Genomic DNA, 72,089 nt, shown 5'->3' with positions numbered 1-72,089 from the left:
GTAGAACTACAGGTACCAGCGGGCCTGTTTTTCCCCTGCATGCTGGTACTTGTGGTACTCCAAGTACCAGCTTGTGGGGGGAGGCTTGCTGGGACTTGTAGTTCTTCTACAAAAAACAATATTCTTTCATTTTACACTCTGGCTATCAGCCCCCCATCCGCCGCTCTTGGATGGGGGACAGCCTCCGGCTTCACCCCTGGCCCTTGGGTGGCTGGAGGGGGGGACCCCTTGATTTAAGGGGTCCCCACTCCTCCAGGGTACCCTGGCCATGGGTGACTAGTTGGGGATTTAATGCCATGGCTGCAGGAATCCGGGACGTGCAGTCAGGGGAGGCAGTGCCTCCCCTGTGATTAATTATTAAAATAATATAAAGAAAAAAGCGTAAAAGCGGCACTGAAAAAAGTGCCTCGCTGACAGGCACACCACCCCCATGTCAGCGAGGCACCTGTGATTGGACAGCGGATCCAGTGCTGGATCCGCTTGTCCAATCACCCAGATTTGGCAGGTCCCAGCGGTGAGTGTGTGCAGCTCTCCCCTGTCCTCCTCCCCCATCTCTCCCTTCGTCCTCCTCCATCTGCCCCGTCCTCCTCTGCCCCGTCCTCCTCCGCCCTCCCGCTGTCAGCAGCGGTTTGTGGCTCTCCCCCGACCTCCTCCCACTGACAGCAGCGGTGTGCGGTTCTCCCCCCGTCCTTCTCTGTTGGCTCCGGCTGGCTCCGTCCGCCCCGTCCTCTCCCATCTCTCCCTTCGTCCTCCTCCGTCCGCCCCATCCTCCTCCGCCCTCCCGCTGTCAGCAGTGGTTTGCGGCTCTCCCCTGACCTCCTCCCGCTGACAGCAGCGGTGTGCGGTTCTCCCCCCGTCCTTCTCCGTTGGCTCTGGCTGGCTCCATCCACCTCGTCCTCCCCCCGTCTCTCCCTTTGTCCTCCTCTGTCCGCCCCGTCCTCCTCCGCCCTCCTGCTTTCAGCAGCGTTTTGCGGCTCCCCCCCGACCTCTTCCCACTCACAGCCAGCAGCAGGTTAGTCAGAGAGTCTCTCTCTCTCTCTCTCTCCTCTTTTCCCCCCTGCTGTGGATTGAAGTTTAATGTTAAATTTTACAGGTACTGGCCTTATTGGATTCTACTGGACAAGTGGACGTGACCCACGTGGGATGTAGGTAAGTAATGTGTCTCTCATTTTTACAGGTATTGGCCCTATTGGATTCTACTGGACAAGTGGACGTGATCGGCGTGGGATGTAGGTAAGTATGTGTGAGTGTGTGTGATGTAATAAATTTGTACTGTCACGGTGTGTGTGTTGTGTTTTTATTTGGGTATTTGTTGTTGTTATAGAACTACAGGTACCAGCGGGCCCATTATTTCCCTGCATGCTGGTACTTGAGGTTCTCCAAGTACCAGGAAGCGGGGGAGGCTTGCTGGGCCTTGTAGTTCCATAACAAAAAACAATATTCTTTTTTTAACACTCTTATGGCTATCAGCCTCCCATCCACCGCCCATGAATGGGGGTGGACAGTCTCGGGCTTCACCCCTGGCCCTTGGGTGCTTGGAGGGGGGGACCCCTTCATCTAAGGGGTCCCCACTCCTCCAGGGAACCCTGGCCAGGGGTGACTAGTTGGGGGGGTAATGCCACGGCCGCAGGGACCTACATAAATGTGTCCTCCGGCTGTGGCATTATGTCCCTGGCTAGTGGAGCCCGGTGCTGGTTTTAAAAATACGGGGGACCCCTACGTCTTTTGTCCCCTGTATTTTTGGAACCAGGACCGGACTAAGAGCCCGGTACTGGTTGTCTAAATACAGGGAACCCCTGTCCAATTTTTCCCCCAGTATTTAAACAACCAGGACCGGCTCAAAGAGCCCGAGGCTGGTTATACTTAGGAGGGGGGACCTCATGCAATTTTCTTTTATTTTTTTTAACCCATTCAGCCCCTTCTCCATTAAGTTAATGGAAGGCATGCACAACATAATTGCATTTATGTCCTCCTCCCACTCCCTTCCCAAACACTAATTTTTTTTCTATAAAAATGTACAATATATCTCAAGTATGATGAGCAGGCACGCAGCGGGCATTGGCGGCACCGGACTGAGATGAAAATTAGTGGCGGAGGGCTGGGTCAGTTGATTGTGGGCGAGTTTGTAAGCCATTGGCGGTGGCAGCGGGCATCGGCTCAGGGGCAGTAGCGGGCATTGGCTCGGCGGCGGTAGGGGTCATCGGCAGGATTAGGCGGGAATTATGGCTGTAGTGCCTCACCAGCCACTGACCTCACCGCATGCCACTGGCAAGGACCAATATAAAAGTGTCCCCTGGCTGTGGCATTATCTCTCTGGCTAGTGGAGCCCGGTGCTGGTGTGAAAAATACGGGGGACCACTACGTCTTTTGTCCCCCATTTTTTTGGCACCAGGACCGGATGCAGAGCCCGGTGCTGGTTTTTAAAATATGGGGGAACCCCTGTCATTCCCCCCCCCCCGTATTTTTACAACCAGGACCGGCTCAAAGAGCCCGAGGCTGGTTATGCTTAGGAGGGGGAACCCCACACATTTTTTTTTCAGGATTTTTTGAACACTTTTGTGCCGTCCATGAAGTCGAATCCAGGCCACCCACTATTCGTCAATTGGTCCATTTTTCGACAGTGGGACTGTCGAATCTGTTATTTATTGAATATGTTGAATTCAGGTCCCAGCGGGAGGGTTTCAACTGTCGAATTGTGTCGATTCCAAAAACGGTCGAATTCCAGCCGGAATTTGACCGCAATTGCATATACCCCATAGACAACATACAAACTCCAAACAAAAAGGTCTCTGTTTGTGCACATACATGCAGCGTGCACAGGAAATATGGTAGCACACGCATCCACACAGACAAGCCACAAAGATATATTCAACACATATTTCATACAACACATAAATTACACTTAGACAAAACATGTCAAGCACCAGACATTATAATGTATTTATATAATAGAGTGTAACATCAGATATATATGTATTATTGGAACGGAACAAGTTAAGTATATCATGCTTTGTGTCAAAATTATCAGGAGAATGTGTGTATTAATTTGATAGCTATGGGTAGATTGTAGCACATTGCAACAATTAGTTATGCCCAAATGTATGAATACAAAGGACTTCCTGAAGACTTGAAACTGGATTCACAGTCATGGCCCTGGGGGCAGATACATGTGTTTGCAACATAGTACAAAAGCCCTCACATTGACCTATGAGCCGTTGAGTTCTTGAGAGGTCTAGCCTTTGGACCAATGGAAGAAGATGAAACCCACTGTTGTATACACCCATTATTTTACTGTATAAACATAGGGACCCAGAAGCAGGGAACTCTTACACATTCTCATTCTCTCTCTGATACATTCTCGTACACTCTCACTCACACACACACACGCGCGCACACACACACACACACACACACACACACACACACACACACACACACACACACCCACCCCCTTATCAGAAGTCTCCTACCTGATGACAGGCTGCCTGGGACCAGTGAAACTAAGCGTATGTATATTGGCTGCAACTGATTTAATGTAACTACAACTGCGTCTTTTATAACTGTAACTCTGTAACCATATATATTATAACTGAATGATATACTGTACATATGTAATTTTGTATGCATACCCTTTTAATATCAAATATATATATATATATATATATATCTATCTCTGAGCAATGGACCTCAGCTTACAATGTGTGCGACTGCTTGCTTTCTCTTAAGGGATATAGTGTTGCGACGTTCAGTGTACTTTTATCGTATATGGGCCCTCATTCCGAGTTGTTCGCTCGCAAGGCGATTTTAGCAGAGTTACACACGCTAAGCCGCCGCCTACTGGGAGTGAATCTTAGCTTCTTAAAATTGCGAACGATGTATTCGCAATATTGCGATTACAAACTACTTAGCAGTTTCAGAGTAGCTTCAGACTTACTCGGCATCTGCGATCAGTTCAGTGCTTGTCGTTCCTGGTTTGACGTCACAAACACACCCAGCGTTCGCCCAGACACTCCTCCGTTTCTCCAGCCACTCCCGCGTTTTTTCCGGAAACGGTAGCGTTTTTTATCCACACGCCCATAAAACGCCGTGTTTCCGCCCAGTAACACCCATTTCCTGTCAATCACACTACGATCGCCTGAGCGAAGAAAAAGCCGTGAGTAAAAATACTATCTTCAAAGCAAATTTACTTGGTGCAGTCGCAGTGCGAACATTGCGCATGCGTACTAAGCAGAAAAACGCTGCGATGCGAAGAAAATTACCTAGCGAACGACTCGGAATGAGGGCCATGGTTATAAGTTGTGCCTTGCGTCCGCAGTATATATTAACGCTGGCATTGAAATGTTTATTTAGTAATAATTTGAAATTCACACTATTCAGATGATTATCTACTTGTCACTGTTAGTATTGGGAGTCTGGAGTACTTTGACAATTTTTTACCTCCAGCCGAGTTCACCTGTGTGACCCGAACCCCCCCCCCCCCCCCTCTAAGTTTATTATTTTGGCTGATTCTCTTCTGTCTTTATGTTGCTTTGAGTGGCATGAAGCTTGTCTAAATGGACATTTCCATTCATTCCATTTTTTTTTTTGCCAGATTCTCAACTAGTCTTTAAAGTGATTTAGTTTAATTACAGCACTGTGGCCTTACAATTTTTATAAATGTAACTTTTCTTTTTACTTCTCCCTCCCTTATAGGTTTGCTAAAGTGTGAGATTTGGGTGGTTGGTCACTCTTATGTTTTTTTGGACAGCTAAGTTTATGGCCTCCTATGGGGCTCCATGTTTTTCAGAGTCTGCAGAAGTGAGATGGATAGGATTGAGGGGCATGTTATGGAGGGATTTGAAAGCCAAGCTTCAAGAACAAGTGAGGCTGTGTGGCTTGCCTAGGATTTTGGTTATCCATTTAGATGGGAATGATTTTAAATGAAGGAATACTTTGGATCTGTGGTTTGCAAGATGGTGTGGTTTTGTATCGTGCCTTTGTTATGTTGGCAAGGAGTGACCCATTTTTGAGCAATTGATGAGGCCCAGAAGAAAGGTAATTCAGTTGTAGCTAAATTCATGTTGGTTAATGGAGGTGCTGTGGTTAGGCACTCTAGAATTAGATTTTGGTATTTTTACCTATTTAGGGCTGTTGGGGTGCATTTCGCTACAGAGGGCTTGTGTCTTTTCATTGAGAATCTGTTTTCGTTAGTGTATGATATCGGGTAGGTGTATGGTGGTGGAGAGTGGTTTCTGTAAGCAGAACCTCACTTTTGACATAAAAGAATGGCAGGTTAATCTGTTAGTTGGTTTTAGGTGTGCTCACCTTCATTGACTGATATACTGTACATCTGCTGTAACACCTTACCGGGGGCAACCTCATCATCTGTACAGGTGGGTAGTCAAGGCAGAAGGTTGAGTAGATACCTTTTGTGTTCTTAGATCAGTTGACTTCACCGTTTTATAGAGTGGGTTGTGTATTTTGGGCTTGGGCTGTTTTATAGCCATTCTTTTTTGCCACCATACTTTTGATTATTAATTATCTTATATGATCATTAAACTACATAGTCATTTGAATAAATAACTGACATTTTTCTGCCAAATCCATGTATTTGTGTCTTCATTTTAATTAGTTTAGTATAATATTATGTTTGATTATATGTTGATGCAAGCATAGGACAATTCTCAGCCGATAGAAGGTTTAATTTTACATATATGACATAATTATTAACTAAAATATTCAAAATGGGCAAAGGAGGGACATTCTGCCTTTACATAACCCATTTCTAACAATCAAAAGTCTCCTTAATTATTTATAGAAAAGGCCAAAAGAAAAAGTAAGGTATCATAACAAGAAGAACACACAGAACTAACAGTGGAAAATAACTATAGGTGTTTCTGGGACTGTGCCAGTGCAAAAAAATAAGAAATCCCTGCTAACGTTTTAACCACTACTTACCCAGACTTACCTGTTAAATAAAATTCCCAAACAATGGAAAGCATCAAATGGTTACCTTTATTTGAGTTACAGTCACAAAACCACAGGTAATCCGACCACAAGGGCAGGCTAGATGGACCATGTGATTCCTTTCCTATCTGCTATTAAATTCTATGTTTCTCTAATGCTTGATATGTTCTGGGAGATCCAGGCCCAATCACATTGTCGGCTTAGCACTCCATGCCAGCTTGATAACCTGCCAGACATAAGAAGAGTACAACTCACTAACTAGTTAGGTTTGTAAGCAGAAATCATGAGGTGTGTTTACAGTAAAAATGTCAATATTTATTTGTATAATAAATGGGATGCATTTAGCATCCTGGCATACATGTGACCAATGCCGGGAATCTTGACATCACTCAGTAGACCGCTGCTGGATCGCCGACAGCTGACATCCAGAAGGGGACTATTGGGGTACGGATTAGGGCCTGGGGGGGTCAGGGTTAGGCACTAGGGGGGCCATCGCCGCCTTAGGGTTATCAGTAGCTGCTCCGTTGGTTGTGAGGGTAGAAATACTTACCCCCTCCGATGGCAGGATCTTCAATGTTGGGATGCCGCTGTTGGTCATGTGACCGCCGGGATATAGTATGTATTCCTAATACATGGAGCACAAACAGATGAATCTGGAATGTCAATATTCTAAATGGATAAATAGAATTTAAGATAGAGTCCAGGTACATGCAATAGAGTCCAGGTACATGCAATAACTGTGACAGGACCAGAGCCCCTCAGTACTGTATATCCAACAAGAGACCTCAAGTTACATCTAGCACAGGTCTTACCAGTGAATGCTGGTTGCTGAGGTGAATGTAGATAGTGATCACAATGCTGTTTTGGTGAATACTGGAGCGATGTACCAAAAGATATTTCACCAGATGTCAGACAATAGAGTAATACCACTTTTATACTAAAATGACAGGTCGCACCCGGGAGCCCCATCAAGAGACCCCTTTCAGACACCGGCACGACTTGGCATATTGCTGGGTTGGTAATGTCACAGCTGACATTGCGTAGGTGGCACTTGGAGATTAAATGATCTTCAAGTGCAGCCTCTATGCAGTGAATGGATCCTGGGTCACATCGACCTGGCAAACCCATTTACACAACACAGGACCTTCCCAGGACCAACCATGCAAGCTAGCCAGTCAGGGCCGTCTTTTCGTATGGGCTCAATGGGCTCTTGCCCAAGGGCCCCAGGCTGATAGCTGAGGGTCCCCTCTTTCCAGGGGTACCAGATTTTTGAAAATAGGCCCTGGGGAACCGGAGATATCCGACTTGAAAGCAGTGGTCCTCATCCAAGCCTATTAATTGCTCTTCCCAGCCATATATCTTGGGTTTTGTCTGACTAAGAGTTTTTCTGATGATATAAACCAAAAGCTGAGACTCTCCCCTTTTGGTAGACACTGACAGCTTGTCTCTACTATGCCCAGAACCAGAGATATCAGTCTTCAAGCAGCTGGTCCCAGCTCCAGCTCCACATGCCTAATATGCAGTTTTATATTTTCGTTGGTGAATTGCTCTGGCTCCTGAACTCTGATCCCCAAGTCCCCAGTACCTCCTGAAAAGTGTCCCGAGAACCTCCAAAAAGGTGGGACTCTCTAGTTTTTTATCCTATTCAAAGCTAAGAAATTTATTTTCAGGAACTTGAGATATCTGCAGTCAAGCAAGCTGCCCTCCCACCGGAAAATGATAAATATTAAGCCCACTCCACTATCCAGTACTCCCCTACATATTAAACACCCTCTACCACCCTGGAATTCATGTACCAGGGACCCTTCATTCAGCACAATGCCCCCTTCTGCCGTTTAGCCCCATCTGTGCAGTACAGGAGTAAGTAGCAGAAATTACTGCTCCAGGTCCTACATGCAGAGCGGAAGATACAGCACCCCCTACTGCCCGTGGGACATCAAAGCTGCTGCTGATAGCAAACCCCACCCCTACTGCTGGAGGATGGGTAGGGGGCCCAGTGTATTGTTTGCCCAGGGGCCTACACTGCTATTAAGATGGCCCTGTAGCCAGGTTGGATTCCCGGGTAAGTCAACCTGGGTTAACCCTTTTTCACCGAGCCTCTCCTGTGTTATCACAGCATTAACCCAGATTTTTAGTGGCGGTGTAAAAGGGGTATAAGTGAACATGAAGGAAAATAGCTACACTATGCAGATTTGGCAATATAGGACACATTCTACTTAGCCAGGAATTGATGCTTAGCACCTGCCAGACTGGAAACAGAAACATGACTGCCTGGCTGGGAGCCAATGCAGAGTCCCCACTAAGCTCTACAAGGATCAGAACCAGGGATCACAGTAAGTTTTACCTAGAAATGAGTGGTTTTGGTTTCCTGAGAACTGAACTCCCCCAAACATCATGCTCCAAGCCCGGTACCAAGTCCGGCTTGGGACTTCCCGCAAGACTCTGACACCAGAACGAGGCAAAACGTCATCAACCCACTGTCAGAATCTCGCAGGTTTTGGATACCATATAAACAGCCACGCGTCGCCGCCATTTTCACTCCGGACTTAGAGAGTGAGGGAGACAGACCTCTGTCTCTCTATGGGTGGTGGAGTTGAGTGGGGTTAGTGTGTGCTCTGTAGGGGTGCTGCTGCAGTCACTGTGGTGTACCTGTGCTGTGTTAAGGGTGCTGTCCTGGCTGTCACTGGTGTTTCATGTGCTGCAGCTGTACATAAGTGTTGCTGTCCTGGCTGTCACTGTGTTGTACAGAGTGCAGGAGTACTGTCCTCCTGCATGCTGGAAAACATAGGAGTGTTGCTGGCCTTATATGTTGCAAAAAGTCAGGGGTGCAGTTGTTAAAAATTAAAAGCACATTGCTGTATGCTGTAAAATATAGGGGTGTTGCTGTTCAAATAACATTACACTGGCCCTGTTTGTTGTAAAAATTCAGGTGTGCAGCTGTTAGAAATTAAAAGCACACAGCTGTATGCTGTATAAGATAGGGGTGTTGCTGTTCAAACAATATTACACTGGCCCCGTATGCTATAAAAATTCAGGGGTGCAGTTGTTAAAAATTAAAAGCACACTGCTTCTGTATGCTGTAAAATATAGGGGTGTTGCTGGCCTTCTATATTGTAAAAATTCAGAGGTGCAGTTGTAAAAAAATAAAAGCACGCTGCTCCTGTATGCTGTAAAATATTGGGGTGCTGCTGGCCCTGTATTCTATAAAAATTCAGAGGTGCAGTGAAAATCAATTTACACTGGCCCTGTCTTGCATGCTGTAATAATTCTAGGGTGCATTGAAAATCAATGTACACTGGCCCTGTCTTGTATGCTGTAATTATTCTAGGGTGCAGTGAAAATCAATGTACACTGGCCCTGTCTTTTATGCTGTAATTATTCCAGGGTGCAGTGAAAATCAATGTACACTAGCCCTTTCTTGTATGCTGTAATAATTCTAGGGTGCAGTGAAAATCAATGTACACTAGCCCTGTCTTGTATGCTGTAATTATTGTAGGGTTCAGTGGAAATCAATGTACACTGGCCCTGTCTTGTATGCTGTAATTATTCTAGGGTGCAGTGAAAATGAATGTTAACCACCTTAGAACACCCTTCCTTATACGTCACCTGCAGCACATTCATCATAAGTCATTGGCAAGTTCAGAAACTTTGGGTAATTGCGTAAGCAGTTCTCTGACACCTAAATGATGTGGTTTTGTTTGAGTATTATTTATCTGTGAGGCTGAGGATGTAAACACTGAAGGGAGTTGGGGGGGGGGGGGGATATGAGGATGAGGAAGACATCTTGCCACTGTAGAGCCAGTTTGTGCAAGGAGAGATTAATTGATTCATTTTTGGTGGGGGCCCAAACAAACCAACCATTTCAGCCACAGTCCTGTGGCAGACCCTGTCGCTGAAATGATTGGTTTGTTAAAGTGTGCATGTCCTATTTATACAACATGAGGGTGGGTGGGGAGGGCTTCTTTGCATTATGTGCTCTTTGGGGCCTAGTATTTCAAACTGCCATCCTGTCTGACACTGCAGTGCCACTCCTAGATGAGCGAGGTGTTTGTGGCCCCCACTTGGGTCGCTTAGTTTAGTAATCCAGCTACCTAATTGCATCTATTTTTCATCTTTGCATTATGTGCTCTTTGGGGACTAGTTTTTAAAAGTGCCATCCTGTCTGACACTGCAGTGCCACTCCTAGGATCCATGTGATCCTGGATGGGACAGGTGTTTGTGCCACCCACTTGGGTTGCTTAGCTTAGTCATCCAGCTACCTCATTGTACATCTTTTTCTTCTTTGCAATATGTGCTCTTTGCGGCCTTGTTTTTAAAACTGCAATCCTGTTTGACACTGCAGTGCCACTCCTAGATGGGCCAGGTGTTTGTGCTGCCCACTTGGATAGCTTAGTTTAGTCATCCAGCTACAGATGGGTCCATGTTTATCTTGATTTTTAATAGGATTAACTGACACTGGTCAATCGGACTTAATCCCCTGCTGTAATGACTGTATTATTCTCTGTATTGTATTGCAGCTGAGAACAATAGATGAAGGGTTTCTGTTAATAAACCATGTTGTGCCTAGGCACAGCAAACTAGCCAAGTTAACCGTGGACCCATCTGTACCTCATTGAACATCTTTTTCTACTTTGCAATATGTGCTCTTTGGGGCCTAGTTTTTAAAACTGCCATCCTGTCTGACACTGCAGTGCCACTCCTAGATGGGCCAGGTGTTTGTGCCACCCACTTGTGTCACTTAGCTTAATCATCCAGCGACCTCGGCAGGGATGTGCGGTGAGCTAAATAGCTCAGGAGGCACTGGCTAGCACCAGAGCCAGATTTACATGCAATTTATGAGCCAAAGCGTACATCTTGGCATTAAACACAGGTGCAGCAGTATAAACTCCTGGAAATCTGATGAGTTTTGATCAGAGATGTGCCTGACGAAGCCCTTACAGGCGAAACGCATTGAGTGCAGATAACATCGATCCCGAGCGACGCTATGCAGCGCTACGAGCAGCGGGCACGGGATTTCCGCCGGCGGAATCCGGATCTCTTTTAGCGGCTTTGGGAACCTCACAGCCAGTGAGTTTGCTCTATTGGGGACGTCATTTTGACATCATCTAAGGCTATAAAGGTACCTCCGCACTATAAAGGGACTGTCTAAATACAATATCAGCGGCCGTGCAGATGCACTAAATAGCGAATGTGGAGATCCCATTGACAACGGTATCGATTTATTTCAATATAGCCCCAAGTGTGCAAACTAAATATAATCTTTGGAAAAGATACCATTTGCGATTGACTTTACTAAGATAGAGGGAGTAAGTCGCGGACAAGCACGTCCTTTCTATTTTTTCATTATCCGCAGTGACTTTTATATACTGGAGACCACCACATCACTGTGGGGTATAAGAACTTTTTATCTACATCCCTATATGTATTAGAGATGAGCGGGTTCGGTTCCTCGGAATCCGAACCCCCCCGAACTTCAGCCTTTTTACACGGGTCCGAGGCAGGTTCGAACCTTCCCGCCTTGCTCGGCTAACCCGAGCGCGCCCGAACGTCATCATCCCGCTGTCGGATTCTCGCGAGGCTCGAATTCTATCGCGAGACTCGGATTCTATATAAGGAGCCGCGCGTCGCTGCCATTTTCACACGTGCATTGAGATTGATAGGGAGAGGACGTGGCTGGCGTCCTCTCCGTTTATAGTTACTGTTAGTAGTTAGTTGATCTGATTGCTGCTTAGCTTATTGTGGGGAGGATTGGGGAGAGCTGTTAGGAGGAGTACAGTCAGTGCAGAGTTTTGCTAGTTTTTTTTAATCCGTTCTCTGCCTGAAAAAAACGCTCCATACCATATCTGTGCTCAGCCTCAGTGTGCTGCATGATATATCTATGTATATCTGACTGTGCTGAGTGCTCACTGCTCACACAGCTGAATTGTGGGGGAGACTGGGGTGCAGTTATAGCAGGAGTACAGTGCACACTTTTGCTGCCAGTGTGACTGACCAGTGACCACCAGTATATTGTCTGCCTGAAAAAGTTAAACACTCCTGTGGTGTTTTTTTTTTATTCTATAAAAGCATTCTGCTGACAGTGTCCAGCAGGTCCGTCATTCATTATATTATATAAATATTTACCTGCAGTAGTGTTATATTTTTTTTGTTCATCTCTATCATCTTTATCATCTCTATATTAGCAGACGCAGTACGGTAGTCCACGGCTGTGGCTACCTCTGTGTCGTCAGTGCTCGTCCATAATTGTTAACCTACCTGTGGTGGTTTTTTTTTTTCTATCTTCTTCATACTAGTAGTTTAGGAGTCTGCTGACAGTGTCCAGCAGGTCCGTCATTATATTATATATACCTGCAGTAGTGATATATATATATATTTTTTATATCATTATCATCTCTATACTAGCAGACGCAGTACGGTAGTCCACGGCTGTAGCTACCTCTGTGTCGTCAGTGCTCGTCCATAATTGTATACCTACCTGTGGGGGTTTTTTTTTTTCTATCTTCTTCATACTAGTAGTTTAGGAGTCTGCTGACAGTGTCCAGCAGGTCCGTCATTATATTATATATACCTGCAGTAGTGATATATATATATTTTTTATATCATTATCATCTCTATACTAGCAGACGCAGTACGGTAGTCCACGGCTGTAGCTACCTCTGTGTCGTCAGTGCTCGTCCATAATTGTATACCTACCTGTGGTGGGTTTTTTTTTTCTATCTTCTTCATACTAGTAGTTTAGGAGTCTGCTGACAGTGTCCAGCAGGTCCGTCATTATATTATATATACCTGCAGTAGTGATATATATATTTTTTTTATATCATTATCATCTCTATACTAGCAGACGCAGTACGGTAGTCCACGGCTGTAGCTACCTCTGTGTCGTCAGTGCTCGTCCATAATTGTATACCTACCTGTGGTGGGGTTTTTTTTTCTATCTTCTTCATACTAGTAGTTTAGGAGTCTGCTGACAGTGTCCAGCAGGTCCGTCATTATATTATATATACCTGCAGTAGTGATATATATATATTTTTTATATCATTATCATCTCTATACTAGCAGACGCAGTACGGTAGTCCACGGCTGTAGCTACCTCTGTGTCGTCAGTGCTCGTCCATAATTGTATACCTACCTGTGGTGGGGTTTTTTTTTCTATCTTCTTCATACTAGTAGTTTAGGAGTCTGCTGACAGTGTCCAGCAGGTCCGTCATTATATTATATATACCTGCAGTAGTGATATATATATATTTTTTATATCATTATCATCTCTATAATAGCAGACGCAGTACGGTAGTCCACGGCTGTAGCTACCTCTGTGTCGTCAGTCACTCATCATCCATAAGTATACTAGTATCCATCCATCTCCATTGTTTACCTGAGGTGCCTTTTAGTTGTGCCTAATAAAATATGTAGAACAAAAATGTTGAGGTTCCAAAAATAGGGAAAGATCAAGATCCACTTCCACCTCGTGCTGAAGCTGCTGCCACTAGTCATGGCCGAGATGATGAAATTCCATCAACGTCGTCTGCCAAGGCCGATGCCCAATGTCATAGTACAGAGCATGTAAAATCCAAAACACAAAATATCAGTAAAAAAAGGACTCAAAAATCTAAAATAAAATCGTCGGAGGAGAAGCGTAAACTTGCCAATATGCCATTTACCACACGGAGTGGCAAGGAACGGCTGAGGCCCTGGCCTATGTTCATGGCTAGTGGTTCAGCTTCACATGAGGATGGAAGCACTCAGCCTCTCGCTAGAAAAATGAAAAGACTTAAGCTGGCAAAAGCACAGCAAAGAACTGTGCGTTCTTCGAAATCACAAATCCACAAGGAGAGTCCAATTGTGTCGGTTGCGATGCCTGACCTTCCCAACACTGGACGTGAAGAGCATGCGACTTCCACCATTTGCACGCCCCCTGCAAGTGCTGGAAGGATCACCCGCAGTCCAGTTCCTGATAGTCAGATTGAAGATGTCAGTGTTGAAGTACACCAGGATGAGGAGGATATGGGTGTTGCTGGCGCTGGGGAGGAAATTGACAAGGAGGATTCTGATGGTGAGGTGGTTTGTTTAAGTCAGGCACCCGGGGAGACACCTGTTGTCCGTGGGAGGAATATGGCCATTGACATGCCTGGTGAAAATACCAAAAAAATCAGCTCTTCGGTGTGGAAGTATTTCAACAGAAATGCGGACAACATTTGTCAAGCCGTGTGTTGCCTTTGTCAAGCTGTAATAAGTAGGGGTAAGGACGTTAACCACCTCGGAACATCCTCCCTTATACGTCACCTGCAGCGCATTCATCATAAGTCAGTGACACGTTCAAAAACTTTGGGCGACAGCGGAAGCAGTCCACTGACCAGTAAATCCCTTCCTCTTGTAACCAAGCTCACGCAAACCACCCCACCAACTCCCTCAGTGTCAATTTCCTCCTTCCCCAGGAATGCCAATAGTCCTGCAGGCCATGTCACTGGCAATTCTGACGAGTCCTCTCCTGCCTGGGATTCCCCCGATGCATCCTTGCGTGTAACGCCTACTGCTGCTGGCGCTGCTGTTGTTGCTGCTGGGAGTCGATGGTCATCCCAGAGGGGAAGTCGTAAGACCACTTTTACTACTTCCACCAAGCAATTGACTGTCCAACAGTCCTTTGCGAGGAAGATGAAATATCACAGCAGTCATCCTGCTGCAAAGCGGATAACTGAGGCCTTGGCATCCCGGGCGGTGAGAAACGTGGTTCCGGTATCCATCATTACTGCAGAGCCAACTATAGACTTGTTTGAGGTACTGTGTCCCCGGTACCAAATACCATCTAGGTTCCATTTCTCTAGGCAGGCGATACCGAAAATGTACACAGACCTCAGAAAAAGACTCACCAGTGTCCTAAAAAATGCAGTTGTACCCAATGTCCACTTAACCACGGATATGTGGACAAGTGGAGCAGGGCAGGGTCAGGACTATATGACTGTGACAGCCCACTGGGTAGATGTATTGACTCCCGCCGCAAGAACAGCAGCGGCGGCACCAGTAGCAGCATCTCGCAAACGCCAACTCTTTCCTAGGCAGGCTACGCTTTGTATCACCGCTTTCCAGAATACGCACACAGCTAAAAACCTCTTACGGCAACTGAGGAAGATCATCGCAGAATGGCTTACCCCAATTGGACTCTCCTGTGGATTTGTGGCATCGGACAACGCCAGCAATATTGTGTGTGCATTAAATATGGGCAAATTCCAGCACGTCCCATGTTTTGCACATACCTTGAATTTGGTGGTGCAGAATTATTTAAAAAACGAGAGGGGCGTGCAAGAGATGCTGTCGGTGGCCAGAAGAATTGCGGGACACTTTTGGCGTACAGGCACCACGTACAGAAGACTGGAGCAACACCAAAAACGCCTGAACCTGCCCTGCCATCATCTGAAGCAAGAAGTGGTAACGAGGTGGAATTCAACCCTCTATATGCTTCAGAGGTTGGAGGAGCAGCAAAAGGCCATTCAAGCCTATACAACTGACCACGATATAGGAGGTGGAATGCACCTGTCTCAAGCGCAGTGGAGAATGATTTCAACGTTGTGCAAGGTTCTGCAACCCTTTGAACTTGCCACACGTGAAGTCAGTTCAGACACTGCCAGCCTGAGTCAGGTCATTCCCCTCATCAGGCTTTTGCAGAAGAAGCTGGAGACATTGAAGGAGGAGCTAACAATGATCGATTCCGCTAGGCATGTGGGACTTGTGGATGGAGCCCTTAATTCGCTTAACAAGGATTCACGGGTGGTCAATCTGTTGAAATCAGAGCACTACATTTTGGCCACCGTGCTCGATCCTAGATATAAAACCTACGTTGTATCTCTCTTTCCGGCAGACACAAGTCTGCAGGGGTTCAAAGAACTGCTGGTGAGAAAATTGTCAAGTCAAGCGGAACGCGACCTGTCAACATCTCCTCCTTCACATTCTCCCGCAACTGGGGGTGCGAGGAAAAGGCTCAGAATTCCGAGCCCACCCGCTGGCGGTGATGCAGGGCAGTCTGGAGCGACTGCTGATGCTGACATCTGGTCCGGACTGAAGGACCTGACAACGATTACGGACATGTCGTCTACTGTCACTGCATATGATTCTCTCACCATTGAAAGAATGGTGGAGGATTATATGAGTGACCGCATCCAAGTAGGCACGTCAGACAGTCCGTACGTATACTGGCAGGAAAAAGAGGCAATTTGGAGGCCCTTGCACAAACTGGCTTTATTCTACCTAAGTTGCCCTCCCACAAGTGTGTACTCCGAAAGAGTGTTTAGTGCCGCCGCTCACCTTGTCAGCAATCGGCGTACGAGGTTAATTCCAGAAAATGTGGAGAAGATGATGTTCATTAAAATGAATTATAATCAATTCCTCCATGGAGACATTCACCAGCAGCAATTGCCTCCACAAAGTACACAGGGAGCTGTGATGGTGGATTCCAGTGGGGACGAATTGATAATCTGTGAGGAGGGGGATGTACACGGTGATGAATCGGAGGATGATGATGAGGTGGACATCTTGCCTCTGTAGAGCCAGTTTGTGCAAGGAGAGATTAATTGCTTCTTTTTTGGTGGGGGTCCAAACCAACCCGTCATTTCAGTCACAGTCGTGTGGCAGACCCTGTCACTGAAATGATGGGTTGGTTAAAGTGTGCATGTCCTGTTTATACAACATAAGGGTGGGTGGGAGGGCCCAAGGACAATTCCATCTTGCACCTCTTTTTTCTTTCATTTTTCTTTGCGTCATGTGCTGTATGGGGAGTGTTTTTTGGAAGGGCCATCCTGCGTGACACTGCAGTGCCACTCCTAGATGGGCCAGGTGTTTGTGTCGGCCACTAGGGTCGCTTAGCTTACTCACACAGCTACCTCATTGCGCCTCCTTTTTTTCTTTGCGTCATGTGCTGTTTGGGGAGTGTTTTTTGGAAGGGCCATCCTGCGTGACACTGCAGTGCCACTCCTAGATGGGCCAGGTGTTTGTGTCGGCCACTAGGGTCGCTGAGCTTAGTCACACAGCTACCTCATTGCGCCTCTTTTTTTCTTTGCGTGATGTGCTGTTTGGGAGTGTTTTTTGGAAGGGCCATCCTGCGTGACACTGCAGTGCCACTCCTAGATGGGCCAGGTGTTTGTGTCGGCCACTTGGGTCGCTGAGCTTAGTCATCCAGCGACCTCGGTGCAAATTTTAGGACTAAAAATAATATTGTGTGGTGTGAGGTGTTCAGAATAGACTGAAAATGAGTGGAAATTATGGTTATTGAGGTTAATAATACTTTGGGATCAAAATGACCCCCAAATTCTATGATTTAAGCTGTTTTTTAGGGTTTTTTGAAAAAAACACCCGAATCCAAAACACACCTGAATCCGACAAAAAAAATTCGGTGAGGTTTTGCCAAAACGCGTTCGAACCCAAAACACGGCCACGGAACCGAACCCAAAACCAAAACACAAAACCCGAAAAATTTCCGGTGCACATCTCTAATATGTATGTGTGTGTTGTGTCCTTGTTTACCGGTAATAGGTAGTTACACCATATATTTTTACGGTTCCTGATCTAGAGATTATTATCAATTTAAACACCTTTTTAAAAAATAAGAAAATAATAAAAGAGTAAGAAATTTGAAACAAAGTGTTTATTTTCCATATTTTATTTTTTAAAATACTTCTCTTTATATTCTGGTTCTTTGCGCTGGGAAAAAAATTCTTTGTATGTTGTGGTTTCTATAGCGGAGCGAGGTAGTAGCACCGCCTCCTTCAGCTGCATAGTCCAGGATCAACCTATTCCTTTACTATAGCGCAGTACCCAAACCCCCTTGTGTTGGTGCGGAAATGTTAGTCAGGTGAGGCACTGCCTCACCTGCCATAGACTTTTTACTCCAGAGTTTTGGCTAAAACAATGATAAAGCTAATTATTTATCTTGAACCTAAGCTATATACTTATTAAAGACAACATACGCAATAAGCGCACGAGGTGCCGTAATGGTACGCACTTAGCGTAGCAGACGCTAGGCCGTGGTCGAGACGCACGAGCGGCACGTTTGCTCACGGCTTACGCTTGGTATTGAGCACGCTATAGGCGGCCCGAGTACCGTAATGCTACGCTAATAGCATAGCAGACGCTGTACCGCGAGAGCGGGATACGAGCGGCGCTGACGCTCACTGATTTACACACAGACAACCTTGTAACAACACACTATAAGGGTATGCTTATACTGTAAACCTTAGTACTGTAATATTATCACAATGTAACGCTGATTAACCTTTATGATATGAAAGCTGTTTGAGCGACTGAGACGCTCAAAAACCCTTTATACTAACTAGTGAAACACACACTCCTTGCTAAGGTTCCAACACCTTTACTGACGATATTTAGTACGTAAAAAGGGGAAAACAGATACAGTTCATACACTACAGACCTGACATTAATACCTAAACACAATAACTAAGCAGAAATACAAACACTAGCAAACGATTGCAAATAAAAATAAACAGAAAGAGGATAAATGGCAAACACTTATAGGTTAGCTACAAAAGAATAATTGCATACATACAGAGTAACGAAATGGCCATAGAGAAAAACTTACACACGTGGGAATGAATCGCAGGCGCTAACTGGAAACCAGCTCTCAGTCATCGCGGGGAAAACCTTGTGGAGAGAAGTGAGACTGGTCCGGCTATGGGGGTCTTTATATACACAACATACTGTACAATACAATGGGCCCTACAATCTCATTGTTCATTGGACACAGGAATGTCTCTCTGCAGTATGACAAAAGGTCATAGGTGGATTTGAACAGGTGGGCTGTGACTATTTCAAACTGCTCAGATGGGAGGTATCCTCAAGATTCCCGCCGCATGGATAATGAACCGCAAATACAGTAAATGTCCATAACCTACTCATAGACATAACTATACGCAGGAGCGATTAATCTCTACCTAACCAGCACTGGATTGTTTCTAATAAAATACACTTCAGTTAGGTACCAGACACCACTGTTCAACCTTTGTCAGACCCTTTGTATCGTGAAAAGAGGAATTCCCAGGTCCCTGAACCATTTACACTAAACATACTTGCAGACATTATTAAGGGGATTAATATCTACAAAACACATTATATTGGTTAAATATGTAGCGATCGAGTCGCTCGCTAGTCGCACACAAACTCTACCGTAAATGCACATCCCCACGCGCAGGCGACGTGGGAGCGTCCCTTACGCAACCTGAGGGGATGCGTACGCACGGGGGAGTGGGTGCACGAGCAGCGGGCATGTGCATTGGGGTTAGTACATGGCGATGAGAATAACGATATTTTTCGACTTTGACAACAATTATTAGAAAAATGCAAAGAAGATATTTCAAACATATTATTTGTATTTTTCATTTACTTTATACAGTCAAAAGTCTGGCACAAACCTTAGTATGACAGGAAAGTCTCTGCCACACCCCACTGCATGTCACTGGACCTTGGTGCAACCTTTTGGACTAAAAACACTACTGTGAGGTGTTCAGAATAGACAGGAAATGAGTGGAAATGAATGTTATTGAGGTTCATAAAACCGTAGAATCAAAATTACCCCCAAATTCTTTGATTTTAGCTGTTTTTATGTTTTTTTTTTAAAAATCATCCAGATCCAAAATCAAAACCTGAAAGGGTGGATTTGGAAAACCAATCCAGATCCAAAACATGAGTGGGGATCCAGATCCAAAACCAAAACACAAAACCCGAAAAGTGCCCGCCGCACATCTCTAGTTTTAACAAGAAATAGAGTCAGGAAATATGCCAGCTGTATGGGGAAGACTGAACCAGAGCATACAGCAGTGCACAGTGTTGGAGATAGACTCCGTATATCAACATCCTTCGGTCATCTGTTTAAAACCCTTGGACATCAGTCAATGGTTTTGTACTTAGCAGCCGGCTGCAGACCAGAAATAATGAGACAACACACAGGAGATATGTAGAAGCTCAGCAAGTAATTTCTGATCTGACTCGTTGCTTTAGGAGCCTTTATTTATACACAAATGAACAAAGGAATAAAGGTATGGCAGTGTGTTAGCCAAAGTACACCGTGTGCAAAGATAAACAATGATTTAATGAAACCAATTATAGCATTCCTGTATATATATTCTTATCACTGTTTGCTCATTAATTTAATGAGAAGGCCTTTCTCTTATCGCCATCTGGACATTAATCTTGAAAGCCTTCTTTCCATTGTCACCTGGACATTCCAAAACATACTCCTTTAATGTTCTCATCATGCAATTAAAGTTTTTTCTTACAGAAAGTGTGAAAAAATGGTATTTCCCCGCACAAAATTGGCAGAAGGATGAGTGACAAAAAATGTATAGTATATCTGAAATATTTATTAATAAAAAATTCTAATTCATGTAAAATATACAATAAAATTAATTTCATAAGAAAAAATCAATATGGGTCCTCTAGGAATGATGAATGAATCGATTTCAAAGGAGAAATAAATGTGGATATTGCTCTATGAATTCTAAAAGGGATTTCTGATATTAAATGAGTTCATACATATAGGGGTCCTCTAAAAATGCTAAATGGGACAATATATATTCCTAATATGTAGGTTCTAGCCAATATTTTGTATAAATGTAGGATAATTGACACCTATTACCGGTAAACAAAAAGACAAACTACATATAACATACAGACAAACTGGGTCACTAATGTGCACGTAAGATATATATGTCCGTTCAGATGTTGTCTAGTACAATATACTTGAGGAAAAAGAAGGAATTAAAAAAAAATGTATTCCCAAACAGAGGGGTGCGCTGATCAGCGTCTTATCCACTCTATAGGTATTGGCAAAAGGTTTTAATTAAAAGAGGGTATCTCCACAATACCAGTGATTGGGGAAGAAATTTGCAAGTTCAGGTTTATGAGAGTCAGTTCTTAGGCACACTTCTGTCCTGATGTGCTCCGTATATCACTTTTAGATATGTGTGTAGATTAGGTGAAATACCTTTGTATCTCCTGTGTCTGACGTCCTTTCAACGTTTGGAAGTGTCCAATACAGTCACATACCTTGTGACGGGTGAGTCCAGGGTCCGCCGGCGGATATCCTGTACGAGCCGTTCTCAGCGCTGAGCGGCACAGTTCAGGATCGATGAGATCTGGGATCGACGCATTTCGCCTTTGGTTAGGCTTCCTCAGGATTGCAATCGGACATATATATCTTACGTGCACATTAGTGACCCAGTTTGTCTGTATGTTATATGTAGTTTGTCTTTTTGTTTACCGGTAATAGGTGTCAATTATCCTACATTTATACAAAATATTGACTAAAACCTACATATTAGGAATATATATTGTCCCATTTAGCATTTTTAGAGGACCCCTATATGTATGAATTCATTTAATATCAGAAATCCCTTTTAGAATTCATAGAGCAATATCCACATTTATTTCTCCTTTGAAATCGATTAATTCATCATTCCTAGAGGACCCATATTGATTTTTTCTTATGAAATTAATTTTATTGTATATTTTAAATGAATTAGAATTTTTTATTAATAAATATTTCAGATATACTATACATTTTTTGTCACTCATTCTTCTGCCAATTTTGCGCTGGGAAATACCATTTTTTCACACTTTCTGTATGTACAGTGGAATTAGGTAGTGATTCCACAATTTTCCACAGCAGCATTTGAAGTAGAAGTGGGTGTACTGTCTCCATTAGCGCAGTGTCAAAGCCTTTTGTCCAAAGTTTTTTCTTAGCCTGGGAGTTAACTAAATGTCCTTGTGACTGCAGCTGGAGAAATCATATTGCTCTTAACAAAATAGTTTCTCACAGAAATATCTATGTAATTCATTTAAGGAAATTAAATATACTAGCTGGCTATGTTCCTTGATTATTGCAATGAGCATTCTAATCAATACCAAATTATGAGACATAGAATCACATCCTACTTATTGGGTTGAAACTTATTTTATAGCATTATGTGTGCTTTTAGTTATTAAATACAAAGCTTACAACAGTTATAAAGATGATTTTATATTTAAAACTGTTCAAATTCCTTTAAAAATTCTTTAAGGTAATTTTTCTGGGCATCTTGCCAATATCTGGGAATCTTGCCAAAAAACTCCTATAATCTGCAGGTATGAATTATTTTAGGTTTATTAGCCTAATGAGCTAATAGGAAGTTGCTGCCCTTATATGCATCTGAGCTGATCCTTGACCATTATCAATATGTTGGAGTGCATATTTTTTATACAGGTTGCTAGGGCTAAGGGTCTCATGCATATATCCTATAAATGTCAGCATCACTTATAAACCTATAAAAACTAGTGATGTGCACCGGACATTTTTCGGGTTTTGTGTTTTGGTTTTGGATTCGGTTCCGCGGCCGTGTTTTGGATTCGGATTCGTTTTGGCAAAACCTACCTGAGATTTTTTTTTCGGATTCGGGTGTGTTTTGGATTTGGGTGTTTTTTTACAAAAACCTCTCAAAAACAGCTTAAATCATAGAATTTGGGGGTCATTTTGATCCCATAGTATTATTAACCTCAATAACCATAATTTCCACTCATTTTCAGTCTATTCTGAACACCTCACACCTCACAATATTATTTGTAGTCCTAAAATTTACACCGAGGTCGCTGGATGACTAAGCTAAGCGACCCAAGTGGCCGACACAAACACCTGGCCCATCTAGGAGTGGCACTGCAGTGTCAGACAGGATGGCACTTCAAAAAAATAGTCCGCAAACAGCACATGATGCAAAGAAAAAAAGAGGTGCAATGAGGTAGCTGTGTGACTAAGATAAGCAACCCAAGTGGCCAACACAAACACCTGGCCCATCTAGGAGTGGCACTGCAGTGTCAGACAGGATGGCACTTCAAAAAATTAGTCCCCAAACAGCTCATGATGCAAAGAAAAAAAGGGGCGCAATGAGGTAGCTGTGTGACTAAGCTAAGCGACCCAAGTGGCCGACACAAACACCTGGCCCATCTAGGAGTGGCACTGCAGTGTCAGACTGGATGGCACTTCAAAAAAATAGTCCGCAAACAGCACATGATGCAAAGAAAAAAAGAGGCGCAATGAGGTAGCTGTGTGACTAAGATAAGCGACCCAAGTGGCCGACACAAACACCTGGCCCATCTAGGAGTGGCACTGCAGTGTCAGACAGGATGGCACTTCAAAAAAATAGTCCCCAAACAGCTCATGATGCAAAGATAAAAAGGGGCGCAATGAGGTAGCTGTGTGACTAAGCTAAGCGACCCAAGTGGCCGACACAAACACCTGGCCCATCTAGGAGTGGCACTGCAGTGTCAGACTGGATGGCACTTCAAAAAAATAGTCCGCAAACAGCACATGATGCAAAGAAAAAAAGAGGCGCAATGAGGTAGCTGTGTGACTAAGATAAGCGACCCAAGTGGCCGACACAAACACCTGGCCCATCTAGGAGTGGCACTGCAGTGTCAGACAGGATGGCACTTCAAAAAAATAGTCCCCAAACAGCTCATGATGCAAAGATAAAAAGGGGCGCAATGAGGTAGCTGTGTGACTAAGCTTAGCGACCCAAGTGGCCGACGCAAACACCTGGCCCATCTAGGAGTGGCACTGCAGTGTCAGACAGGATGGTACTTCAAAAAAATAGTCCCCAAACAGCACATGATGCAAAGTAAAAAAGAGGTGCACTGTGGTCGCTGGATGACTAAGATAAGCAACCCAAGTGGCCGACTCAAACACCTGGCCCATCTAGGAGTGGCACTGCAGTGTCAGACAGGATGGCACTTCAATAAAATAGTCCCCAAACAGCTCATGATGCAAAGAAAAAAAGGGGCGCAATGAGGTAGCTGTGTGACTAAGCTTTGCGACCGAAGTGGCCGACACAAACACCTGGCCCATCTAAGAGTGGCACTGCAGTGTCAGACAGGATGGCACTTCAAAAAAATAGTCCGTAAACAGCACATGATGCAAAGAAAAAAAGAGGTGCACTGTGGTCGCTGGATGGCTAAGCTAAGTGACACAAGTGGCCGACACAAACACCTGGCCCATCTAGGAGTGGCACTGCAGTGTCAGACAGGATGGCACTTCAAAAAAATAGTATGCAAACAGCACATGATGCAAAGAAAAAAAGAGGCACAATGAGGTAGCTGTGTGACTAAGATAAGCAACCCAAGTGGCCGACACAAACACCTGGCCCATCTAGGAGTGGCACTGCAGTGTCAGACAGGATGGCACTTCAAAAAAATAGTCCCCAAACAGCTCATGATGCAAAGAAAAAAAGGGGTGCAATGAGGTAGCTGTGTGACTAAGCTAAGCGACCCAAGTGGCCGACACAAACACCTGGCCCATCTAGGAGTGGCACTGCAGTGTCAGACAGGATGGCACTTCAAAAAAATAGTCCGCAAACAGCACATGATGCAAAGAAAAAAAGAGGCGCAATGAGATAGCTGTGTGACTAAGATAAGCGACACAAGGGGCCGACACAAACACCTGGCCCATCTAGGAATGTCACTGCAGTGTCAGACAGGATGGCACTTCAAAAAAATAGTCCCCAAACAGCTCATGATGCTAAGAAAAAAAGGGGCGCAATGAGGTAGCTGTGTGACTAAGCTAAGCGACCCAAGTGGCCGACACAAACACCTGGCCCAACTAGGAGTGGCACTGCAGTGTCAGACAGGATGTCACTTCAAAAAAATAGTCCGCAAACAGCACATGATGCAAAGAAAAAAAGAGGCGCAATGAGGTAGCTGTGTGACTAAGATAAGCAACCCAAGTGGCTGACACAAACACCTGGCCCATCTAGGAGTGGCACTGCAGTGTCAGACAGGATGGCACTTCAAAAAAATAGTCCCCAAACAGCTCATGATGCAAAGAAAAAAAGGGGCGCAATGAGGTAGCTGTGTGACTAAGCTAAGCGACCCAAGTGGCCGACACAAACACCTGGCCCATCTAGGAGTGGCACTGCAGTGTCAGACAGGATGGCACTTCAAAAAAATAGTCTGCAAACAGCGCATGATGCAAAGAAAAAAAGAGGCGCAATGAGGTAGCTGTGTGACTAAGATAAGCGACCCAAGTGGCCGACACAAACACCTGGCCTATCTAGGAGTGGCACTGCAGTGTCAGACAGGATGGCACTTCAAAAAAATAATCCCCAAACAGCTCATGATGCAAAGAAAAAAAGGGGCGCAATGAGGTAGCTGTGTGACTAAGCTAAGCGACCCAAGTGGCCGACACAAACACCTGGCCCATCTATGAGTGGCACTGCAGTGTCAGACAGGATGGCACTTCAAAAAAATAGTCCCCAAACAGCTCATGATGCAAAGAAAAAAAGGGGCGCAATGAGGTAGCTGTGTGACTAAGCTTTGCGACCCAAGTGGCCGACACAAACACCTGGCCCATCTAAGAGTGGCACTGCAGTGTCAGACAGGATGGCACTTCAAATAAATAGTCCGCAAACAGTACATGATGCAAAGAAAAAAAGAGGTGCACTGTGGTCGCTGGATGGCTAAGCTAAGCGACACAAGTGGCCGACACAAACACCTGGCCCATCTAGGAGTGGCACTGCAGTGTCAGACAGGATGGCACTTCAAAAAAATAGTCTGCAAACAGCACATGATGCAAAGAAAAAAAGGGGCGCAATGAGGTAGCTGTGTGACTAAGCTAAGCGACCCAAGTGGCCGACACAAACACCTGGCCCATCTAGGAGTGGCACTGCAGTGTCAGACAGGATGGCACTTCAAAAAATTAGTCCCCAAACAGCTCATGATGCAAAGAAAAAAAGGGGCGCAATGAGGTAGCTGTGTGACTAAGCTAAGCGACCCAAGTGGCCAACACAAACACCTGGCCCATCTAGGAGTGGCACTGCAGTGTCAGACAGGATGGCACTTCAAAAAAATAGTCCGCAAACAGCACATGATGCAAAGAAAAAAAGAGGCGCAATGAGGTAGCTGTGTGACTAAGATAAGCAACCCAAGTGGCCGACACAAACACCTGGCCCATCTAGCAACCCAAGTGGCCGACACAAACACCTGGCCCATCTAGGAGTGGCACTGCAGTGTCAGACAGGATGGCACTTCAAAAAAATAGTCCCCAAACAGCTCATGATGCAAAGAAAAAAAGGGGCGCAATGAGGTAGCTGTGTGACTAAGCTAAGCGACCCAAGTGGCCGACACAAACACCTGGCCCATCTAGGAGTGGCACTGCAGTGTCAGACAGGATGGCACTTCAAAAAAATAGTCCGCAAACAGCACATGATGCAAAGAAAAAAAAGAGGCGCAATGAGGTAGCTGTGTGACTAAGATAAACGACCCAAGTGGCCGACACAAACACCTGGCCCATCTAGGAGTGGCACTGCAGTGTCAGACAGGATGACACTTCAAAAAAATAGTCCCCAAACAGCTCATGATGCAAAGAAAAAAAGGGGCGCAATGAGGTAGCTGTGTGACTAAGCTAAGCGACCCAAGTGGCCGACACAAACACCTGGCCCATCTAGGAGTGACAATGCAGTGTCAGACAGGATGGCACTTCAAAAAAATAGTCCCCAAACAGCACATGATGCAAAGAAAAAGAGAGGTGCACTGTGGTCGCTGGATGGCTAAGCTAAGCGACACAAGTGGCCGACACAAACACCTGGCCCATCTAGGAGTGGCACTGCAGTGTCAGACAGGATGGCACTTCAAAAAAATAGTCTGCAAACAGCACATGATGCAAAGAAAAAAAGAGGCACAATGAGGTAGCTGTGTGACTAAGATAAGCAACCCAAGTGGCCGACACAAACACCTGGCCCATCTAGGAGTGGCACTAGAGTGTCAAACAGGATGGCACTTCAAAAAAATAGTCCCCAAACAGCTCATGATGCAAAGAAAAAAAGGGGCGCAATGAGGTAGCTGTGTGACTAAGCTAAGCGACCCAAGTGGCCGACACAAACACCTGGCCATCTAGGAGTGGCACTGCAGTGTCAGACAGGATGGCACTTCAAAAAAATAGTCTGCAAACAGCACATGATGCAAAGAAAAAAAGAGGCGCAATGAGGTAGCTGTGTGACTAAGATAAACGACCCAAGTGGCCGACACAAACACCTGGCCCATCTAGGAGTGGCACTGCAGTGTCAGACAGGATGACACTTCAAAAAAATAGTCCCCAAACAGCTCATTATGCAAATAAAAAAAGGGGCGCAATGAGGTAGCTGTGTGACTAAGCTAAGCGACCCAAGTGGCCGACACAAACACCTGGCCCATCTAGGAGTGGCACTGCAGTGTCAGACAGGATGGCACTTCAAAAAAATAGTCCCCAAACAGCACATGATGCAAAGAAAAAAAGAGGTGCACTGTGGTCGCTGGATGGCTAAGCTAAGCGACACAAGTGGCCGACACAAACACCTGGCCCATCTAGGAGTGGCACTGCAGTGTCAGACAGGATGGCACTTCAAAAAAATAGTCTGCAAACAGCACATGATGCAAAGAAAAAAAGAGGCACAATGAGGTAGCTGTGTGACTAAGATTAGCAACCCAAGTGGCCGACACAAACACCTTACCCATCTAGGAGTGGCACTGCAGTGTCAGACAGGATGGCACTTCAAAAAAATAGTCCTCAAACAGCTCATGATGCAAAGGAAAAAAGGGGCGCAATGAGGTAGCTGTGTGACTAAGCTAAGCGACCCAAGTGGCCGACACAAACACCTGGCCCATCTAGGAGTGGCACTGCAGTGTCAGACAGGATGGCACTTCAAAAAAAATAGTCCGCAAACAGCACATGATACAAAGAAAAAAAGAGGTGCAATGAGGTAGCTGTGTGACTAAGATAAGCAACCCAAGTGGCCGACACAAACACCTGGCCCATCTAGGAGTGGCACTGCAGTGTCAGACAGGATGGCACTTCAAAAAAATAGTCCCCAAACAGCTCATGATGCAAAGAAAAAAACGGGCGCAATGAGGTAGCTGTGTGACTAAGCTAAGCGACCCAAGTGGCCGACACAAACACCTGGCCCATCTAGGAGTGGCACTGCAGTGTCAGACAGGATGGCACTTCAAAAAAATAGTCCGCAAACTGCACATGATGCAAAGAAAAAAAGAGGCGCAATGAGGTAGCTGTGTGACTAAGATAAACGACCCAAGTGGCCGACACAAACACCTGGCCCATCTAGGAGTGGCACTGCAGTGTCAGACAGGATGGCACTTCAAAAAAATAGTCCCCAAACAGCTCATGAGGCAAAGAAAAAAAGGGGCGCAATGAGGTAGCTGTGTGACTAAGCTAAGCGACCCAAGTGGCCGACACAAACACCTGGCCCATCTAGGAGTGGCACTGCAGTGTCAGACAGGATGGCACTTCAAAAAAATAGTCCCCAAACAGCACATGATGCAAAGAAAAAAAAGAGGCGCAATGAGGTAGCTGTGTGACTAAGATAAACGACCCAAGTGGCCGACACAAACACCTGGCCCATCTAGGAGTGGCACTGCAGTGTCAGACAGGATGACACTTCAAAAAAATAGTCCCCAAACAGCTCATGATGCAAAGAAAAAAAGGGGCGCAATGAGGTAGCTGTGTGACTAAGCTAAGCGACCCAAGTGGCCGACACAAACACCTGGCCCATCTAGGAGTGACAATGCAGTGTCAGACAGGATGGCACTTCAAAAAAATAGTCCCCAAACAGCACATGATGCAAAGAAAAAGAGAGGTGCACTGTGGTCGCTGGATGGCTAAGCTAAGCGACACAAGTGGCCGACACAAACACCTGGCCCATCTAGGAGTGGCACTGCAGTGTCAGACAGGATGGCACTTCAAAAAAATAGTCTGCAAACAGCACATGATGCAAAGAAAAAAAGAGGCACAATGAGGTAGCTGTGTGACTAAGATAAGCAACCCAAGTGGCCGACACAAACACCTGGCCCATCTAGGAGTGGCACTAGAGTGTCAAACAGGATGGCACTTCAAAAAAATAGTCCCCAAACAGCTCATGATGCAAAGAAAAAAAGGGGCGCAATGAGGTAGCTGTGTGACTAAGCTAAGCGACCCAAGTGGCCGACACAAACACCTGGCCATCTAGGAGTGGCACTGCAGTGTCAGACAGGATGGCACTTCAAAAAAATAGTCTGCAAACAGCACATGATGCAAAGAAAAAAAGAGGCGCAATGAGGTAGCTGTGTGACTAAGATAAACGACCCAAGTGGCCGACACAAACACCTGGCCCATCTAGGAGTGGCACTGCAGTGTCAGACAGGATGACACTTCAAAAAAATAGTCCCCAAACAGCTCATTATGCAAATAAAAAAAGGGGCGCAATGAGGTAGCTGTGTGACTAAGCTAAGCGACCCAAGTGGCCGACACAAACACCTGGCCCATCTAGGAGTGGCACTGCAGTGTCAGACAGGATGGCACTTCAAAAAAATAGTCCCCAAACAGCACATGATGCAAAGAAAAAAAGAGGTGCACTGTGGTCGCTGGATGGCTAAGCTAAGCGACACAAGTGGCCGACACAAACACCTGGCCCATCTAGGAGTGGCACTGCAGTGTCAGACAGGATGGCACTTCAAAAAAATAGTCTGCAAACAGCACATGATGCAAAGAAAAAAAGAGGCACAATGAGGTAGCTGTGTGACTAAGATTAGCAACCCAAGTGGCCGACACAAACACCTTACCCATCTAGGAGTGGCACTGCAGTGTCAGACAGGATGGCACTTCAAAAAAATAGTCCTCAAACAGCTCATGATGCAAAGGAAAAAAGGGGCGCAATGAGGTAGCTGTGTGACTAAGCTAAGCGACCCAAGTGGCCGACACAAACACCTGGCCCATCTAGGAGTGGCACTGCAGTGTCAGACAGGATGGCACTTCAAAAAAAATAGTCCGCAAACAGCACATGATGCAAAGAAAAAAAGAGGTGCAATGAGGTAGCTGTGTGACTAAGATAAGCAACCCAAGTGGCCGACACAAACACCTGGCCCATCTAGGAGTGGCACTGCAGTGTCAGACAGGATGGCACTTCAAAAAAATAGTCCCCAAACAGCTCATGATGCAAAGAAAAAAACGGGCGCAATGAGGTAGCTGTGTGACTAAGCTAAGCGACCCAAGTGGCCGACACAAACACCTGGCCCATCTAGGAGTGGCACTGCAGTGTCAGACAGGATGGCACTTCAAAAAAATAGTCCCCAAACAGCACATGATGCAAAGAAAAAAAAGAGGTGCAATGAGGTAGCTGTGTGACTAAGATAAACGACCCAAGTGGCCGACACAAACACCTGGCCCATCTAGGAGTGGCACTGCAGTGTCAGACAGGATGACACTTCAAAAAAATAGTCCCCAAACAGCTCATGATGCAAAGAAAAAAAGGGGCGCAATGAGGTAGCTGTGTGACTAAGCTAAGCGACCCAAGTGGCCGACACAAACACCTGGCCCATCTAGGAGTGACAATGCAGTGTCAGACAGGATGGCACTTCAAAAAAATAGTCCCCAAACAGCACATGATGCAAAGAAAAAGAGAGGTGCACTGTGGTCGCTGGATGGCTAAGCTAAGCGACACAAGTGGCCGACACAAACACCTGGCCCATCTAGGAGTGGCACTGCAGTGTCAGACAGGATGGCACTTCAAAAAAATAGTCTGCAAACAGCACATGATGCAAAGAAAAAAAGAGGCACAATGAGGTAGCTGTGTGACTAAGATAAGCAACCCAAGTGGCCGACACAAACACCTGGCCCATCTAGGAGTGGCACTAGAGTGTCAAACAGGATGGCACTTCAAAAAAATAGTCCCCAAACAGCTCATGATGCAAAGAAAAAAAGGGGCGCAATGAGGTAGCTGTGTGACTAAGCTAAGCGACCCAAGTGGCCGACACAAACACCTGGCCATCTAGGAGTGGCACTGCAGTGTCAGACAGGATGGCACTTCAAAAAAATAGTCTGCAAACAGCACATGATGCAAAGAAAAAAAGAGGCGCAATGAGGTAGCTGTGTGACTAAGATAAACGACCCAAGTGGCCGACACAAACACCTGGCCCATCTAGGAGTGGCACTGCAGTGTCAGACAGGATGACACTTCAAAAAAATAGTCCCCAAACAGCTCATTATGCAAATAAAAAAAGGGGCGCAATGAGGTAGCTGTGTGACTAAGCTAAGCGACCCAAGTGGCCGACACAAACACCTGGCCCATCTAGGAGTGGCACTGCAGTGTCAGACAGGATGGCACTTCAAAAAAATAGTCCCCAAACAGCACATGATGCAAAGAAAAAAAGAGGTGCACTGTGGTCGCTGGATGGCTAAGCTAAGCGACACAAGTGGCCGACACAAACACCTGGCCCATCTAGGAGTGGCACTGCAGTGTCAGACAGGATGGCACTTCAAAAAAATAGTCTGCAAACAGCACATGATGCAAAGAAAAAAAGAGGCACAATGAGGTAGCTGTGTGACTAAGATTAGCAACCCAAGTGGCCGACACAAACACCTTACCCATCTAGGAGTGGCACTGCAGTGTCAGACAGGATGGCACTTCAAAAAAATAGTCCTCAAACAGCTCATGATGCAAAGGAAAAAAGGGGCGCAATGAGGTAGCTGTGTGACTAAGCTAAGCGACCCAAGTGGCCGACACAAACACCTGGCCCATCTAGGAGTGGCACTGCAGTGTCAGACAGGATGGCACTTCAAAAAAAATAGTCCGCAAACAGCACATGATGCAAAGAAAAAAAGAGGTGCAATGAGGTAGCTGTGTGACTAAGATAAGCAACCCAAGTGGCCGACACAAACACCTGGCCCATCTAGGAGTGGCACTGCAGTGTCAGACAGGATGGCACTTCAAAAAAATAGTCCCCAAACAGCTCATGATGCAAAGAAAAAAACGGGCGCAATGAGGTAGCTGTGTGACTAAGCTAAGCGACCCAAGTGGCCGACACAAACACCTGGCCCATCTAGGAGTGGCACTGCAGTGTCAGACAGGATGGCACTTCAAAAAAATAGTCCGCAAACAGCACATGATGCAAAGAAAAAAAGAGGCGCAATGAGGTAGCTGTGTGACTAAGATAAACGACCCAAGTGGCCGACACAAACACCTGGCCCATCTATATGAGGGGCCGTTCAAGTCAAAATTACAGCTTTCTAGATATAACATATAGCTAATTTTTGCTTTATGGATATGATGTATGCTGAGATGGATATGCCGTATGCTGAGATGGATATGCCGTATGCTGAGATGGATATGATGTATGCTGAGATGGATATGACGTGTACTGAGATGGATATGACATATGCCGAGATGGATATGATGTGTGCTGAGATGGATATGACGTATTCTGAGATGGATATGACATATGCCGAGATGGATATGACATATGCCAAGATGGATATGACATATGCCGAGATGGATATGATATGTGCTGAGATGGATATGACATATGCCGAGATGGATATGACGTATGCCAAGATGGATATGACGTATGCTGAGATGGATATGACGTATGCTGAGATAGATATGGGATATGACATATGCTGAGATGGATATGACATATGACAAGATGGATATGGACTATGCTGAGATGGATATGACATATGGTGAGATGGATATGACATATGCCGAGATGGATATGACGTATGCCGAGATGGATATGACATATGGTGAGGTGGATATGACATATGCTGAGATGGATATGACATATGCTGAGATGGATATGACATATGCTGAGATGGATATGACATCTGTTGAGATGAATATGATGTATGGTGAGATGGATATGACATATGCTGAGATGGATATGGATTATGCTGAAATGGATATGACATATGGTGAGATGGATATGACATATGGTGAGATGGATATGATGTATGGTGAGATGGATATGACATATGGTGAGATGGATATGACATATGGTGAGATGGATATAACATATGGTGAGATGGATATGACATATGGTGAGATGGATATGACATATGGTGAGATGGCTATGGATTATGCTGAGATGGATATAACATATGGTGAGATGGATATGACATATGGTGAGATGGATATAACATATGGTGAGATGGATATGACATATGGTGAGATGGATATGACATATAGTGAGATGGATATGACATATGGTGAGATGGATATAACATATGGTGAGATGGATATGACATATGGTGAGATGGCTATGGATTGTGCTGAGATGGATATGACATATGGTGAGATGGATATAACATATGGTGAGATGGATATGACATATGGTGAGATGGATATGACATATGGTGAGATGGCTATGGATTATGCTGAGATGGATATAACATATGGTGAGATGGATATGACATATGGTGAGATGGATATAACATATGGTGAGATGGATATGACATATGGTGAGATGGCTATGGATTGTGCTGAGATGGATATGACATATGGTGAGATGGATATAACATATGGTGAGATGGATATGACATATGGTGAGATGGATATGACATATGGTGAGATGGATATGACATATGGTGATATGGCTATGACATATGGTGAGATGGCTATGGATTATGCTGAGATGGATATAACATATGGTGAGATGGATATGACATATGGTGAGATGGATATAACATATGGTGAGATGGATATGACATATGGTGAGATGGATATGACATATGGTGAGATGGATATGACATATGGTGAGATGGATATGACATATGGTGAGATGGATATAACATATGGTGAGATGGATATGACATATGGTGAGATGGGGATATGACATACACTGAGATGGCTATGGACTATGGTGAGATGTGGGGATATGACATACACTGAGAAAAGCACATGATGCAGCCAGCCAATCACAGCTCTCCTATATAAGCAGTGGTGCTGGCTGGGAGGAGGATCAGTATATAGTGTGGAAGAGCTGTGAAGTGGATCTCTCTCTAGGTGGCATTGTCAGCAGCAGAGAAGTGTTACTGAGGCACATTGCAGAGCAGCTCATCTCCTGCCTCAGGCTGCCTGACCCCTTTCTAGGTACTGTACCATTGGGGTGTGTGCAGGTGGGAATGTCTGGTGACAAACACTACCCGAAGAGGGGCTGAGGGGGAGACCAGGGGTGCAGACACATGACACACAATGAGCAGCTAAGCATTTGCAGATCAGCTCAGCTAATAGTTGTGGTTTGCAGGGCAGAGTGTGGGAAAATGTAATGTGCAGCACTCACAGGAGGACAGACACTGAGTATAGGGGAGGGGGAAGCTGTATGCATGAGTGACAAGCTTCCAGTGCCAGCACTCATGGGTTGGGGAGACATCCGCAGGGCAGACTGGCCATCAGCCGAGGTACAGAAGCTGCCTTAGTTTCAGCAGTGGGATAGCATAGCAGTCTGCAGTAATAGCGGCCGTTGGAAGCTCCGCCCCTTGCCACGCCCCCTCATTGTAGATCAGGCTATGGTCTGGTAGAGGAAGTGGTTAACCTGCCCCAGTGTCTTGGCGCGATTTCTGCGCGCCATGTGATGTTGCAACAGCATACACAAAGCGCAGCAGCTGCAAGTGAGGTGAGTGGTGACTAGTGATCCTCCTGAGAGTGTCTGGCAGCGTTTAGACCTTGCTCATGTGGAAGGCAGGATAAGTTGTGGTGCAGCTGTCTGTGTCCCGCCCCTGAACTAAGGCAGAACACTCGTGCTGGCTCTGCTTAACATTCAGTGTCTGGCCCCAGACTGAGCCAGCCGATCATAGAGTGAGCTGCTGTGAGGTAAAAGCCCTGTCCTCCTCTGCCTGCTCAAGTGCCCATCGCCTGAGTCACTGGCTGGCTCCACGTGGTGTGTGCTGGCTCCCTCTGTAAGAAACAAACAGGAAAGCCAGGTACAATAGGGAGGAAGTGTACTGAGGATTGGAATAACGAGGGAGGGAGGGGGGGGGGGGGGGGGGGGGCTGTGTGTGTACAGAGGAATAGGGGGGGGGGGGGCTGTGTGTGTACAGAGGAATGGGGGGGGCTGTGTGTACAGAGGAATGGGGGGGGGCTGTGTGTGTACAGAGGATTAGGTATGGTGGGCTGTGTGTGTGTATAGAGGAATAGGGAGGGGTGCTGTGTGTGTGTACAGAGAAATGGGGGGGGGGGGGCTGTGTGTGTGCAGAGTAATAGGGAGGGGGGCTGTGTGTGTGCAGAGTAATGGAGGGGGGCTGTGTGTGTGTGTGTGTGCGCGCAGAGGAATAGTGGGGGGGCTGTGTGTGTGTGTACAGAGGAATAGGGAGGGGGGGGCTGTGTGTGTGTACAGAGGAATAGGGAGGGGGGGCTGTGTGTGTGCACAGAGGAATAGGGAGGGGGGGCTGTGTGTGTGCACAGAGGAATAGGGAGGGGGGGCTGTGTGTGTGCACAGAGGAATAGGGAGGGGGGGCTGTGTGTGTGCACAGAGGAATAGGGAGGGGGGGCTGTGTGTGTGCACAGAGGAATAGGGAGGGGGGCTGTGTGTGTGCACAGAGGAATAGGGAGGGGGGCTGTGTGTGTGCACAGAGGAATAGGGAGGGGGGGGCTGTGTGTGTGTGCGCAGAGGAATAGGGAGGGGGCAGGCTGTGGTTGTGCAGAGGAATAGGGAGGGGGGCTGTGTGTGTGTGCAGAGGAATAGGGAGGGGGGCTGTGTGTGTGTGCAGAGGAATAGGGAGGGGGGCTGTGTGTGTGTGCAGAGGAATAGGGAGGAGGGGGGCTGTGTGTGCAGATGAATGGGGAGGAGGGGGGCTGTGTGTGCAGATGAATGGGGGGCTGTGTGTGTGCAGAGGAATAGGGAGGGGAGACTGTAATTTGGGCTTTTCTGGGGGTAATATGGGGGAGGTGTGGCCTGTAAGGGGTATTCAATTAGTGCAGAGTTTTTCAGCTAGCCAAAAAAGCTGCACTATTCGACCATCTGTATTCAATTGCGTGCGTTTCCAAAATCCTTTTCACCCATGTGGTTTCACTTTTCTCTTAAGTCCCATTGGATATTGGGGAACTGTATTTTCTCTGACGTCCTAGTGGATGCTGGGAACTCCGTAAGGACCATGGGGAATAGCGGCTCCGCAGGAGACTGGGCACAATTAACAAAGCTTTAGTACTACCTGGTGTGCACTGGCTCCTCCCACTATGACCCTCCTCCAGACCTCAGTTAGGATACTGTGCCCGGAAGAGCTGACACAATAAGGAAGGATTTTGAATCCCGGGTAAGACTCATACCAGCCACACCAATCACACCGTATAACTCGTGATAATATACCCAGTTAACAGTATGAAATATAACTGAGCCTCTCAACAGATGGCTCAACAATAACCCTTTAGTTTACAATAACTATGTACAAGTATTGCAGACAATCCGCACTTGGGACGGGCGCCCAGCATCCACTACTGACTACGAGAAATAGATTTACCGGTGAGTAAAATCTTATTTTCTGTGACGTCCTAGTGGATGCTGAGAACTCCGTAAGGACCATGGGGATTATACCAAAGCTCCCAAACGGTGCGGATGACTCTGCAGCACCGAATGAGAGAACTCCAGGTCCTCCTCAGCCAGGGTATCAAATTTGTAGAATTTTGCAAACGTGTTTGCCCCTGACCAAGTAGCAGCTCGGCAAAGTTGTAAAGCCGAGACCCCTCGGGCAGCCGCCCAAGAAGAGCCCACCTTCCTTGTGGAATGGGCTTTTACAGATTTAGGCTGCGGCAGACCAGCCGCAGAATGCGCTAGCTGAATTGTGCTACAAATCCAGCGAGCAATAGTCTGCTTTTTTGAGTGATCTTTCCTAACAGCGTCTTACACGCATATTGGAAAGAGCCGCTCCAGCAACTCTCTGCCTTCCACATATAACCCCAAAATCGGGTCTGGTCCGGCCTTGTCTGTAATAAAGGAACGTAACAGCCTTAATACTATAAGTTTGGTAAGGCAGAGAAGCAAAGGCAACCAGAGGCCAGTTTCCAAACCAGAGGCCATCAGTATGTTGGCGCAGGTCTCCTTCTGGCTGATTCCAGAAGTATAAGGGGCCGACTTCTTCCGTTTGCACAGATTGATAGCAGTCTACAAGTAGATGCCTGGGTAAAAGAAGCAGTATCTCTAAGGTTATATTTTCACTTCTGGAACCATTCTCCTAAAAGGTAATCGGTTTCAGCCCATCTCGGGTAGAGGCTTAGGCGAGGGTTTTGCATTAAGCAATTCAGAAAACGTTTTGTCGGGAATTGTCATTCCAGTAACCCATGCACAATGGAGGGTTTATTCCCACCTGGGTCCAAAACAATCCCTCGCCCCATTATCAATTTCAAAAACAGAGAAATTTGGGTAACACGGTTCACGTGGAGGCAACTCCATAGTTTGGTGAGGAGCCAATATAATACATGGTATTCCTGGATAAGTCATGAATTTTACCTTCAGGCTCCTATAACGCTGTCCATTAGTGTTATCTCAAGGTTTACCATCCTTCAGCAAAAACCTTTTGGGTTAGCCACAGTCCAAGAGTACCAAAATGATTATGGCAATTTATCTCCGTTAGTAGAGGTTAAGAAAAATTTCCATACCTTGACCACCTTCCTATCCTGACACAAATACAGGAAAGGTTCTGTGTCATCTACAACATACAAATAACTTGTCTGCTGAGACATGTGTGATTTGTAATTGGGATCATCTCTGGTTCCATAACATAACTCACGGTGGGGCTATACTGAATTTGAGTTTGCAGAAAATAGTTACCTCGGAACAAGATATCCAAGGAAAAACTAGGAGAGTGGTTACAATGTCAAACAATATTGATTTGCGCAGCAATGCGAATTATGGGTTTGATGGTGTTAACAATACACATGAGGCCGTGGTCATAATTCCACTCAAGACTTTTCCAGTATCTCCTCCATCTAAGGCCGCATCACACTGAATATGTCCAATCTCAATGGTGTTGTAAATTAAGCAGTGTTGTACCTGGTTAAATTCACCGTGTGCAAGACCGTCTGAATACCAGGTGGTGTAGACGGGCTAGATGGACAGTATACAAACAAGTACTGTTACTGGCAAAAAAAGGTAAGTAGTAGCCTGGGGGCTACAGACATTCCATCTAGATGAGAGGATACCTTTTTCTTTTTGGTATCAGGTGGAGAAATCCTGACAACAAATACAAGTCTTCTCGACTAAGGAGGTAATTTCTCTGTAAAATTATGATTCTCTGGATTATGGACCATAAAAAAGGTGCCTGCTAATAATTTTATTAGCACTTCAGGCCATATACTGTGTCCTGTCTTAGGTACGAGATATTCCTAAAGGAAGATTGGTCCAGATCTGCAAGTATTAGGAAATGGCAGTAGTGTACCTTAACTTTTAGACAGGAACACGGAGATAAATATCGAGGAAGGAGTTAAATCACATACTATAATGTGCAGAACTCCATCTTCCAGCCTTGTCCTCAGGGTTTGTTCAGAGAGTCCTAAACTACAGAGCTGATTTCTCAGTCAACACACCATTCAGGTAAATGAATGGGCTTTGCACCCTAAAGTCATTTTAGACTGGGGTAGACAAATGGGCTTGTCCAGAGATAATTCTCATGGTGTCCCATCTGAACAAAAGCCATAATCTTTTCAGTAACAAAACAGTGATCTTTGTGGATATTTTTTTAATGGAAATTTATTTCTCTTATGTGTTTCTCAAATCATCCTGTTACTCAGAATAGTGAGGAAAACGCAATAAAGATGCCGGGATCCTAATAAGCCCCGGCTTGGCCCAGAAGGTCTTCGTACACATATCCGCAGAAAATGTTGAATACCTTTTACTGTTTCTTCTACGGCCAGACTAAGACAGGGTCCTTGATTATCACAAATATCTGGATCAACCATTTTGATGGCGTGGCTTTTGAAATCTAAATACTGAGGTCCAGAGGATTCTCACAAATGCTCAGAGCAAGGAAAAACTTAATTAACTCTTATTTATCACCAAATGTGACAAGCTTATATGCATTGGTGCAATAAGAGGTATGGACCCGAAATCTTGCAGATTTTCAAGGGTTTTTTCCATTCCTTCAAACAGGAATAGATAAATGTTTAGCGGTGGCTTCCTTGGGAATACAAGTGTCAGCATTTGACTCTATGGTTCCGAAAAGAAAAATTCAAAATTGCAGAATGTTTGCACTTTTTCCCAGGGAATGCTGCGCATTCAACCTTCCCCTTTTCCTACTACAGGGTCAGGGAATCTAAATCTAGTCCTCAAAAGCCTGTCAAGTTGCTCTGTTTAAACCACTAAGAGAAGTTGATTTTAAATGGTTGACCGCTAAAGTTCTCGTTCAGGTGACTATGGCATCAGCTAGAAGAGATTCAGATTTAGGAGCACTTTTCATGCTAATCTATTCTGATAATATCCAGATAAAGTAGTTCTCAGAACTGGGTCTGGGTATCTTCCTAAGGAGTGATCTATATTCCACCTTAAAGATAATATGGTCCCTGTTTTTCAGGAATCTGGATTTTCTGCGGGAGATGAGTCGCTGGACATTAAGTACCTACATGGATTGTACCAGTGCCATTAGAAAGACAAATTCTTTTCATCCTCTACGGTTTTCACAAGAGGAGATGGCCTGTTACTAAACAGACGCTATCAAGATGGCTTCGAATGACTATTTCAGAAGCATATTCTTAAGCTGATCTCCCTGTCCCGGCTAATGTCTCTGCTTACTTTACATGTAAGGAAGGTCTTTCATGGGTAGCACAATATTGTGCTTGAGCAGAACAGATATGTAAGGTAGCTACACGGCTTCCAATAAACACAATCAATCAGACATTATGCCTGGGATATCTCTGCCTCTCATGATGCTCAATTCGGGCGTATGGTTCTCCTATTAAACCTGGAGTGTCCCCACCACTAAAAATTACTTTGGTAAGTCCCAATGTTATCCTGTGGATTACCTGTGAACCCTGCCGGAGAAATGTACGTTCTGGTAAGAATTTACCGTTGATGACGTTATTTCTCCTAAGTCCACAGGTTTCCACAGTGATCCCACCCTGACGCACCTGATTTGAGAATCTGTATACTCACTAAACTCTTCCCTATTGCATGGAAGAGTGTGCATGTGGGTTTTTTTGCTTGAATAGGGTTCTACATAATGCTTCTGTATACGCTTTGTAAACAACTGATTTGACTGAGTCGGTGGTCAGGATTATATGGACGAGCCCGGTGCATTCTGGCAGGCCTGAAAGCTAGTGATCGTTTGGTGCCAATCCGCTGTCACTCCATCATATCCAATGTTATCCTGTGGATTTAGGAGAAATACCGTTATCAGCGGTAAGTTCTTACCATAACGTATATTTCTGTTAGTGGGAACATTGTGTAGACCCTGCACCACTTGTTCTGTGGACTTTCTTTTGCTACATAGCAAGCAAATATCAGGCTAAAACCTGGGTCACATGTTCAAAACAGCATACACACTAGATCAAATACATTATTATATCTTTATGAAGCACAGCCAACGTGATTATACCATGTGACCAATAATCAGCACCCATCTGTGCATGCACAGTATACCAGGCTGATCATTGTATATTGTGCTTCCAACTTTATTGATAGTTGAAAAACTTGTGAATTAGCTGATAACTCAGGCACAATTACCTGTGTGTTTCAAAGGTTCAGAGGTAAAAAAAAAGTTATCAATGCCCCCACAACCCTTACTGATTACCATGGTGTTTTATTACTGTGGCAGAGCATGTGTTTATTGAGAGGGGCTTCATGCCAAAAAGCACATCCCTGTGAGAGATGTGTGCTATAATAGTTAGGTAATATCTCCCTCTCTCTCCCTCAATGAATTTCTCTCCCTGACACTGTTTCCCTCTCTCCCCCCCCCCCCCCCCCCGACACCCTCTCTCACTCTTCCTTTTTCCATTAACCCCTCTCCCTATTGCTCTGACACCCTCTCTATTTCTCCCTGACCCACTCCTTTCCCTCTTTCTCACGTTTTCTCTTACCCAGATACCATTTCTCTCTCACTGCCAGGGGAGGTATTTGTGGGTGCATGGATTGAGGTGTGGTGGGCCCAGACATAGCCATGTACTGTGCCCCAAGGTCTCTGTTGCCAACTCTGTGACAACTACTGCATGTTTCATATATTTACAGGTACAAAAATGAATAATCATTCAAAGGCAGTGTGTGACATCATACATGCTTTGCTGTCAAAACCTGATCAGGTTAATGAGCTGGGGCAAATGCTGGATTCTGGAAGGCAGTCTGAAACAGGAAACCAGAGACCAGAAATGCCTGTCCCTAGGGCAGATTTATTTCCCACTAGTTCAACTAGGTCACATGGAGTAGAAAATGAAGTGAGAAGTCTATTTTCAAGGAAAAGTCCACAATTTCATTATACAAGAAGTTCTGTGAGGAAAAGAAATGCTTATCCTGCAAAAGCAACGCAAAGGTTAGTTTTAAGTGTTTGTGTTTTTAAAGTTTAAAAAATTGTTAATTGGAAAATCAACATTTGTGTTTTTTTTTGTTTTTTTTTTTAATAGCAATGTCAGGGGTCCACTAACATTCATCAAAGAGCTTATTCTGCTTTCTGGACCCAATATCGATAATGTTTTAAAGCAAGGAAAAAAACAAGAACTGCATGAAGTGGGGCACATAGTAAACGCTTTTGAATTCAACAAGTATTGGAGTGAAGAAGAAGTATATGAGAACGTGAGGAAGGCGTTCTCCATGAAACTTGAAGACGACATAGAGTATGTGTTTTTGTTTTGTTTTTTTTTAATTTCCCAGGTAAAAAGTTTTAATTTATATATGACAGTACATTACAGGTTGAGTCTCCCATATCCCAAAAGTTTGAGACCAGAAGTATTTTGGATGTAGCATTTATTTTTTTCCAAATTTTTGACCATAGATCTGTTGGTGGGACGCAAGTCTAAACACATAATGCATGTGTTTCTTATACATAGTTATGCAAGCCAGAAGTTAATTTAACATGTTTTTTTTTTAATATTTTGGGCATGATTTAAAGTTTGTGTACATACTAAAAAATAAATATATATATATATATATATATATATATATATATACACACACACACACACACACACACACACACACACACACACACACACACACACACACGGTGCTTCATCACACACACCGTCGCAAGGGGCTACGCCCCCTTAACCCTTGCATGCCTTTCTGGGGTTTAATATTTGTGTTATATGGACTATTACCTGCATTCCTTTGTTAGTGGTTAAATATTGCACAATGAAAGGGTGTGCGATGGTGAAGGAGGCGCAGCCCCTTGCGATGGCGTGAACAGCACCTGCAGGCCACAATGTACAGAATGTAGCGGGTGCGGGGGGTACTGCGGATGGTGTCTGTAGATGCTGCAGATGGAGGGGGGGCGGAAGTGGGGGTGGGGCCCGGATGGGGAAGGGTTGGGAGGTGCTGCGGGTGGGGGATGCAGATGGGGGAGGGGTCCGGAGGCACTGCAGGTGGGGGAGGGGCAGGGGTGCCATGGGTGGGGGAGGGGCAGGTGTGGGGATGTTGCAGATGGGTGAAGGGTTCCGGAGGTGCTGTGGGATGGGAAGGGGCGGGAGTGCTGCTGGTGGGGTAGGGGTCCGTAGGCGCCATGGGTAGGGGAGGGGCAGGTACGGGTGTTGCGGCAGATGGGGAAGGAGGTCCGGAAGTGCTGCAGGTGGTGGTGGGGCAGGTGCGGGGGTGCCATTGGTGAGGGAGGGGTGGGTGAGGGGGGGACCACGGATGGAGGAGGGTGTCTGCAGATGCTGCGGGTGGAGGAGGGCAGGTGTGGGGGAGACATATAAGGGGTGTGAATGGTGGAGGGGGCTTGGAGATTGCTGGGGGTGGTGAAGGGGCGGAGGAGTGGGAGCCGCGGGTGGTGTAGGGTGTCTGGAGGCACAGCATGTGGGGGAGGGGTGGAGTGCCGCATGTGGTGGAGGGGAAGGTGCGGAGGTGTGGTGCATTGGGGAGAAGTCTGGAGGTGCTGCGGGTACTGTACCTGCCAAAAAGGTAGTTGGAGGGTATGCAGTAACAGGGCCAGGACAGGGGTGACGGGGTCAGGACAGGGGTGACGGGGCCAGGACAGGGGTGACGGGGCCAGGACAGGGGTGACAGGGCCAGGACAGGGGTGACGGGGCCAGGACAGGGGTGACGGGGCCAGGACAGAAATGACAGGGACAGGATAGGGGTGACAGGGTCAGTGTAGAGGCGGCAGGACCAGGACAGGGGTGACAGGGCCAGTATAGGGTTGACAGGGCAAGCACAGGGGTGACAGGGCCAGGATAGGGGTAGCAGGGCCAGGATAAGGGTGAAAGGGCCAGGATAAGGGTGAAAGGGCCAGGATAAGGGTGGCAGGTCAAGGCCAGGGGTGACAGGGACATGACAGAACACAGGGCACGGGAGCGATTGGTATTAGGGACAGAACAGTGGTGACAGACAGATGTGTCTTACCGGAGTCACTGCTGCTGCCCGTCCGCATCACTTCCCCCCCCCCCCCCCCCTCCTCAGTCACACACCGCAGACCTCGCGCAGCTGCCGGGCACTGTGGTAAGGTGAGACTGGGAGTGACTGTTTAGCCCCCAGGAGATGCTGCGGCTGGAGGGAGGAGGGGGTCATAGCATGCACGTGGCGTGGACCTCACGGCTGCTGGGCACTATGGTAAGGGGAGACTGGGAGTGACTGGTTAGCTCCCAGGAGACGCTGATCTGGAGGGAGGAGGGAGTCAGAGCCTGCAAGCAGCGCGGACTTCTGCAGCGCTACCCGCCGGCTAAAGTGTGTGAAGGAGCTGGGCGCAACTCACTGCGGGTGGCAGCGCTGCAGCTAGCGGTGGGGTCGCAGGGGCTGGAGATAACAGGCAGTACGGAAAGTGCACAGCGGCTGGTGAACCACAAAACTACAGCTAAGAAGCGTGGAGTGTGCCAGAATGTGACGCTCCTCCCCGCCAGAGAGACCCTGCTGAGTATGCTGATGTGGGGGTCAAGTATGGCACACCCCCATACCTCCCAAATGTCCCAATTTTTGCGGGACAGTCCCATTTTTTGGGGTCTGTCCCACCCGCGGGTCGCAGTGTCCTGCGGTGGGGGGGGGGGGGCAGTTGGAAAGCTCCTGTACTCGCTGTTCTGCTTAGCAGAGCAGCGGTGAATAGTGGAAACAGAGGGAGAGGGGGCATCAGGGGGTACGGATTAAGGGGGGGTTCCAGCAGCAGAGCCGGATTAAGGGGGGGGGGGCAGGCGGTACGTACCGTTGGCCCCACAGTTGTAGGGGCCCCCCCCCGGCTCGAGTAGCTCTGTCCCAGCTCAGAAGCTCCCCCGTCCTGCCAGCAACAGCGGCAGCATTGTGCTACAGTCAGCGCACGCTGCTGCGTATTGGCAGGTCTGTGGTGTTGCATGGAGGCAGCAGTCTCCCTGCTTTCTTCTGCCTGTGCGGGTGTGTAGGGGGAGCGACCACCTCCTCTGGATTTACCCCTAGCTGAGGGGCCAAAATCCCATTTAAAAAACAAAACGGAATTTGCATAATGGGGCGTGGCCTCGCGTCCCACGATTAGGCCACGCCCCAACCCACAGCAGGCACAGCAATGAGATAGGGCTCCCCTGTCTCAAGTACCCTGTGCCCCCCGGACTCATAATCAGCCCCTGGGGGCATGCCAGCAGCTCACAGAGCGCTGGGCATGCCCCCTCACTGACGAAAACGGGGCCCTCCCGCAAAGCCACGCCCCCTTTTCGCTGTGTGTGTGTGTGAAAGCTGGGAGGTATGCACCCTGCCTGTGCCATGTCCATACTATCTGCTTCTGCAGCTGCTCCTAGTGTCCTATAGATTTGGCCAGATCTGTGACTCATTTGACTAACTCCGCCCACTGTTGTGACTCCGCCAAGCGTTAGCAAATGAATCACAAGATCTCAGATCTGGGCTATTATATAGGAGATATTTTTTGATCCCATATTAAATGGTAATCAAATAACTCATGCATTAAATACAAATAAAGGTTGAGTCTTTTATATAAAAAAATAACTCCAAATAATCTGAAATACAGAATTCTTTAAGCTACACTGAGCTAATAACACCTTTGCTTTCTGATAGTTCAATATATAAAAACTTCATTTATTACACATAATTTTTGATATTTTTCAAACTTATCGTCAGGCTTTAAGAGATATTCAGATCTCTATATATGAGATTTTATATATATATATATATATATATATATATATATCTATATATATATATATATATCTATATATATATATATATATATATATCTATATATATATATATATATCTATATATATATATATATATATATATATATTATACATTTTTTTTATTTTGTTATATTTGATTTTAGTTTAATTATATTTATGATTATGCATTTAATTTACCCTTTTGAGCTTGAAAATTATAATCCTTTTAAATTTGAGAAGATTATAAAAATATTAACATTCTGTATGTGTAGTTTTACTTTAATTGTAAATATTGTCTTTTAGAATACACATGCTGATGCCTTGCCACAACAAACTTGTTAAGCCACTACTAATGGAAAATCAGCGTTTGACAGGTCTAATGATTTCCAAAATTTTCAAGCAGAAATCTGTTTATATCCAGCCTTCCAAAGAACTTATATACACTGAAAATTCAGATCAAGACAATGTAAGTTATTTGACTTGTAAGTTTTTATTTAAAGCATGCCTATTGTCTAAGTGTGGGATATGTGATATGTTGCATTACTTTATTAATTATATTTTAGGATAGAAGCTCAATTGAGCAAAGTGAAAAATTGCCTGAAGATACTGCAAAGAACTGTGAAACATTTGTAAATGAAGACTCCATACTGCAATTTATTAACCAAACCGTTTCCCCTGAGGACCAAGTTTTATCCTCCGTGGAAGAATTGGAGAAGAGTGTCCTCTCCCACAACACTCCTTATGAGCCATCTAATTTGGCAAACAGTGTGACCACCCAGGGTACTCAAAATATTGTTTACCAAGACAATGAAAACACAGTCAGCCATTTAGTGCCATCAACATTTGAAGAGAATTACAGGTAAGCATCCATTTATTGGATAGTAGTAGTACTGAAGGCAATGTTGTTTTAAAAACATGACAAACTCTATTATTATTATAAATATATATATATATATATATATATATATATATAATTATTTTTTTTAATTAAACCTTTTCACTTGTTTATGTACAATTAGTCATTCTTCCCAGGGAGGGCAGTGTCTGGTGGCCCCAACCCATGGTGCAAGGATGGGGGTGGTGTGAGGTGAAGTGCTTTAATTTTCCTTTTAAAGATACCACAGTGCTGGCTTGGCACAGTCTGTTCATCTACTGCCTGCCATTTTCCAATGCACTCAGTCTTCCCTGCAGTAACATCAACTGATAATCCTCAGAGGTAAGTGTTCAACATGATAGTATGTGAAGCTGGCAGTTTTTTTTGTTATTTTTAAACCTATTCATATACTTTGTTGAGCCCTTACCTCAGAGGCTTGTCAGTTGCCTTTACTGCAGGGGTGACAGAGCACATCTAAAGACTGCAGAAGACAGATAAACAGACCGTCCTACTGCTAGGCCGGTACTGTGAAGCCACAGGGAGTGGAAGACACAGGAAAAGATAAATGGAGGAAGGTTAGCGAGACACATGGGACAGTGGGGGTTACAGAGAAATCCTACATAAAACAGCTAGTTACAGTCTGTATTATAGTCAATTCACATATTCAGAACTGTTTGATGTCTGAACCCAAATCTCAATTCAAAAATCAGCTATCTAATAGCTAATAAATGTAAAAAAAAAAAAATCTAAATCAATCTGTATCGTATTTAAATCTTTGCATGTAGTTTTTTAGTCTGCGTTATGCCTTTATTTTGTGAGGCAATGTAGACTATTGATGTTTGCTGATAAAATAGAGTACTTATTGTAGGCTCACCATGCTTTGTATTTTGTTTTATTTTTCTATTATATTTGTTACATTTGCAGTGTGATAAAATTTACCTCTTGCAGACATTACACAGAACTTTTTAACGATGTCCTTCCGCATTCTGATGAAGACATCGCATGCACTGAAGAAAGTCTAGATCACAATCAAAATACAGAGTGGAACAGGTAACATTTTTCTTTAGCGTTCTTTCCGAAACAAGCAAAACGTTTTTTATTATGTGTCTTTTTATATATGTATGTACAGTTGTGTATGTATGTATAATATAGATCAGCATGGATGGTGTAGTGGTTAGCATTACTGCCTCCCACAGCACTGAGGTCATGGTTTATATTCCCACCATGGCCCTAACTGTGTGGAGTTTGTGTATTCGCCCCTTGCTTGCTTGGGTTTCCCTCTGTTTCTCCGGTTTCCTAACACAATCCAAAAATTTACTGTAGGTTAATTGGCTTCCAACAAAAGTAACCCTAGCATGAATGTGTGTGCGTGTACATGTGGTAGGGAATAAAGATTGTAAGCTCCACTGGGGCAGGGACTGATGTGAATATTCTCTGTAAAGCGCTGTGGAATATGTGTGCGCTTTATAAATAACTGGTAATAAATTGTGTATGTGTGTATATATATATATATATATATATATATGTATATGTGTATGTATGTGTGTGTATATTGCAGTGAAGAACTGGCACTCCAAACGAATCCACAATGGAAATAAGGCCCAGGTGCCCGTGTAGAGAAAATTGCATGCGGAAACTGGAACACTGCACTCACAGGTCTTCATACACATGCATTCAGCAGACTTGACAACAGCCGATTACACAGCCATGTAGTGACATCACTACATGGCTGTGTAATCTGCTGTTGTCAAGTCTGCTGAATGCATGTGTATGAAGACCTGTGAGTGCCGTGTTCCAGTTTGTGTGTGTGTGTGTATATATATATATATATATATATATATATATATATAATTAATATATATATATAATTAATATATATATATATATATATATATATATATAATTAATATATATATATAATTTATATATATATATATATATAATTAATATATATATATATATATATATATATATAATTAATATATATATATATATATATATATATATATAATTAATATATATATATAATTAATATATATATAATTAATAAATATATATATATATATGCACACGGTGGGGGATAAAGCGACTGATGGTGTCTTAAAATATTTCAATAAAAGTGGATCTAGGAGATATATAAAAATATGTACTATATTTATAAAGTAATGAGTAACCAGATCGAGTGGATCTATAAAAAGTTAATTTATTAATACATTAAAACAGACAGTTATTAAACAGCTAGACTAAAATTTGAGCAGCAAATTTCTTAAAAAAATTGGGATAAAAAGTAAAACAGACACAATGCAAATTAATACCAAATTAAAATGTATGTTAAAATATGTAAAACAATTTTAACTTAACTTGGTATGAGGTCACTGCCAGGTAGCCCAACGCGTTTCGTCATTCAGACTTCATCACCCCTTGATGAAGTCTGAATGACGAAACGCTTTGGGCTACCTGGCAGTGACCTAATTTTTAACTGGTATTAATTTTGCATAGTGTCTGTTGTTTTTATCCCAATTTTTTTAAGAAATTTGCTGCTCATATTTTAGTCTAGCTGTTTAATAACTGTCTGTTTTAATGTATTAATTAACTTTTTATAGATCCACTCGATCTGGTTACTCATTACTTTATAAATATAGTACATATTTTTATATATCTCCTAGATCCACTTTTATTGAAATATTTTAAGACACCATCGGTCGCTTTATCCCCCACCCCCCGTGTGTTATTAATCCTTTGCTACAGGGAACTACCATCCCTGTGTTTTGGGGGACAGCTGACGCCCTGTATTAACCCATAGGGAGTGTTATTTATTTTGACTACAAATTGTACACAAGTGGCGCAATAATCTCCCCCTTTTTATCTATATATATATCTATCCTTAGATTTTTATGGCACTCCCAATCATACTGTCATCCACCTGGGTGCCCTCCTCCAAACGATATAGAACTGCAGGGGGTACCTTCAATTATTGTCCATAAAGAAGGAAACCAGGCGGCACTCCAAGGATTTGTTGCAGGCAAAATACTTTATATTAAAGTGACAGTGCAAAATAAATTAGTACAGCATAGTGCAAGCCACCTTGCACTATGCTGTACTAATTTATTTTGCACTGTCACTTTAATATAAAGTATTTTGCCTGCAACAAATCCTTGGAGTGCCGCCTGGTTTCCTTCTTTATGGACAATAATTGAAGGTACCCCCTGCAGTTATATCTCTATCTCTATCTCGCAGCGACACTCTAGACGACTGGATACAAGACAAAAGAATGCACAAATACAGCTTTGAAATGTTGATCACAACGGGCCTTTTTTTGTTTTGTATCCAGTCATGTAGAGTGCCACCACACGCTTCCATGTACTAGGACCCTGCTGGGCTCGTAGTATTATTTTTTTTTATTTTTTTTTTATAAAACTCAGGAGTGTTATATTTGGAACTCACTGCAGCACCTAAAAAAACTCCTAATAGCACAGTATTGATAGGTTTGTGTTGAAAAAAGAATTCACACTTTTTTTTCACCATTTTTTTATTTTCCATTTCTTGTTACCATGAAGTACTGCGGGTCGTATGCACGAAGATCTTATTAAGTCTTTGATGTGTACCCAATATTTATTTTTCTTTGAATTTTTGAATACCTGTTGACTAATAGGTGCTGGTCAATTTTATATATATATATATATATATTATATTATATTATTCTGATGGACAGATAAGCTTTTATGTTTTTATTCTTGTACATTTAAAACCTGCTTGCTATATCATGTATATTATATATTTTTGTAAGTTTTATATTTTATTTTTAATATATGTCCATGTGAAAAGTAGTAAGAAGATGACACACACCAGACTTACCCAAATATATCCTTTTTAAAAGTAGAAATTTATGCCATTCAGTTGACCTTTCTCAAGTCTTTCAGCATTAGAATATCCTATCGGGTACACGTTTCCAGTGTGCTCAGCCTCCTCTTTGCTGCATCACGGCATTTGACTGACTACTGTATTTTTGTCTGTGCTCACAAAGTAATGGATTCATAGGCACCATGAATTATGTGTGATAGCACCAGCACATCCAAATGAGGTCACACTGTTTGCAATCACGTTACTGCAATGCCTACAATGAAGCTGATCACGTGCATGTGTGTGGATAGATAGTAATTTTACATTAATGTATGTGTACAAGGTAATTCATGAATGCCAAATATATTGATATTAGTAATTGACCTTCTAAATTATTTTAAATCTACATTTTGTGTTGTAGTGATATCAATCTAAAGGATATTCTGTCAAATCTGGCAGTACAGATTGATACTGAAAGCATTTCAAAGTTTAACATAAACCGCAGAGAAGTCTGGGACGGAGCATGTCGTGGACTAAAGCGGCAAACATTTAGGCCTGAAAATCGCCTTTCTGTAATTTTCACTGATTCCTTTGGGAATACAGAAGGAGCTGTAGATTTTGGTGGCCCAACGAGGGAATTTTTTAGACTTCTTCTACAGTTTTTGCAAATCAGCAAATTATTTGAAGGACCAGAAAATTCAAAGACATTGTCTTGTGATGCTCAAGGTATTTTTATATTTGTTTTGGTTTCTCCATTTGTTTTCTCTGTTATTATCATTATGTTCTTTTTTTTTTTTTTTTTTGGTAAGTTTACATCTGGACTTGACAATTTTTTTTCTAGATACTAGGAGCAAAGATGAAAGTGTAGGAGCCATACCACTACTGTTGCCACCACCTCCCCTCCCACACAACTAAGGGGGCCCCCCAGGCAAACCAGCCCTCTGAATCAATCCCCCGAGTAAACAATCCTCCGCTTTTTGGCCATATCACTGCCCCCTTCGAAGCACAATCCCTGGCCACACATAGACCCCCCTATTGGATAGCTATATGCAGCTGGAGTTTGAAAACTGCACACAGCATAGGCTGGGACGATCACTCAGCACATGCACTCCTGTGCATGAAATGGCAGCCGCAATAAAGCCATGCCCACGAATCTGCTCGCTCTCTCCCTCCTTGCATAATTTGGTAGCCAGGCAGCAAAAGCTAGGGGCCATGGCTACCTGGCCCCTGGGATTTGTCGAGCCCTGGTTTAGATCGTCAAACTTAATTGGTTAGTTATTTCCTTGCTTTATGTTTGGAAGAAGAAAAAAATCAGTTGTATCATATATACAATATATATAAAGAATGCTAATTGAAAACCATATTCCAGGCTTTAAATGCATCTAGGTATGATTGAGGAGTAATGTAGAAGACTAATAAACAATATCACTAGTTATATATCCATATCACATACTGTGCAGTCCTATAGTGTATGTTTTTAATTATGTTTCTCCCTAATATACAGGAATACAAAATTTTAAGAAAAACTATGTATAGGTTTCAAGAAAGTTTGCCTCTACTAATCCATTTACGTGTTTAAATTCTGTACGTGTTCCCTGTACTGTGCTACTTATACCCCTTTTCCACCTCGTCCAAAAACATGGGTTTTTGCACGGGTGTGTGCATTTACACGTGTTTTTTGGCTAGTGGAAACGTCTCCCTCTGAAAAAACCCGGGTCAAGTGATCTGGGAATCCTACCAGGGTAGGACGCGGGAATGACCCGTGTAAGGTGTAGTGTAAACAAGTTACCCATGTCAGTCGACACGGGACCCGTTTACAGCATGTGAAGATCCCATACCTCCCTGACCGCAGGTTTTCGCGGGCAGTCTCGAGGTTGGGGGGGGGGGGCAGCGCATGCTGTCTCTCCTGCTATGCAGACAGCAGCGCTGGCAGAGAAATTGTGTGCCGGAGGCTGGGGGCAGCTCAGCAGCTTCCAGAGTGCCGGGCTTGCCCCCAGCAAGACAGTGGGCAGCATGGAATTGGTGGTGTGGCCTAACGGGTACGAGGCCATGTCCCGGGGGTCCTGATCTACCGGTTTTCCCGGCGCTTGGAGATAACTTCATCTCCAATCGCCAGGCAGAAGAAACTGTATCCGGGTGCAGTGTAAACGGCGCCTACACGGGATATTCCCGGGTTCGCTCCCATAGTGGAAAAGGGGTCCTTCTCGTGTCTGACCTGGCTTGGAACCGTGTTCCAAATCCCGGGGTCAGACCCGAGACTTCTAGTGGAAAAGGGGTATCACCGTATCCTAAGATACTACTCAAGGAACTGTAGATAGTATGTACACAATTTTAATGCTAGGCATGTGCATCCGCTGGGTCAAGCACAATGTGCCAATATGCTATTCATGGTACAGGTATATTGTTATATCTGCTTGAGGCTCCTAATTGCTTTACTTTGGTTTTTATTGTTAGACTTTTACATGGTGTTTTCGTTAAATTCAAATTGGTTTACTCATATTAATTATAATTTCTCTAGCATGCATAGGGTATACTGGGATGGTAAATTACAGTGGGGTATAGATGGGTCCATTGGAGCAGGTGCACTTTAAATTTCTTCAACCTAGTGTGTGCTGGCTCCTCCCCTCTATGCCTCCTCCCATCAGACCAGTTTAGAAAACTATGCCCTCAGAACTTGTCACATGCTGTAGGGCTCCAGTGTTTGTTTTTTGGGTTGTTTTTCCTTTAAATATTTTATATTTCTCTAATTTTTCAGACAAGCGCCTGTCTGCATCGAGGGACTTAGGGGGAGGGGTGGACCCGTCCAGACCTTATAGAGAGGTATGGCCCCGGATACCTAGTAACCATGACATCGGCCATGGGGTGATCTCTCACCGCAGCCGTATGGAGGGCTGGTGCTGGATCCTCAGAACCTGCCGACACCCCCGAACAGCTGAAGTTATGCAAGACTGTTGAGCATGCACTGGTTCACGAATAGCGGGATACCCGGTTCACAAGGCGTCAAATCATTGATCAGGCACACTTCTCTAATAGAGCTACTATGCCTTATTAGACTGTGTGTAGATTCCGCTGTAGGCGCACCATAGCAGAGGGGCAGAGCTTACAGAGCAGGACAGCAAGCGCCATTATACATACCGCGTGTACAGAGTTCAGCTACAGCGACGCCAGAGCCAGCGCGGACCTCACAAGTCTCCCGGGACTGTGGTATGCAGTGGGGGCTAATTGTTGGGAGGAGCAGGTTACACTTGGGGTTGCTATTAAGTGACTCCGGAATCAGTACTGCCTGGCTATATTATACACAGCTCATAGTGTGCTGGTTTCTCCCACTATGTGCTTTCTCCTGTTGGCTGTTTTATTTACTACTGCTTGCAGGGGTGACACACTGTACTTTTTCCTGTGTGTGTGTGTGTCATCTATACTGTGTAAGAATGACAGGGAAAAGTATTCTGTAAAGACTGCTCTAATAAGTTTACACAGACATCTGAAGGATCACATATTTTTGACCAGTGTACGGAGTCTGGGTAATAATCTGACGGCAGGTCACAAGAGTCTACACCAGTGTGGCTGTACACTTTAACAGGTGTCATGACAGATATTTCCTCAGAACTGGATGCTCCTGGCCACAACAGACAAGCTCTTAGACAGTCTGTGGAGGAATTGGTCTCTAAAAAGTGGTGGATTAAATCCTCTACTCATCCGCCCAGACTAAATGCACCAAAAATGCATGTTCCCACAGGTCCTGCAGTTGAATGACACGGGGGAAGACATGCCAGATATAGAGGATATGGATTAAGAATGGAGGAGGAAATTGGGGACCCTTCTCAAGGGGTTGAGTCACTCATTTGTGCAATACTGAGGTTATGGAAATACGTGAAAAAGACACTCTGGTAGAACCTGTATATTTCAGTAAACCACAAAAGTCTAGTGTTAACGTCTTCTGTCTTCTGAACGAAATGCCTAATTTAAGGAAGCTTGATTGCATTCTGTTAAAAAAATTCCAGATTCTTAAAAGGTTTTTGTCTTTTCTCTTTCCTCCTGAAGACAGGAAGCTTTGGGAAAATCCACCCACGGTTGACTCTTCAGTTTCTCGTCTCTCTAAAGATTGCACTTCCACTCCCGGGGGCTACTTCTTTAAAAGACTCCTCACACCATAAGATTGAAGCAACACTAGAAACTGTTTCTGCAGGGGGGTACACTGGTATTCCACAGGGAATAACATAGGGGGTGTAGAGTTGGATCTTGATACGAGGCACCGCTTTGACTGTTCCCAGGATGCACTGCACCGCCGCCTGTATATCCCCGCTTCCAGGCACTGGAGCTCAGTTTGTAAGTTGGTGCCTGCAGTGCATGCTGCTAACAGGATGGGCTGCATTAGGCAGCCCTAATAAGAGCTTTTCTAAGAAGAAAGAAGACTTCAAGGGCCGCAGCACAGGCACTAGATGCCATGGATATCACTGACATTCCGAGCTACGGCTCAATCACCTCCCCCAGCGGCGCTGCATACTCCTGTGCCCTGGTTGCCGGGTACTTGCAGCGGAAGCGCTCTGGTTCCCATAAGGTACACATCACCGCTGCTGCTCTCTTGGATCACGTGGCCGCACTTCATGAAGGAGGGAAGAGGGTTCCCCAGGTGGGACCCACTGAAATCGTGATCCAGATGCGGTCCCAGCAGATGGACCATGCTTCCGGCGTGGTCACTCTGGCCGTGCAGGGACCCCACTATATCCACCAGGGCAAGGAGCACATGTTGGATTTACTAAAATCAGTTTATTATAGGATCCATAGTACCCGGTGGTAAAGTCCTGCAGAGTGCATAAGGCACTGACCTGTAGCCCATCCCCCAGCTCCAGGCGCCATCTACAGCAGGTGTTCTCGCCCTGAAGCTGCATCTCTCCTTCACTCCCTGTCAGCGTTTGGGCGCCATTTCACAGAGCTGCGCTGATTCTGGGACTGCTTGGCACTGTCTCCTCTGTAAAGCCGCCTGTCTCATGAGCGCTGTGCATTTACGGGACACTTAAGTATTCTACATGTCGTTTAGTATGAATATTTAGTACAAGTATCCTGTGATATACATCCATTGTTTACTGTGCATTGTTATATCTGTATTCATACATGTATATGTACTATTACTAATCCAGTGCAGTTTTATTGTTATGTAATAATTTCTACATTGTACATGTGACTGTGTGTGCCTATAGCTGCTGTGTGGTTTCCATTCTGTGTATGTCGCACATATTGCTATCACTATATTCTGTACCCTGGGGGGGCTAAGTGCATCAGGGTCTCGTATACCATATAGTATTCCACAGGATATACTGTTTTTTGTATTTTTATCTGTGTATTTCAGTCACCTCATACCTCTTAAATCCTCTGTTTGTGCTCAGCATTTGCAGTCACATACCATAGGTGGTTTTTGTCGGGTATTGTGCTTGTCTTTCTATATTGTTCTGTCACGCCCTATGGCTACATTCTCAATGTCTGCTGCACAGTGCGGGAACTCCGCGTACGCTCATGCATCAGGCAGTGCTGACGCCATGGTTTTACCTGAGGAAAATATATCAGCTGAGGGTTCAGGTATTGGGTGTTCTGCATCCCCCAGTCAGCCTGCAGCACCGGTGGCACACCAAGAATCACCTTGGGCTGATTTTTCAAATTTGCTGACTACGCTTGTAACACGACTTACACCCCCTGTGGGACCTCCTGTGCCATTACAGCCACATATTGTCCCTGTAGTTAGTTCGCCATGGGCAGATACTGTCTACTCATTTACAGCAATTAAATCAGTCCTTTGTTAAAAGCTTAACCCTTGCCCTACTGGTACCAAAGGGTCATCTAAGTGGGCCATTTCTTCCTCACAATCTACTCATGTTTCGGATACTTCATCCGATGGGGTTGGGGAATATACTGATCCCTTAGACACTAATACAGCTGATTCTGATGTGGAATCTGTGACGCAGGTTGATGTTCCTGATATAGTGGAGGCTATCAAACTGATTCTTCAGATTGATGATGAGACTGACCCTCCAGATACGTCTAAGCAACCTGATAAGTTCAAACGTCGGAAGGTTACTAAATTAGTCTTGCCACATTCTGACCATTTAATTGACATACGTCAGGAATCCTGGGAGTCTCCAGGAAAGAAATTTTCCCTGTCTAAAAAGATGCTAGCTCATTATCCTATCTCCGCAGAGTTAAGTACCAAGTGGGAAACACCTCCACCAGTGGACTCGCATGTGGCCCGTCTTGTGTCATCTACTCTGCCTGTCACTACTGTCACCTCTCTGAAGGAACTGACGGATAAGTGTGTGGAGGGCTGCTTTAAGTCTATTTACACTCTCTTGCTGGTGCTGTACATAGTCCCACTTTGTCAGCCTCTCGGGCTGCAAAAGGTATTGAAGCCTGGGTTCAAGCAGTTGAGGCAGAGCTACCTCAGAATTTTCCAGATAATGCCAGACAATGTCTATCATGTATTATCAGAGCCTCCCATTACATTCATGAGGCAGCCTCTGATGCAGGTGTTATGGCGGCCAAAGCGTCTACCACGTCCATACTGGCTCACCGGATTCGGTGTTTACGGTCCTTGTGGGTGCACCTGTACTCTAAGAAGACCTTTGAGGTGCTCCCTTATTAAGGGAGGTTATAATATTTGTGTAAGATTGGAACAAGATTGTGACTGACTTGGTGTCTGCCAAGACTGCAAGTCTCCAAAGTACTAATCCTTCGGCTCCGAAGGCTAAGAGTAAAACTTTGCGATCCTTTCGACCTCCAGGTAAAGAAAATGGTCAGGCGTACCCGAGACAAGCTCGCGCTTCCAAATCCTCAAAGTCAAAACCAAAACTTTCTTGGGCTGCCCGTCAGCCTGCTTCCAAATTGGCCAAGCCTGCTGCATGACTGGGCTGTTGAGCAGTGACTCAGGTGGCTCAGTTTCAGGGAAAGTGGTTACCATACGAAACCATCCTCCCCATAAACATCTTTGAACTAAGGACGATTAACAATGTCCTTTTTCAGGCCTTCCACCTGTTACAAAATCACGCCACTCAAGTACAAGCAGACAATGCCACCACGGTGGGCTACATCAATCGACAAGGCGGAACCAAAGGCAAGGTGGCTATGAGAAGTCACCAATATCCTCCTTTGGGCAGAGTGACATGCCACGGCACTGTCTGCCATATTCATTCTGGGAGTGGACAACTGGGAGCCAGATTTCCTCAGTCGGCAAGATCTCCACCCGGAGAGAGTGGGGTCGCCACCCTCAATTCTTCTGTCAGATAGTATCCCTATGGGGTTGGCCTCAGATCTGATGGCATCCCGACACAACACGCATCTTCAGTGTTACTGCTCAAGGACAAGGGACCCACAGGCGACAGCTGTAGATGCATTTTTTACGCCCTGGACCTTTTAGACGATCTATCTGTTCCCTCCATTCACTCTAGTACCACGAATCTTAGAGGGAAAAGGTTCAGGCAATTTTAATCTCCTTGGCGGGCCTGGTACGCAGATCTCTTCTCCCTGTTGGTAGCCAACCCCTGGCCATTGACGCTGAGATAAGATCTTCAGCAAGGCCCATTCGTCTATCCAAACTTACAGCGGCTATGTTTGACGGGGTGGAAGTTGAGAGGGAGATTTTAGCCAGGAAGGGCATTCCAGAGGCCGTTATCCCGACTGCTCCATGCTAGGAAAGATGTCACATCACGGCACTACCATCGGCTATGGAAGATGTATGTCTCCTGGTGTCAGTCATCGTTATCTGCCAGCGGTTTTCAAATTGGGTCGTTTTGCCTTGTCAGTCTTTTAACAAAAATGGTTGGCCTAGATCTCGGAGGTTCAGACCTTTCTTAAGGGTGTGCTCCACTTGCAACCACCTTTTGTATATCCTACGACCCCTTGGGATCTCACAGTTGGTGTTGGATTTTCTACAACCATTGCAGCAGGCGGAGTCCAAGTATTTGCTTGGAAGACTCTCACCTTGTTGGCTCTTGCTTCTGCGCGGCGACTCTCTGAATTGGGGGGCCTTGTCCTGAAAATCTTGGGTTTCACGAAGATCGTGCAGAACTCAGGACTTGTAGGTTGTCTCGGCATTTCACATAAATCCACCTATTGTAGTTCAGGTAGTAACCGATTCCTCCACGCCTCGTAGTTTGGATATGGTGCAAGCGTTGTGCATTTATGTCAACGGAATGGCTCGTACCCGGAAGTCAGATACTCCTTTGTTTTGTATGAGGCCACCAAGATTGGTTGTCCTGCTTCGAAGCAAACCATTGGATAAAACTCACTATCCAACAGGCTTATTCATTTGTGTCCTTACCTTTGCCACAGTCTGTCACCGCCCATTCCACTAGGTCGGTGAGATATTCCTGGGCGGCTGCTCGTGGAGTCTCTGCCTTGCAGTTGCGTAGGGCTGCTACCTGGTCCAGTGCCCACACTTTTGTTAAATTCTATTGTTTTGATACCTTGGCGTCGGGCGCTCAGTTTGGTTTTGCATGGATCTCGGCACACACCCACCCGTAATGAGAGCTCTGGCATGTCCCCACTGTAATTCACCATCCCAGTATACTCTATGGATGCTAGTTAAAACTGGATTTTGGTACTTACTGGTAAATGCTTTTCTCCAAGACCATAGGGGATACAGGCCGCCCACCTCTGTGCTTTCTTTTCTGCATATTGTTTGTGTTGTTGTGCATCAGCGTATGCGCGTTGCTTTCGCTATTTTTTTGTTTTACTTTTTAAGTTATGTTGCTCAGTTTCTCCTGTTCTTCTATTCTGTTTTTTCCTCCTCCTTGAGGCATGTTCCGTCTCCTTCGGGCACAGTTATGGAGACTGGTCTGATGAAAGGGGGCATAGAGGGGAGGAGCCAGCACACACTAGGTTGAAAAAATTTAAAGTGCACCACCTCAAATAGAACCATCTATACCCCGCTGTAATTCGCCATCCCAGTATCCCCTACGGACTTCAAGAAAAGGATTTACCGGTAAGTACCAAAATCACGTGTATTTTTTTGGTGTGTATGTGTGGTTTTTTTTTTTTTTTTTTATTTTTTTTTTATGCACTTTTTTAATGTTTTTCAGCTTTGCGGAATGATGAGTATTATCTGGCTGGTTTATCCATTTCACTATCACTGGTGCACGGTGGACCCGCTCCAAATTTTTTTTCTCCTGTCTTATACAATGCTCTAACATATGGCTGGAAAAATACTCCACTTGTATTACAAGATCTTGTAGATGTGGAAGCAAAAGAAATTATGCAGAAGGTATATACATAATGTTAATTTAATTACTGCATTTATTTTTAATTATGTGTCAATGATTTTATTTTATTTTTTTGTATATTCATTTTGAGTCGTGATTTCATTATCTCACATTTAGTAATGTCATGTTGACCTATAGATTTACCCATTTATATTTTTTTAAATTTCAGATTATGAATGCTACTTCAGTTGAGAATCTTCAAGACGTGTTGTATGAAAATAACCTGCTCCTTAATCTTGCTGGCTGTCTCCGTGTAATTAAAACAGTTGACGACAAACACCAAATTGTCCAAGACTACTTGCATTGGTATCTACGGGATAGAACAATGCATTCTGAAGAGAGGTTATTACATTTAAAGTTTAAATAATGCCACGTTTATTTAATTGTTGGATTTTCCAGTCGGATTATACTGACTTTATAGAATACTTTAGTGTTGAGTAGAATGCATAACCAGTTGCTTCTGTATGCTATAAAGATTAGCTGCATAAAAGAAAATACCTTTTTTTTTTATTCTTTTTTTTTTTTTTGGAGATAAACAGCGTAACTATTTAAATGTGTGCAAAATGTAGAAAAAATGTATATTAAAATTTAGTGTTGGTAAATTGCAATGAACAAAAGTCCCTCTAGAGCAGTGGTTCCCAAGCTCTGTCCCCAAGTAACCTCAACAGTTCGTGTTTTCCAGGTCACCAAGCAGTTGAACAGGTGTATTCATTACTCACTGACACATTTTAAAAGACCCACAGGTGGACCAAATTATTTCACTTGCAATCCTGTGAGGGGACCTGGAAAATATTAACTGTTGGGGGTACTTGAGACCGCGGTTGGGTACCACGGCTCTAGAGGGTAAAACAGGATTTTAATTACCTACCGGTAAATCCTTTTCTCTTAGTCCGTACAGGATGCTGGGCGCCCGTCCCAGTGCGTACTGTATCTGCAGTTATCGGTTATGGTTACACTCATGTTGTTTTTCTTTTCAGTCAGTCCGTTGCTGATGTTATTCATGCCATGGCATGCGGTATGCTATTTTTGTTTGTGTTTACACAGGTTGTTACATTTTCGGTCAGCATATTGCTGTATATTTTTCATGCCGTCAGCTGGTGTTCTATTGAATGCCACGTTCTGCGGCATGTTTGAGGTGTGAGCTGGTATGACGCTCACCGTGTTTAAACAGTAAATTCTTTCCTCAAAATGTCCGTCTCCCTGGGCACAGTTCTATAACTGGAGTCTGGAGGAGGGGCATAGAGGGAGGAGCCAGTTCACACCCATTCAAAGTCTCTTATAGTGTGCCCATGCCTCCTGCGTATCCCGTCTTTACCCCATGGTTCTTTTGGAGTCCCCAGCATCCTCTACGGACTAATAGAAAATGATTTACCGGTAGGTATTAAAATCCTATTTTTCTCTTACGTCCTACAGGATGCTGGGGTCCATATTTGTACCATGGTGATGTACCAAAGCTCACCGAACGGGAGGGAGAGCGCGGAGGACCTGCAGAACTGATTGACCAAACTTTAGGCCCTCACTGTCCAAAGTATCGAACTTGTAAACGTAGCAAACATGTTAGACCCAGACTAAGTAGCTGCTCGGCAAAGTTGTAAAGCCTAGACACCCCGAGCAGCCACCCAGAAAGAACCCACCTTAGAGTAGAGTGGGCTTTAACAGATTTGGGACACTGCAATCCTGCAGTAGAATATGCATGCTGGATAGTGACTCTGATCCAGTGAGAGATCGTCTGCTTAGAAGCAGTACACCCAATTTTCTTGGGATCATACAGAACAGAGTCCGATTTTCTGTGACGAGCAGTCCTCTTCACATAGATTTTCAGAGACCTTGAAACATCTAAGGACTATGACGAAATAGAGGAGTCAGTAGTAGCGACTGGTACCACAATAGGTTGGTTGATACAAAAAGCCTACACAACCTTTAGAAGGAACTGCTGATGTGTCCGGAGCTCAGCTCTATCTTCACGGAAGATTAAGTAAGGGGCTTTAACAAGACAAAGCCCCCAACTCCGACACACGTCTAGCAAAAGCTAAGGCCAACAAAGTGACAGCCTTCCACGTGAGAAACTTGACTTCAAACTCCTGTAGAGGCTCGAACCAATCCGATTGGAGGAACTGTAACACCACATTAAGATCCCATGGTGACATAGGTGGCACAAAGGGAGTCTGGATGTGCAGAACTCCTTTCAAGAAAGTCTGTTCCTCAGGGAGGGAAGCCAGTTTCTGGAAGAAAATGGATAAGGCCAAAATCTGGACCTTTATGGATCCCAAACTCAGGACCATATCCACACCTGCTTGCAGGAAGAGGAGAAACCGTTCCAGTTGAAATTCCACTGTAGGAAACTTCTTGCATTCACACCAAGATACATACTTTTTCCAAATGCAATGGTAATGTTTAGACGTTTCTCCTTTCCTAGCCTGTATCAGGGTAGGAATAAACTTGTTCGGAATGCCTTTTACGAGCTCATATCTGGTGTTCAACCTCCATGTCGTTAAACGTAGTCGTGGTAAGTCTTGATAAGTGAATGGACCCTGTTCCAGAAGGTCCTCCCGAAGAGTAAGAGCGTTCAGGATGCTCCTCACAGCGCTGCAGTAAAGTACCGCTGAGCCGTCCGGGAGCGCACTTAATACTGCGCTCCTACCCTGAAGCCGCCATCTTCACACCGTCCCCCTGCTTGTTAGGTGGTGGCGGTGACTCCCTCGCCACACTTCAGCTCTGCAAGGGGGTGGTGGCCTGCTGCTGGGGTGAGCATTCCCCTGCGGCGGGGAGCGATCTATACCCTCTGGAGCTCAATGTCCAGTCAGTGGAGACAGTGGCTCAGACCCCGCAGGGCGGACACTCCTCCCCCGTTATTCCCCCCCTGCTGGCAGGCTGTTGCCAACAGCCTCCTGTACAAAAACAAACTCTAAAAAGTAACTTTACTAGAAAAACTCTATAGAGCTCCCCTAGGTGTGAACGGCTCCTCCGGGCAAATTTTCTAAACGGAGTCTGGTAGGAGGGACATAGAGGGAGGAGCCAGCCCACACTATTAAAGTCTTAAAGGTACTAATATGGACCCCCGCATCCTCTAGGATGTAAGAGAAATTTACTAAATATCAATTTGTTTTTGGAGTGTTTCAAAAATTTGAGTGTTATTTTACAAATCACATATTTACTAAATCCTCAATCAATTTCAAATCTTTTTTTTATTTTAATTTTAGACTAGTACTTTAGAGTCTGGGTACAGGTACCATAGGCCCATTACATGCTGGCCCTTGTGGTTCTAAAAGTTCAAAGCTGCTGGTGTAGGATTGCTGTAATCTCTAGTATCACTGTAAAGAAATAAGACTGGTACCCACACCATTTTTCTCCTAATTTTGATTAACCAGAATGGGCTCAGAAACTTTGTAGGATGGGTTAATCACGCAATTTTTTATTTTGTTTAAATTTAACTCTTTATTCTATAATATACCAAAGCATGCACAGATATTGAGCTATGCCGTCCTTATAATCTGTCTCTATTTGACTGATGTCTCCCATAAATAAGGGAATCTCAATGTAATTGACTAAAACTGGACACCAGAAACTGAAGATACCATAAAACACACTGCTTGTCCAGCGATTTGTTTTAGACTTCACACACAATTTTGTGTAGATTTTACCTAAGTAAACAGGCAGCGTTAGTTTAGCATCAGAGGGTGATCGTCAGTGGTGAGTACCAACCGGGGGCCCAGCTAGGAGTGACCCCCTGGTTTACTGTGCAGCTGACAGCATAGTGTGGAGGGCAGAACCCTCCTGTGGGGTCCCGCTATGGCCCCCGCGTGAGACTGGCTAAATAAAAGGTAAACCAAGCATTTATGTGAGGTTTTTAGATGCAGGGAAACATGGCCAGTATAAACATACAGCAGTAGCTCCGTTGCCATGGTGGGGGTCGGAGCTACATTAGAGCGGGCTCAGCAGCATTTTGGCACCTGCAGCAGCCTCCACAACTGCCCCTAGATCTTTCATTTCATCCTTCCGGAGTCCAGAAGGACTACCTATAGTTTATCTGTAGCGATTTGTTAATGTCCCAATATTCTATTGATTTAAATGTTTTAATTTTAGATTTAAAGAGGGACTGAAGACATTGGGTGTGCTTGACGCAATGAATGCGCATCCGGATTTATTTAAAAAAGCATTTATATGGAAAAAGGATGTTATGACATCCGATGTCGTGTCTCATCTCTTCAAAATATCCTATAGTCCAGTGGGTAGTAATGCAAGGATTCGTGAAGAGAGAATTATTTGCTACTGGCGAGACTTTATTCTGGATTGTGAAGGTTAGTATACTTTTATTTTCACATGCTTACATATATGCAAAAGTGCAAATGCCGGTACTAATGATTTTTAAGTTGATGATAACATTTGCTTTTATTTGGTTTCACTATTTCAGAGAGAGAATGCAGAACCAAGCTACAAGATATATTGTTGTTTGTGACTGGCGTAAACCATATTCCACCAATAGGACTTGACCCACAGCCATCCATTGAATTTATTGATGGATCGTCAAACTATCCAGAGGCTAACACTTGTGGCAATGTGCTTAGACTTCCATTTTCCAAAGGTTACAAAGAATTCAAAGAAAACTTAGAATTTGGTATTCTGAATTCACCTGGTTTTGGCCGACCATAGTATGTTTTTTTTTTTTTACATCTTTACCGTTTGTAACGTTTCTTGAAGTTGGAACATAGATGTTGACTATGACACTTAAAGGACCATCCCTCTGTATAATGTAGTTTCTGGATAGTTTTGTATTGTCCAAAACTGGGCTAGATGCTGATGGAAAAAAGTATATATATATATATATATATATATATATATATATATGTTCAGTGTCACATCTCTCTGCCCAAATCATCTAACACACCGCATAACACTATGCTACTACTGACACTAACATTGAGACACACAACCTATGTATAGTATTTGTATCCAAATATACATACACTAAAACACAAACTCCAGTGGTTTGAGCTCAGTTAACTTATGTCTTCTTATGCTGGGTACACACTGGCTGATATATCAGCCGTTCTGTTGAATGGCCCATATATTGTGGGTCAGTCAGCCAGTGTGTACGAACGATATATCTGTGAATGCTGTCCGTTGGCCCTGCAGTACAGCCGACTACCAATATATCTGTCGATTTTATTGGTGCATCGCTGTGTCTATGGGCGGTCAATGAATGGGCAGGCACATGTTAACACCCAAACAGTTGATGATGTCAGTCCCGATGGATCAGGCAGTGTGTTTGCTCAACACAATGCCCGGCCGTCCATACATATATATGCAGATATATCTACTAGTGCGGCACTTCAGCTATTGAGAAACTACACATCTCAGCACGCCCTGACACAGCTTTAGCATTCTCTGACAGCAAAACTGTGTCAGGGCATGCTGGGATATGTAGTTTCACAACAGCTGGAGGGCCGCAGTTTGGACATGCCTGTACTAATGTGTACCCAGCATTATATATATCAAAGGTGGCCTCACCTACAGTATAAGTAGTGCAGCCCACCATTCCTCATAGTTAAAATATCTCAGTGTGCAGGTGTCCATTTTAGAGGAGGTGACTAGGAGTTTTCATTATGTTTAAACATTTGATTCATAGAGTCTATGTGCAGCCTTTTCAACCCACCCTTTTTTATTATGGGGATGCTTTAAAAACTTGCTGTTTTTTCAACATATTTAGTTAAATGTTTGTTCTGTTTTTATACTATTTAGAGCAGAGTAAAATTTACGGAGGGAGTTGACTGCAAAACTGCAGCTGGTCTTGCCTATATTTTTGTAATAAAAATTTAGAAATTGTGACCCAAGCCTGATATTTAAATTGTCACAGTATATCACACATTTATTCCTGTGGGTGTTCTATTTGTGTCCATTACAATGTTTCTCATTTATCTCCTTTAGTTCTTGTACGGTCTGTAATGTAGCTTTTTTTTCAGTGTCCTTTCTATCACATCCTACAAATTGCATCTGCTGTTATATTGTAATGTTTGTGCTTCCTTAAAAAATAAAAAAAATAAAGTATTTACATTTAAAGTCAAAATGGGACTGACTGCAGAATGCTTGCAGCAACAAATAGCTAGTGTGTCATGGAAATGCTTTTGGCACACGATATAGTAAAAAAATTTCACACAGGAGGCAGAATACAGTAGCTACGGGGGGAGGGGAGGGGAGAGGGAGTGTTTATACACAGTGTAAGTCCCAAGGTGGGTACACAGTGGCCAATCTATTGGACAGTCAATTGAATTAATATTGCTGGTTCAACGGACTTGGTGTACCCCTGATATGTCAGAATGATGGTGTACATATCGCAATAGCCAGGCAGCACATCCGATGCCTCATATCTGCAGCTATATCCGTGTGTGTGTGTGTATATATGTATATATATATGTATATATATGTATATATATGTATATATATATATATATATATATATATATATATATATATATATATATATGGTCCGGCAGGGCTTGACAATGCAACTGGGTGGTTGCATGTAAATGCACACCCAGTTGTGAAGTCAGTCATTAAAGGTTGGGCAGTGTGTATGGCCAAATCATCTGCAGATGATCTTTCAGTGTGTATCCAGCCCTACGCATGCAGTAGCTATACCCCACACTCCTTCAGCCACCAGACCTCCACAGTGCATCTCATGACCCCTTCATATGGAGCTTCAAGGAAGGTCTCACTGTTGATATGTTGCTGCCTCACAGTATCTGAGAACTGCAGTGGTAAGCAGATTGAAGTTTATTGCTGAGCAGTGCACTACTGCTGGAACTAGTATAAAATGAGGCTACCCACATGTGGGAGTGACTTAGTGTATAAGGTGAAGGGGTGATCTTCAGTTTGCCGAATGTCGGGATCCCGGCGCACAGTATACCGGCGATGGAATCCCGACATACCGGCACATATTCTCCCTCGTGGGGGTCCACGACCACCATGGAGGGAGAATAAAATAGCGTTGTGCGCATAGCGTGTCACCGTCCCCACGGCGAGCCCACAAGGGGCTCCTTTGCGCTCGGCACGGTGTCGGGCTCCTGGCGCCGGTATGCTGGTCGCCGGGAGTCCAATCGTCGGCATACCATACTACACCCGAGGTGAAGGGCTGTCCTTCAAAAGCGAAGGTGGCAGTATCAATGGGGAGGTCAGATATACAAAGGAACCCTCCCAGGACAGCCATCCGAGCAGTGGTGCAGGATGGATTGGCTGCGCCCTGTCTTAGCTTGACCCTCTATCCCTGGACCAAGTTTAAATTTGACTTTCTAGAAATTTTACAGCCAACATAGGGAATCCAGCGCTGCACTAGTATAACATCCAAAACCTGGATAACAGTGCTGTCTGTGGGATACCTCTGCCTAACAGTATTGCACTGGGATGGAGGACTCGCAAGTTTAGCAAGAAACACCCCTCCATTTCTAGTCAAGGGGGTGGGTATACCCACCGCTGTAACAGAAGAATGTGCACGTTGTATCCACAGGTCAAGGCACAAACGCAATATAAGGTAATTTAGTCCTATAACAGATAGAGCTCAGCTTATTACTCCATAGGGAATACAGAACAATTCTAATAATAATGCTGATACACCCAGGTGTTGAGGTTACTCTCACATGGCCCTATCACTTCAGAGTCAAGAGGCATTAAATGATAACCCTTACACTATTTAGGTGCAAAGGACTAAATTTATGAAGATGGGAGATTTTTTAATATTTATTTTATATAACTGGTGATGTTGCCCATAGCAACCAGATTCTACGTAACATGAAGATAATAGCTACAATCTGTTTGGTATGGGCAACATCAATGTTTCTAAAAAACAAACCCCATCTTAGTCAATTTACCCCACAGAAGGTAGCCATGGTTTCACCAAAATACTTATCCGTGGTGTTATAATCTAGTAAACATATTACTGAACATACATTGTAAGGTCGCCGTGGAAGCTGTGCAGTGCATGTAATTTACTGAATGTGGAGTTTCATCGTAAGTACAGCAAATTTTCAAGAAATACAATTGTCAGGTCCTGGGTGCAGGTCATAACTCTAATACATCGTATAAGAAGTAAATGTGGAGCTACAGAATGTGTCCAAAGTGCAGAAGTCCTGTTTCACACACTGTGTGACCTTGCGCTTTGGAACCAGATTACCATCAGAATGGATCCCACTGTTATAACACAAATAAACGATTAATTTTTTTCAAGTTGTGCTAACCTGGAGAGGAGTGCATTGTGGGTAGAATATAGCAGATACACCGGTAACTTGCTAATATTAAGCAGCAACATTTCTATGCTAGTGTAATACAGATGAATTTTCTATGAACTTTAAATCCTCAGTACATTAGAGAGGGACAATGCAGCAGAGTAATGCACAGCAATGCAGTGGTATACTCAGCAACCTGTATGCAGATGCTAATAGTCTAGCACAGGCATTCCCAACCACGGTCCTCAAGGCACACCAACAGTGCAGGTTTTAGTGATATCCAGGCTGCAGCACAGATGGTTAAATCAAAATAACTGAGCTACTAATAAAGTCACCTGTGCTGAAGCCTGGAAATCACTAAAACCTGCACGGTTGGTGTGCCTTGAGGACCGTGGTTGGAAATGCCTGGTCTAGCAGGTAAAATGGGGGAATTGGAATTGTTAGCATCAAAGGCTGAGTATGACAGGTATTACGGAAACATGGTGGGACGACTCCACGACTGGGTTGCTAACTTAGAGGGGTATTCTCTTTTTAGGAGGGACAGGGCTAACAAAAGAGGAGGTGGTGTATGTCTTTATGTTAAACCATACCTAAAGGAGGTTATCTATGAGGAAACTGGCGATAATGTAGAGTCACTATGGGAAGAAATCTCAAGTGGGGGAATTTATGCAAAACTAGTCATAGGCACGTGCTACAACCAGCCGGATATTAGCATACATGAGGAAGAACAACTATTGCAGCAAATCAAAACGGCTGCGGGATTGGGGGACATCCTTGTGATTGAGGATTTTAAATACCTGGATATAAACTAGAGTAACGATTCATGTGCTAAAGCGAGGGGCAGCAGGTTTTTAAATACGTTTAGGCATCACTACTTGTCTCAATTAGTCCAGGACCCAGCTAGGGGTAAAACTACCCTGGATCTAGTAATTACTAATAATGTGGACATTATATCAAATACTAAAGTTGGGGAGACTTTGGGTAACAGTGATCACTATATGATCACATTCGACATCAGTTTCAGGAAACCTAGCTACAGGGGTTCCACCGAAACGTTTAAGTTTAGGAAGTCTAATTTCATGCTTAGATGTGCACTTAACGCCATAGATATATACCAGCTCACACCACTAACACGCCGTACAACATGGCATTTGTAACCAAACCCAGTCAACAGCATGAACAAAAACCCAGCAACAGGCTGATTATAACCAAACACAACCAATGTGTAACACAAGCAAAAACTACAACCACTTACTGCAGATAGAGTCCGCACTGGGACGGGTGCCCAGCATCCTCTACGGACTAAGAGAAAAGGATTTACCGGTAGGTATTAAAATCCTATTTTCTTCTACGTCCTAGAGGATGCTGGGGACACTTCACAGACCATGGGGTTTATACCAAAGCTTCAGATCGGGCGGGAGAGTGCGGATGACTCTGCAGCACCGATTGACCAAACAACAGTTCCTCATCAGCCAGGGTATCAAACTTGTAGAACTTTGCAAAAGTGTTTGAACCCGACCAAGTAGCCGCTCGGCAAAGCTGTAACGCCGAGACCCCACGGGCAGCCGCCCAAGATGAGCCCACTTTCCTGGTAGAATGGGCCTTAACCAATTTCGGTAACGGCAATCCAGCCGTAGTATGAGCCTGTTAAATCATATTACAGATCCAATGCGCAATAGTCTGCTTGGAAGCAGACGTCCCAATCTTGTTGGGAGCATATAAGACAACCGGAGCCTCTGTTTTCCAAATCTGAGCTGTTCTGGCTACATAGATTCTAAAAGCCCTGACCACATCCCGAGACTTTGAGTCCACGAGGGCGCCAGTTGCCACTAGCACCACAATAGGTTGGGTCATGTGAAAAGCTGAAACCACCTTTGGCAGAAACTGCTGCCGAGTTCTCAACTCCGCTCTGTCTTCATGGAAGATCAAATAGGGGCTCTTGTGAGACAAGGCCACTAACTCAGACACCCGCCTTGCGGATGCCAAGGCCAATAACATGACCACTTTCCAAGTAAGGAATTTTAACTGAACCTTCCGTAAAGGTTCAAACCAAGGAGATTGCAGGAACTGTAACACCACGTTGAGATCCCACAGTGCCACCGGAGGCACAAAAGGAGGCTAGATATGCAGCACCCCATTCATGAAAGTCTGAACCTCAGGGAGGGAGGCCAATTCCTTCTGAAAGAATATTGATAAGGCCGAAATTTGTACCTTAATGGAGCCTAGTTTAAGGCCCGCATCCACACAAGCTTGTAGAAAATGGAGAAAACGCCCAAGTTGCAATTCCTCCGTAGGGGCCTTTTTGGATTCACACCAAGACACATATTTTCACCAAATACGGTGGTAATGCTTCGCTGTTACTTCTTTTCTAGCCTGTAGTACAGTGGGGATAACTTCACTGGGAATCCCCTTCCGGGCTAGAATATGGCGTTCAACCGCCATGCCGTCAAACGCAGCCACGGTAAGTCCTGGAACATGCACAGAGACCTTGCTGCAACAGGTCCTCTCGTAGAGGAAGAGGTTACGGATCTCCTATGAGCAACTCGTGAAGATCCGGATACCAGGCCCTCTTTGGCCAGTCTGGGACAATTAGTTTCGCCGGAACTCTTGTTCTTCTTACGATCCTTATCACCTTCGGGATGAGTGGAAGCAGAGGGAACACGTAGACCGACGGAAACACCCACGGAGTCACCAGGGCGTCCAACACTATTGCTTGAGGGTCCCACGACCTGGAACAATACATCCGAAGTTTCTTGTTGAGGCGAGACGCCATCATGTCTACATGAGGAATTCCCCAATGACATGTCACGTCTGCAAAGACCTCTTGATGAAGACCCCACTCCCCTGGATGGAGATCGTGTCTGCTGAGGAAGTTCTGCTTCCCAGTTGTCCACTCCTGGAATGAGGAACGCCGACAGAGCGCTTACATGCCTTTCCGCACAGCTGCGAACTTTTGTGGCCTCTGCCATTGTCTCTCTGCTTTTTGTTCCGCCTTTGCGGTTTATGTACACCTCTGCTGTTGTCCGACTGAATCAAGATGTGCAGATCTTGAAGAAGATTCTCCGCTTGCCGAAGACCGTTGTAAATGGCCCTCAATTCCAGAATGTTAATGTGCAGACAAGCCTCGTGACTTGACCATTTTCGCTTGAAATTTTCCCCTTGTGTGACTGCTCCCCATCCTCGGAGACTTGCATCCGTGGTCACCAGGATCCAATCCTGGATCCCGAACCTACATCCCTCTAGAAGATGAGGACTGTGCAGCCACCACAGGAGAGAGATTCTGGTCCTGGAAGACAGACCTATTTTTCGGTGCATGTGCAGGTGAGACCCAGACCACTTGTCCAGCAGGTCCCACTGAAAAACCCCGGCATGAAACCTGCCAAAGGAAATGGCTTCGTAGGCCGACACCATCTTTCCTAGCAATTGAGTGCACTGATGAATCGACACCCTTGCCGGTTTCAGAATCCCTTTTACCATGTTCTGGATTTCCAGAGTTTTCTCCACCGGGAGAAAAACTCTCTGTAACTCTGTGTCCAGAATCATGCCCAGGAACGACAGCCGCTTTGTCGGAACCAACTGTGATTTTGACAAATTCAGGAGCCAACCATGTTGCTGTCGAATCTTCAGGGAGAGTGTGACGTGTTCTAGTAATTTCTACCTTGATCTTGCCTTTATCAGCAGTTCGTCCAAGTACGGGATAATTGTGACTCCTTGCTTGCGCAAGAGGACCATAATTTCCGCCATCACCTTTGTGAAGATCCTTGGAGCCGTGGAAAGCTCAAACGGCAACATCTGAAATTGGTAATGACAATCCTGAACCGCAATCCTCAGGTACGCATGATGCGGAGGGCAAATGGGGACGTGTAAGTACGCGTCCTTTATGTCTACTGACACTATAAAATCTCCACCCTCCAGACTGGGGATTACTGCCCAAAAAGATTCCATTGAATTTGAATCTCTTCAGATAGAAATTGAGAGACCTTAAGTTCAGAATCGGTCTGACTGAGCCATCCGGCTTCGATACCATGAACAGGCTCGAAAAAAAACCTTTTCCTTGTTGTGACGGTGGTACTGTGACAATGACCTGATGTTGACACAGCTTTTGTATGGCTGCGCATACTACCTCCCTTTCCGGGAGAGACGCTGGCAAGGTTGATTTTAAAAAATGTTGAGGGGGCACGTTTTGAAACTCCAGTTTGTAACATTGGGTTATCATGTCTAATACCCAAGGATCCAGGCCCGATCGAATCCAGACCTGACTGAAAAGCCTAAGACGTGCCCCCACTTGAGTGGACTCATGCAGAGGAGCCCCAGCGTCATGTGGAGGATTTTGCAGCAGCCGCGGAGGGCTTTTGCTCCTGGGAACCTGACACCGCAAGTGATCTTTTACCCCTTCCCCTACCTCTAGTAGCAAGAAAGGAGCCCCCTCGACCTCTTTTGTACTTATTGGTCCTAAAGGTCTGCATCTGATAGTGAGGCGTTTTCTTCTGCTGTGAAGGGACATAAGGTAGAAATGATGATTTACCCGCAGTAGCCGTAGATACCAGGTATGCAAGGCCGTCACCAAACAAGACACCACCTTTATACGGCAGAGTCTCCATAGCTTTCTTTGAGTCCGCATCAACATTACATTGATGAATCCACAATGCCCTCCTAGCCGAGACTGCCATGGCATTGGCCTGTGATACCAAAATGCCAATATCCCTTGCAGCGTCTTTCAGATATGCTGCAGCGTCCCTTATGTAACTTAAAGTTACGAGAATGCTATCCCTGTCCAGGGTATCAATTTCAGTGGATAAATTATCCGCCCACTTTTCAATAGCGCTACTCACCAATGCCGACGCCACGGTAGGTCTGAGCAGCGTCCCCGTATAGACATATCGATTTCAATGTGCTTTCCTGTCGACGATCCGCAGGATCCTTCAGGGCTGTCGTGTCCGGACTCGGAAGA

General features: G+C 44.8%; 1 protein-coding gene across 2 annotated transcripts; it reads left to right on the top strand.

Moving 5' to 3' along the window:
• The first annotated feature begins 34,457 nt into the window (after positions 1-34,457).
• Positions 34,458-64,986, top strand: LOC135050991 (uncharacterized). Of its 2 annotated transcripts, XM_063957202.1 has the most exons (11): positions 34,458-34,687; positions 40,915-41,212; positions 41,304-41,513; positions 45,267-45,429; positions 45,527-45,822; positions 46,786-46,887; positions 50,099-50,403; positions 58,743-58,924; positions 59,092-59,264; positions 63,006-63,220; positions 63,334-64,986. In XM_063957202.1, exons 2-11 carry the CDS (start codon positions 40,923-40,925, stop codon positions 63,570-63,572), a joined length of 2,175 nt encoding a protein of 724 aa, XP_063813272.1. In that variant the 5' UTR covers positions 34,458-34,687; positions 40,915-40,922; the 3' UTR covers positions 63,573-64,986. The 2 variants fall into 2 exon arrangements, with proteins under 2 accessions (XP_063813272.1, XP_063813271.1); XM_063957201.1 differs by lacking the exon at positions 34,458-34,687 and having other exon boundaries at positions 40,703-41,212.
• The last annotated feature ends 7,103 nt before the right edge of the window (positions 64,987-72,089 follow it).

Source organism: Pseudophryne corroboree, chromosome 2 (genome assembly GCF_028390025.1).
Source record: "Pseudophryne corroboree isolate aPseCor3 chromosome 2, aPseCor3.hap2, whole genome shotgun sequence".
Lineage (NCBI taxonomy): Eukaryota > Metazoa > Chordata > Amphibia > Anura > Myobatrachidae > Pseudophryne > Pseudophryne corroboree.
The sequence above is the reverse complement of the archived record's forward strand: the minus strand, read 5'-3'. Positions and strand labels throughout refer to the sequence as shown.

What these genes read in the sequence shown, in the direction of transcription:
- LOC135050991 (XM_063957201.1), top strand. Translation starts at nt 40,896, where the DNA reads ATGTTTCATATATTTACAGGTACAAAAATGAATAATCATTCAAAGGCA. An exon ending in AAACTTGAAGACGACATAGA is followed by an intron (nt 41,514 to 45,266) that starts GTATGTGTTTTT and finishes ATTGTCTTTTAG; the next exon opens with AATACACATGCTGATGCCTT. An exon ending in ATTGTCTTGTGATGCTCAAG is followed by an intron (nt 50,404 to 58,742) that starts GTATTTTTATAT and finishes AATGTTTTTCAG; the next exon opens with CTTTGCGGAATGATGAGTAT.